This window comes from Eleutherodactylus coqui, chromosome 10 (genome assembly GCF_035609145.1).
Source record: "Eleutherodactylus coqui strain aEleCoq1 chromosome 10, aEleCoq1.hap1, whole genome shotgun sequence".
Lineage (NCBI taxonomy): Eukaryota > Metazoa > Chordata > Amphibia > Anura > Eleutherodactylidae > Eleutherodactylus > Eleutherodactylus coqui.
The window spans coordinates 6,418,342-6,479,289 of record NC_089846.1 but is presented as its reverse complement, the minus strand read 5'-3'; the positions used below and the strand labels follow the sequence as shown (position 1 = coordinate 6,479,289).

At 47.5% G+C, this 60,948-nt stretch overlaps 1 protein-coding gene across 1 annotated transcript; it reads left to right on the top strand.

Annotated features, from left to right (window-relative positions):
* Nucleotides 1–397: 397 nt before the first annotated feature.
* On the top strand, nt 398–49,898 carry LOC136579974 (histo-blood group ABO system transferase-like). Its single transcript, XM_066580109.1, has 8 exons — nt 398–761; nt 15,837–15,912; nt 18,311–18,367; nt 20,557–20,622; nt 21,479–21,544; nt 21,926–21,961; nt 43,818–43,952; nt 46,052–49,898. The coding sequence occupies exons 1-8, from the start codon at nt 725–727 to the stop codon at nt 46,737–46,739; spliced, it is 1,161 nt and encodes a 386-aa protein (XP_066436206.1). The 5' UTR covers nt 398–724; the 3' UTR covers nt 46,740–49,898.
* The last annotated feature ends 11,050 nt before the right edge of the window (nt 49,899–60,948 follow it).

Sequence of the window (60,948 nt, the reverse complement as noted above, 5' to 3'; positions counted from 1 at the left end):
CCAATCTGTTGCAGCAAAGCCGGGCGAAAACGGATATGCGTAGCGGAATTCTATTCCACAGCATGTCAATACCTTTTTTTTCCCACTGCGGCCTCACTCCTCTCTATGAGGAGAGAAAGCCGCAGAGGAATGCTGGCGGCCGAACAGCTCCAAAACTGGCAGCGAAATGTCGCAGGTTTTGAAGCTGTGTTTTTCCGACATGATTATCGCAGTTTTTCGGTGTGGCCAAACCACGAGAATTCCGCTGGAAATCCGTCCTGTGTGAACCCAGTCTAAGAGCAATCCAATAGATACAAGCTGCTTTAGTGCTTTTGTTGCACCATATTTTTGGCTTCCCTCCGGGCAGCAGGGTGGTGATTATGTGTTGGGTAGCGTTGCCTAGGAACAAAGTGACTCCCTTAACCAGATGAGTTGTGATTTCTGCATCTGACAGAAGACCTGAAGAAATAAAGAGCTTATCTACTGAGGAGAGATCCAGAAAATCATCTGACAGTGAGAAGGCTCATGTCCGAGGATACCTCGCAGCACAGATACCACCGGAGCCGCTCGCTGATGTTCATAACCAGAGGAACGGGGGCAAAGGTTGAAATAGAAGAGACAACTTTTACAGAAGGCAAAAAACTCCTTAAAAATTTTGCAGATTTAACTTGGGTTCAGCAATTGGGATCGGAACGGCAGCCCCCCGAGCTGGGGTCATCTCCATTTCACCCGGGCGTTCAGACCGATGCTCCTTTTCTGCAAGACGTCCATGCGCCAAATCAGTAACACCCTGTATTTTATCCCCAATCTACTGTGCTACATCCATGTTTCACTTACAGAGACCGGAGTAAGCTTGGCGCAGTCTAGGCTGGGTTGCAGAATCTATGGGACCCCAGGTCTTCACCCCTTTTACCCCTGTACAGGGATCTGGACTTCGGTGTTGGAGGTTCTTAGAATAGTGGCCAACTGCTGGAGCGGTAGAAGCACAGCTGGGTGGAGGATGGAGCAGTCCAGTCACTTGGCGTATTACACCCGGTATCAGCAAGACTTCCTGGTAACAGTTCCAGATGCAATACGGTCAGGAATCACGTCAGCGTGGGCTTACAGGTTGTAGCTGAGAACACCGTGCAACATATTGTAGATTGGTGTTTCTAGCATTTTCCTGCACAATACAAACAATGGTTTGGTTTTCACTAGCTCACTTCTCATGTGTGAATACTACATGCAGGTAAATATGGGACTCACCCTATCTTTCCCACACGTTCTTAATACTACGAGTAAGGTAAATGCTTATCGGGTGGCTGGAGGACCACTATGGGGGTCACTATTACTACTGGGGCTACTAACAGAGCTTATTAACATTGGGGCTACTATGGTTGCCACTATTACTACTGGGGACAATATGGGGGAACTATTACTTCTGGGGCCAATATAAAGGACACTTATTACTGGGACCACTGTAGGAGTCACTATTGCTACAGGGCCACTATAAGGGGCACTATTACTAGAGCCCACTATGGTGATCACTATTACTATTGAGGCTACTATTACTACTGGGGCCACTATGCGGGCACAATTTCTACTGGGATCACTATGAATAATGGGGCCACTATGGGGATCATTACTACTACTGGGATCACTATTACTGCTTGGGCCATTATGGGGAGCACTATAGCTATTGAGGCTACTATTACTACTGGAGCCATTAGGGCAATCACTATTACTAATTAGACCATTATGGGGATCACTATTACAATTGAGGCTAGTATTATTACTGGGGCTACTATGGGGATCACTATTACTATTGAGGCTAGTATTATTACTGGGGCTACTATGGGGATCACTATTACTATTGAGGCTACTATTATTACTGGGGCTACTATGGGGGACACTATTACTACTGGGGACGATATGGGAGAACTATTACTACTGGGGACAATATAAGGGACACTTACTACCGGGGCTATTATGGGGGACACTATTACTACTGGGCTACTCTAAGGCGCACTATTACTATTGAGGCTACTACGGGGGCACTATTACTACTTGGGCCAATACGATGTTCACTAAGTCTGCCTTGTGATTGGTGTGACGTTCGCACGGCATCGCTGAACGTACGTGCGACAAGCTTTTTCTCTCACACATTAGAAACAATGGGCGACATATCTGCGGACTCGCAGAATAATAGAGCATGCTGCTAGTTTCGTATCTTACAGCAGCGCTGCAAAAGAAAATCGCGCATGTAAGCCATGGGGTCTATTTCAGTGTTAGTTTTGCGCGTCTCGCCCTGTGAACGCAGCCTTCCTCATCACACAGCAGGTGGAGTGCTCAGCTTCATATGTAATAGGAGACGGAGCCGATGCCACACCTGATGCCTCCGTGATCATCATCTCAGTTCACTCACCTCCGTCCACAGATCCCAGAGCCTCGCAGCGCTGCGACATGCAGAAGGAGACATGTAAGTCCATCTAGAACCCTTTACAATTGTGACGGCTTTCCAGATGTAGCAGAGCTGGGTTTGTCACTGAGCGCACCGCATGGTGATATCAGGATCTATGATGTTAGCTGGGACTGCGGGGGAAAACCACTACATAGCAGAGAGCTATCAGCGTGTGCGGCCAACGCGGACTCAGCTCTGCTACATCCTTCTGTTCTGTAAACCCCATTGTCTGGAGATATAGATAGTTGGGGGAGGGACGCAAGATGTGTCAGTTGGAGGTGAACCGAAAATGTCGCGCCGCACTGTATACAAGGACAGACCGCGCAGCGCAGAGCGATCCACCTACCAGAAAGGACGTGAAAGGAGCGTTTTTAATTAATTTAAATTACCAAATTGTGTGACGAGAAAACAAAAACCCTCAAGATGAGAAAATCTGCGGCGCGCTGCGTTTACTCCAGTTCCTTCCTCTCGCCGCACTCTGGCGTATACGGGCAGCGTCCGCTTTCTGTGCGCAACCAATGGAAATGAAAGCAACCACTGAGGCGGAAATTAACCCCTTAGTGATGGAACCTATCTTGGTTTCATCTCCGCCGCGGTAACCTTTGGATCTCTCCGTCCGCGCGGCGGTACGAGGGAGGAGCTTATAATGTAGCGTACAACATTCATTCCTTTATTCTGGAGGGCGGGAGCAGTGACACCGATCCGCCATTCTTACCGCGTTCGTCATCTTGTATGTAAAACGCTAAGTCTGTTTCTTGTTTCTCATATAAGACCGCAGGTCTGTCCGGTCTGAGTGACATTCTGCAGAGCGTTCTTCAGCCCCGGCGATGAATACAGGCGGATTAAAAATCGAAAACTCACCGACTTCCCCTGTAATTGTTGTTGCCAACAGCAACCAATCACAATGCAGCTTTCATTTCTTATACCTCTGAGGTAACATGAAAGCTGCCCTGTGATTGGTTGTTATATATTATACTGAGGTAGCATGAAAGCTGTGCTGTGATTGGTTGTTATATATTATACTGAGGTAACATGAAAGCTGTGCTGTGATTGGTTGCTATATATTATACCGCTGAGGTAACATGAAAGCTGCGCTGTGATTGGTTGTTATATATTATACTGCTGAGGTAACATGAAAGCTGCGCTGTGATTGGTTGTTATATATTATACTGCTGAGGTAACATGAAAGCTGCGCTGTGATTGGTTGTTATATATTATACTGAGGTAACATGAAAGCTGCGCTGTGATTGGTTGTTACGGGCAACACAGATTTTCTTTGTGACGGCAGTTATAGGCGTGCGGTTGCCGGGCTCTAATGACATTAATGAACATTTCAGCTAAAAGAAATATTACTGATGATGATCGCACGTGGGGGCGATGTGCCGACTGCGCAGTGCTTCAAAATCAGATTTTTGGACGAACGAATGATTTGGAGCCACTGAAAAATGGCGCAATAACATCAGTTATTATGTAGTAGAGGAGATAACGTTGGAAGCCCAGTTACTCAAACTGAAATCCCTTGAGGGTTCCGTCTACTGCATGCGCCATCGTTTTATGTGGAGTACCACCACCATGACCAGATCAGAGTTTGAATATCCACTCGGGCTATCCTTGTCAAGTCCTGCTCGCTGCACTAGTACCCTGTTGTACCACCTCTAGCTTGGATACAAGATGTGATACAGATGGGCATAGAGGCTCTAGTACCCTGTTGTACCACCTCTAGCTTGGATACAAGATGTGATATGGATGGGCATGGAGGCTCTAGTACCCTGTTGTACCGCCTCTAGCTTGGATACAAGATGTGATACAGGTGGGCATGGAGGCTCTAGTACCCTGTTGTACCGCCACTAGCTTGGATACAAGATGTGATACAGGTGGGCATGGAGGCTCTAGTACCCTGTTGTACTGCCTCCAGCTTGGATACAAGATGTGATACGGGCGGCATGGAGGCTCTAGTACCCTGTTGTACCGCCTTTAGCTTGGATACAAGATGTGATACGAGCAGCATGGAGGCTCTAGTACCCTGTTGTACCGCCTCTAACTTGGATACAAGATGTGATATGGGGGGGATGGAGGCTCTAGTACCCTGTTGTACTGCCACTAGCTTGGATACAAGATGTGATACGGATGGGCATAGAAGCTCTCGTTCCTTGTTGTACTGCCTTTAGCTTGGATACAAGATGTGATACGGGGGGCATGGAGGCTCTAGTACCCTGTTGTACCACCACTAGCTTGGATACAGGATGTGATACAGGCAGGCATTGAGGCTCTAGTACCCTGTTAGGCCATCTCTAGCTTGGATACAAGATGTGATACGGATGGGCATAGAAGCTCTCGTTCCTTGTTGTACTGCCTTTAGCTTGGATACAAGATGTGATACGGGGGGCATGGAGGTGCTAGTACCCTGTTGTACCACCACTAGCTTGGATACAGGATGTGATACGAGTAGGCATGGAGGCTCTAGTACCCTGTTTACCGCCTCTAGCTTGGATACAAGATGTGATACAGGCAGGCATTGAGGCTCTAGTACCCTGTTAGGCCATCTCTAGCTTGGATACAAGATAGGACACAGGTTGGGCATGGAGTCTCTAGTACCCTGTTGTACCGCCTCTAGCTTGGATACAAAATGTGATATGGGCAGGCATGGAGGCATACAGATTCCAAATGGTATCCTGATGCATATTGCTCCAAAGCCATAGACTGTCAAAGTTGGTGTCCCAGATGGTCCCATATATGTTCTGTTGGCGATAAATATGGCGGCCGGGCAGTCACAGAAGTGTGACAATGTTGTGGGGGCTCCTGTGACCCCCTTGTGTGCGGCCGAGCATTATCCTGCTAGAAGCCGCCATGAGAGGAACACATGTGGCTGCAGGATGTCCTGAACATATCGGTGAGCTGTCATTGTCCCTCGTACCACTACTAGGGGGGGACCGACTGTCGTATCCGATGGCCCCCCAGACCATCACACCAGCAGGGGGCAGTGTGCCGCTACACAGCAAAGGCAGGATTGAGAAGCTCACCCTGAGGTCTCCAGACTCGAACACAGCCGTCGTCAGCACCCAAACTAAACCTGGATTCATCGCTGAAGACACACGGTTCCTCTGTAGCAGTTCAGTTTTATCAATTATGACAACACTGCAAACGGAGGCGACAGTGGGGGTCAAAGGCCGTACATGTAATGAGGGCAACGGTGGGGGTCAAAGGCCGTACATGCAATGGGGGCAACGGTGGGGGTCAGAGGCCGTACATGCAATGGGGGCAACGGTGGGGGTCAGAGGCCGTACATGTAATGGGGGCAACGGTGGGGGTCAAAGGCCGTACATGCAATGGGGGCAACGGTGGGGGTCAGAGGCCGTACATGTAATGGGGGCGACAGTGGGGGTCAGAGGCCGTACATGTAATGGGGGCAACGGGGGGGGTCAGAGGCCTTACATGTAATGGGGGCAACGGTGGGGGTCAGAGGCCGTACATGTAATGGGGGCAACGGTGGGGGTCAGAGGCCGTACATGTAATGGGGGCTGTGAGACCAAAGGTCCTTCAGCCAAGTGCCTGGAAATGGTTCTGACAGACACAGGGGTGTAACGATGGAGCCACCTGTCTGTGAATGCCAGACAACAAAACAGTTGCAGCTGCTCTCGCTTTTCAGATGATTAACCCCTTAGTGACCAAGCCTGTTTGCGCCTTAATGACCAGGCCAAATTTTGCAAATCTGACATGTGTCACTTTAACATGGAAAAACACTAGAAAGGTTTTGCATATCCAAGCGATTCTGACATTGTTTTTTCTCCACATATTGTACTTCATTTAGGCGGAAAAAAAAGACCAATAGAATTTGTGTTTATTTATTAAAAGCTCCAAAATTGGGAAAATTTTGAAAAAAATCGTCATTTTTTTCACATTTCCAACTGCAATATCACAAATATGTGCAAACATAATATAGAAATTTTTGCTAAGATTTATATTTCCATCCGTTTACTTTATTTTGGGCGCATATTGGAAAAACTTTCGTTTTTTTTTTTAACCATTTAGGAGACGTACAAATTTAACATTACTTTTCAGCATTTTGAGGAACACTTTGTTTTCCTACATCAAGCCAAGATTGGAAAGGCTCATGAGTGTCAGAATAATGGATACCCCCACAAATGACCCCATTTTAAAACTACACCTCTTAACGTATTCACTGAGGGGTGTCAGGAGTATTTTAACCCCACAGTTTTTTTTAGGAGTCAATGCAATTTAGAAGAGAACAACTAAAATTTCATATTTTTGCAAATATGTCATTTTAAAGACAGGACTTTTTTCTATAGTACACATGAAAATGAGGATTTGCACCCCAGAATGGATCCCCCTGTTTGTCCTGTGCTCAGAAACATACCCATTGTGGCCCTAGTATTACGTCTGGATGCACAATGGGGCCCAAAATGAAAGGAGCAACCGGTGGCTTTCGGAACAGAAATTTTGCTTGAAGGAGATTTAGGCCCCATTGACCACTTGTAGAGCCATTGAGCGACCAAAACGATGGAGAACCCCCACAAGTAACCCCATTATGAAAAGTAGACCCCTTAACGAATTTATCTTGGGGTACGATGTCTTTTTTGACTTCACGGTTTTTGAATGAATCTAAGCAAAGCAGAAGGAAAAAAAATTACGATTTTCATTTTTTTGGTAATTCTGTCATTTTAAAAGCAGTTTTTTTTGTACAGCACATTTATAAATGACGTGAGCGTTATAGGTAGCGATGTGTATCAGGTAGATCGCTGCCTTCTTGTACCAAGCTCGCGTTTTACGAGGTATGGCTGTAGCGCCTGGTCTGACAGATCGATTTATTATATTCTGTGACGCAGGCCGGTTTAGTTTTCTCCGCTGCACCCCCCCCCCCCCCTCTCCCTTACTGTAACGGAGGGGTCTGCCTGCGCAGTGGACAGCATAAAAACATCCTTTCTGTCACGCCGTTTTACCGCAAGCAAGGCGTCATAGGCCAGTGCGTAAGACGCTCCTCTATCTACATGCCTGGATACAATGGGTTGTGGGAACCTACCCTATTTTTGCGGACAGTTCCGCCGGCCCCTGTACCTGCGGCGTGTAACGCTCTATAAAGGGGGATACTGGTATAATAATTGTCAGTATAAATATGGTACCCTTTATTTAATAATGGGCCCACGAGCTCCCACACAATTTTTTCGTTACCGCCAATGTCTTCAGGACAGTTGGGGGGATTTTATTGTCGATCCCTGCCCTCATAAATAAAAAAAGTCGCACGTATAGCCTGTGGCGCTCTCACCGATTTTATATAGCTTGACGCCATATCTTGCGCGTTTTGAGGGAATTAACTGGCGGAATGATAAACACCCTTTAAAACTCATGAGCGACTCGTCCACCGCCAGATTTTTTGGGGGGTATAAACGTTTTTAAAGACAACTCTTAATAGCGATATAAGGGGCCTTAATTTGCCCAGTCTGTCATACGCCGGGTCACTTCTGGGGGGGATTTGGGCATTATTAGCGAAATGAAAAAAAACGCATAATATTTTCATATCTGCGTCGGGGCATTATGGACGCAAATACAGGCGTCGCGTGAATGGCGCTCGTGGACCAATAGGACCGTATTGATGACTTTTTTACGAGTCCCATTAGTAAAACAAGTCCCAAAAATTTTTTTAACTCTATGGTGGTCCACATTGCTGAATAAACCGCCGTGGGGTGCGCGGTCACGTATTGCCCAGCGTATGTATTGGTCTGCTGGACAATTAACTGCAGGACGCCGGCGGTAATGAAGAAATTGAAAAAATTAAATGGTGTAAAATTTGCGATGTCCAGATTGACGCCTGGAGCCGCTAAAAATTCTGGGATGCGGGGCGTAAATAAACTTGCGGAACTCCACGCAGTGGCGGGCGCCGCATTACTTGGCCCCGCTGCCCCAACGACTTCCTCAACTTCCATAGCACTGGAGGCAGAGTCGTCACTCTCAAAAAAACCTCCTCCTTCGACTCACTGGTAGCATCGCTACCGGAGCTTGACGCAAAGAGCAGCGCGTACGCTTGCTCTGTGGTGTAGCGCCTACGCTCCATTTTATAAAAAAAATTTTAATGGGGGTAGACAAAAAAAAATAGCCCCCAAAAAAGTGGACAGGGATATAATGGGGTAATTGGGGTATGAGGGAAGGTGAAGGCGGGTAATAACGGGGTTTTTTTTCCCAGCTATCTCTCTCCTGTCACAAATCTCTCTGAGTGACAGGGGAGAGATACCAGGACTAACCGTGTGCCATATTTATTAAACAAAAGACATGGGTGGCTGTGATAGGTGTATCCCAGCCACCCATGTCAGCAGGGACCAATCGCTTTGGTCCCTGCAGGTTACTAAGCCAAATGCCGCTTTGGCTTTAGCTTCCACTGCGCATGCGCCGCCATTTTCTTCAGCGCATGCGCAGAATAGGGTAATGCCCTGTACTTTTGGGGGGCTTTTGGGGACCTTAGGGGAGCATTTTCATCTCCCCTCATGGATCGGATCCATGAGGGGAGATGAAACTCCAACTTTTTTCACTTTTTTACAACTTGCAGTCTGCAGTCCCCGGTGATATCTCCTGTCTCCCGGCTACTGAAGGTATCCAGGAGACAGGGAATTTTTAAATTTCCCGGCGCTTCTGCGCATGCGCCGCCATTTTCCCCTTGGCGGGCATGCGCAGAAGCCCGTGGCGGCTCCAGATCGCCACGATCGACATCGTGGAGGATGGGGGTGAGTATTTTCAGCTGCCCTCATGGATCCGATCCATGAGGACAGTTGAAACGTTTACTTTTTTAAAACTTTTTAACACTTTTCCATGATCGCTGGTATCCGTTGGATACCGGCGATAAGGGGCCCAGGGACCGCTCACCGCGGTCCCTGGTGGCATCTTCTGTCTCCCGGAAACCTTCAGTAGCCGGGAGACAGGAGATTTTAAATTCCCCGCGCCGCCGGGCCTTCTGCGCTTGTGGCTGACGTAATGTAGCCTGGCGCGCATGCGCAGAAGACCAGCTTCAGGGCCCGGAGGACCAGGAGAGCGAGGAGCAGTGCGGCGGACGGGGGTGAGTAATTTCAGCTGCCCTGATGGATCCGATCCATCAGGGCAGCTGCATCTTTAACTTTTTTTCAACTTTTTTTAACTTTTATGCGATCAGCGCTATCGATTGGATAGCGCTGATCGCATTGCTGGGGGGGGGGGTCCCTGCAGCCCGGGATGACAGCTCCATGCTGTCGGCTACCTGCGGGCACCGACAGCATGGAGCTGTCACGTCCAGAGCCCACGTGGTTTTATTCTCTGCAGGACACATGTTTTTACGTCCTCAGCGAATAAAGCCCCCTTGGGCAGGACGTAAAAACATTATGGGCTGGTCGTTAAGGGGTTAAACGATCCTACCTACTGGTGGTCTGTAGGGGGCATCCTGAGCCCGGTTGCCTTGTGTGCCCCAATCCACTGGTCCCAACACCCCCTAACAATCTGGTCAGACGCTCCTCTCTACTGGTGGTCTGTCGAGGAGAAGGCATAAGCTGGCCGCATTGTGTGCCCCCATTCACTGGTCCCAATACCCCCTAACAGTCTGGTCAGATGCTCCTCTCTACTGGTGGTCTGTCGGGGGGAAGGCATAAGCTGGCCGCATTGTGTGCCCCCATCCACTGGTCCCAACACCTCCTAACAGTCTGCTCAGACGCTCCTCTCTACTGGTGGTCTGTCGGGGGGAAGGCATAAGCTGGCCGCATTGTGTGCCCCTATCCACTGGTCCCAACACCCCCTAACAATCTGGTCAGACGCTCCTCTCTACTGGTGGTCTGTCGGGAGGAAGGCATAAGCTGGCCGCATTGTGTGCCCCCATCCACTGGTCCCAACACCCCCTAACAATCTGGTCAGACGCTCCTCTCTACTGGTGGTCTGTCGGAGGGAAGGCATAAGCTGGCCGCATTGTGTGCCACCATCCACTGGTCCAAACACCTCCTAACAGTCTGGTCAGAATGGCCTGGTGGGGGGCAATTCATCAATACGACCATCCAGCTTCTCACATCCCAATAATGCGCCCCTCTCAGACTCTGGTAACGGGGTGACATCTCTTCTCTACATTGTAGAGGCATCCAGTGGTCAACAAGCAGAAGAAGAGGTCACTACACACAAGGAGCCTCCGACAGCCTATTATAGGCCAAGCCGGGAACCACTTATAGGGCCTGCGGTGAGAAGACCGTCCATCTAATCACACCACAAATATTATAATTTGTTTATCTGTCTGAAATGGAACCGCATGCCAAGTTATGCAGCAAACAACCCCTTTAAGGGCCAGGATTGTTTTTGACAAAGAGTGTACAGTGGGTATAAAAAGACTACACAAAAATCCAAAACTTTGATCTTCTTCTAGCTTTGGGTTGTTATCGTGGTGAAAGGTGAAATTCCTCTTGTAGTGGCCCGAAGTCTATATATCTGGCCCCTCCATAATACACGTCATGTCTTCGGTGTGGATACACTCTGCAAATGGTCTTGTATCTAGTTATGTGTATTGCACAGTGGCAGCACGTAAGATAATAATAATCTTTATTTGTATAGCGCCAACTTATTCCGCAGCACTTTCAGGCATGGATAAATGCAAAACAATACAACAATTACAATAAGAGGTTAATGTCTGGAAAATGTATCAAACGGTCTTGTCACATGATGTTGTATGATATAAATATGAGTGCAAGCCAAAAGGTGGGAGAGAGTCTGTAATTCAGCCTGTAGGCCCAGTTTCATTCTGTGTCCCAGAATGTGCGTGTCTGTCCAGGAGCGGAGTCTTACAGATAACTAGGACTGTAGGACCGGTGTCATCCTGTGTCCCGGAATGTGCGTGTCTGTCCAGGAGCGGAGTCTTACAGATAACTAGGACTGTAGGACCGGTGTCATCCTGTGTCCCGGAATGTGCGTGTCTGTCCAGGAGCGGAGTCTTACAGATAACTAGGACTGTAGGACCAGTGTCATCCTGTGTTCTCCTGCATGACCTTGCTGAAATTGTTCTTCCTGCACTGGTGTGTGAAAGTTACCTTAAAGAAGTAAAGTTCCAGTCACTGCCCGTTCCCAGTGATTAAGGTATTCGTTATAACCGTGTGTGGACAACCAATGGTGTGAAGGAACGGCGGCGTCAAGCGTGACAACTTCTTTGGTCCACTTCACATCTATACAGGTAACCGCTGTCCCGGCATTGCCTGTAAGAGGCCTAGTGATGCCTTGGCTCAGGCTATATGTGTCCCTCTGGGGGAGGAGTTTGGTAGAGCCACCTTGACAAGTGCCATCTCTACCCCCGCCATCTCCTCAGTGTGTGCCTCCGTTGCTGCAGGACACCACACTCTTCCTCATCAGCTTTTTAGCTGAGGCCTGAAGGTTTTGTGTCAAAATGGAATGATATTTGGAACTGCTCATAATTGCCTCCACCTTGACTAAACCCCAGTTCCAGCAGCAGAACAGACCCTCACATAATGTTGCCCCCACCATCGTCACTGTGGGTCTTCTGGTGATGCACGGTGGGGGGGGGGGTTTGTTTTGTTTTTTTACTGTCAAATTTTATTTTAAATTACGAAGTTTCCAATAATGCAGTAAACATGAACTAGAATATATCACAGCCTTATTAACCCCTTCCCACTCCAGGGCGTAAGTTTACATCCTGGGAGCCTGGTACTTCCCGCAACAGGATGTAAACTTATGTCCTGGGGATAGCGCGGGATCACATATGATCCCGCGCTATCCCGCAGCGGGAGCCGGCTGTCAGTCACAGCAGGCGTCCCGCTGCAACAGCAGGGGGGGCATCGGAGATGTGCCCCCCCCCCCCCCGCTGTTAACCCCTTCCCTGCCGCAATCTAAGTAGATCACGGCAGGGAAAGAGTTCACAGAGGGAGCACGTTCCCTCTGTGTCTTCGGCCGGCTCTCACGATGTTATCACGAGAGCCCGGCCTGTCGCCATGGCAACAGGACGCCAGACACTGGTGTCCTGTGTTACCAGTGCCTCAGATCGCTGTATAAGCGATAAGGCATGGCAAGGCAGTAGCCCTGCCATGACTTATCACAGCGATCAGCAGTACTGTGGTGAAAGTCCCCCAGAGGGACACAAATGTTGTAAAAAAAAAAAAAGATTTAAAAAATGAATTAAAAAAAATGTTAAAAAAGCCTTTTTTTATGCTTTCTCAGATTAGCATAAAAAAAAGGTATAAAAATTTAAACCCCCACATATTTGGTATTGTCGCGTCTGTAACGACGCGTACAATAAGTTGCACATGCTTTTGACTGTGCACGGAAAAACACTAAAAAAGTGAGTCAAAATGCTAATTTTTAGCATTTTGCCTCACTAAAAACTCAATAAAAGTGATCAAAAAAGCCATTTGTACCCCAAAACAGTACCAATAAAAACTACAGCTCGTCTCGCAAAAAAATAAGCCCTCATAGAGCTCCGTACATCACAAAATAAAAAAGTTACAGGACTTTCAATGCAGCGATTTAGAAAAAAAAGATTTCCAAAAAAAGGGTTTTTATTGCAGAAAACTGGAAAAACCAAACAAAAATGTAAGAATTTTGGTATCGTTGTAACCGTACCGGTCCGCAGAAAAAATGGATTGTCTTATTTATGCTGCATGATTAACGCTGTAAAAAAAATAAAAATAATCTATGGCAGAATTGATGCGTTTTTTCTCCCTGCTATCATAAAAAAAAATATAAAAGTTTTACAATATAGTCAATGTACCCAAAAATGATGCCGATAAAAACGACAGTTCGCCACGCAAAAAATAAGCCCTTATACGGCCGCGTCGACGGAAAAATAAAAAAATTATGACTTTTGATAAATGGAGAAGAAAATCTGCCAAAAATCCTTGCGTCCTTAAGCCCAAAATAGGCCGTGTCATTAAGGGGTTAAAGCACTACAAAGGCTGCTCGCAATTATACAGATTGGGGGGGGAGAGAAGGAAAAAAATGGCTAAAAAGCAAGTTCTAATATAATCTTCTCTTTTGAGTCACGGACAAATCTTGAAGTTGAACTGTGGTAGAAAACAACAAGAATACTAACAGCCTGTCCAGGGCCTAACTTGAATTAAATGAAAATAAGGAAGGTATGGGTAAGGGTACAGAGCGGGAAAAGGAGGGGGGGGGAATGTTGGTTTTACACCGAACACACCTTTGGGAATTTTGGCCAAACAGTCCAACCACGGTCACATCAGCCATAACATGACTCCCACAGACTTCTGGCAGCCTTGATGGGGGTTTTGGTAGAACATAGCCGGGCTTGGATGTTGGAATACTGAGGGGGAATAAATCTGATAGGATTCATCTTTGTTGCATTGTTTCCCATGACAAAAACCTGTCATGTTCCCGGGCGTGTAGACTTTATGTATCCACTGTACGTGCAGACCGATCATGAAAGGACACAAGAAGTGAAAAACAGTAAGCCTGAGTCCCACAACAATAATTAGCGCGTACAATGATTGAGGGCCTGGAAAGGCAGCGACTCTTTTATCAGAACCTGTTGTGCTGGATTTACTATTATGTCACAAACCTAACGGGTGCAACAATACTGACAGGCAAGAGAAGTCGTTCTCACGGAATACGATGACAGAGTTCGCTCGTTCATCCAGTCTGTACCGGCAGGTAACATTGTCACTCACATTCACTACCAGACGAGCGATCGCTGATGACATCACCAAGAAAGCGCCCTCCTTCTGTGAACCCTTTACAAGCCACGATCAACACTGATTGGGCAATGTGAGGGGTTAACAGCAGGGATTGTGGCTGTCACCGATCCCTGCTGTTGCAGTGGGAGGCCATCCAGCTGTCAGTTACAGCTGCAGATGGCACGGGCTCAGCTTCTGAGTATATGCCATCTTATATGTAAGTTTATGTCAATTCACGGGAACACCTTCCCAGTCAGGATTTACATTTACATCCTGGGATAGGAAAGGGGTACAGAGGTATTCCCATTTTGGCCTAACATGGCTGCCCCCCCCCCCCCCCAGCCATCTATCTGCAAGATGGCTGGGGGGTGGGCAGAAACAGCAGAGCACGGCTCAGTCATGTAGTTTCCATAATTCACATCCACTTCTACTGCAGGTAGAGAAGCAGAAAAGCAGAGAATGCACAGTTGCCATCAGAGGGAAGGATACAGCTGAGATGGGCGCCAATGGGGGCCCCACCTCTGGGGCTCCATCTTAGCTTTATTGTCTATGGGAGAGTGGGGTTGTCTGAATTCTACCCTCTCTCTCAGCAGACTCTCAGGCTGCTCTGTCCTTCCTTCACACTTTACACTGCAGCATAATTGTCACATTAGACAGTAAAACTGTGACCTTCTTCAGGTAACAAGAGTTAAGGGGCGTAGCTTAAGTGGGTGGTGGCACTCTCACCTGGTCATGGTGATGGCTACTCAGACTACGTGGGTGGCTCGAGCTGCAGGTGAGATTGTAAAGTGGCACCAGTGCCTTAATGATGTATTCCCTTAGTAGAATAGGGAGACAAGTCGGATAATGGTAAGGTAAACTGAAGGCACACAGTTTACTTGGATTTGCAAGATGAGTACAATTCATACAACGCTTGGTAAAGCAACCGGTAGAATCCGCAATATATTCACACATGACAATGGAAGAGGACCATTAACTTCTCAGCAATTACTGTATAATAAAATTATGTTGGAAGAATAAGTAAGACACTTGCTGGACTCTGGTGCTATTCTCCAAGCTGAAACTAGCACTGTTAGGAATGGGTTAAATTTTGGTGTGAGATGTGAAGTATGGTGCAGGCTCTCTTGAAGGGAAACTACCTCCTGACTTCTTAAACTCACAGTTGTGATGTCCGGTATCTCTCCAGCTTACACAAGGGTCCTCCTCGGCTCAGGTGCCTCCCGCCAGGGTTGAAATAGACACCTCTCCTTCTCCGGGCTCTGTCCTCCTCTGGGCCTTGGCTTTTACTCTCCGCAGCCCTTCCTTCTCTGATCACTTCTCCCCAACTCCTCACTTCCCTTCCCCTGCGTACTGCTTGCCCTCAGCTCTCTCCTTCTACTCTCTCTCACATGGCCACTTTCCACCAGTCGCATAAATTCTACCATAAGGAGAGGCCCAAAAGTTAGCTGGGGGCAGCCAATCACCAGGGGCTTTATTGCTAGGCAGATTTTATTTAACCCTATTGAAAGGAAAAATAGAGTTTTTCCCCTAAAGTGTCCCTCCCATGTCTCCATAAGGGCTCATAGCGGGGTCCCTAGGACCCACTAAGTTCGGGACTGCCATGTAGGACCCTCTGGGTCACTACACTTCCATATAGAAGTTAGCGGTTGTTCTGTAAGACGACTGAATCCCATGACAGATGGCGGCACTGACGTCAATGGGACTCCATGATGAGCAGCACTTCTCACCCACAACTCCCATCATCCACATCGGTCTTTTTTGTTTCCTTCCAGATGAAAGATGCAGCCGGAGGAAGTGCTTCTACCTCCTCCTCTGTGTGGTGGCGCTGTTTCTGCTGTCCTTCTGCTGGTGAGTTTACGGGGCGACGGATTACCGATAGCGGAACTGTAGCGTTATATCCTTAAAGGGACACTCCAGACAAAACGGACACACTGAGGGGGCGGAGCATGATCCAGGGATACAAAAGACCACAAACGCCTGTGCCATGCTCCGCCCCCTCAGACCAACATTAGCACGAGAGAGAGAGAGAGGTTAGATGTATAGATAAAAATAACAAATGGATAGCATGTCTCTCTCGTGCTGACCTTATCAGTCAGTTGCTATCTTTTAGCAAATCTTTGATGAAGTGTCAGAAAGAATTATAACTAGTACCGTGTTATAGGTCAGTCTCAGCTTCCCTAACTATTAGACAAGGATAATTAGATCAGTAATTAGGATAGAGTTATGCCTTAACTGAGCAAAGTACATAAAGACTAACCAGGCCATATCTTCCCCCATATATGCCAACTTAGGTTTACTCTATCAGAACGATATCTATGAACGTTCGTCTCTCGTTAATCTAATAGAAGGATTGAGACAGGTTATTTGGCCCTTACCTAAACATAGGGTAATGGTCATGCCAGATCCTCATGATTCTTGAATTAAAGGGGTTGTCTCGCGAAAGCAAGTGGGGTTATACACTTCTGTATGGCCATATTAATGCACTTTGTAATGTACATCGTGCATTAAATATGAGCCATACAGAAGTTATTCACTTACCTGCTCCGTTGCTGGCGTCCCCGTCGCCATGGCTCCGTCTACTTTCGCTGGCTTCTTGCTTTTTTAGACGCGCTTGCGCTGTGTGGTCTTCTGCCTGGTGAATGGGGCCGCTTGTGCCGGAGAGCTGCTCACCGCGTTGTCATCGTAGCTCCGCCCCGTCACGTGTGCCGATTCCAGCCAATCAGGAGGCTGGAATCGGCAATGGAACGCAAGGAAGGAGAAGAAAATCCACGGTGCACCATGGGAGAAGACCCGCGGTGCACCGTGGGAGAAGACCAGCGGCGCCATCTTTAAAAGAAGAATAGAAGAAGCTGCAGAACGCTGATGCAGGTAAGCGCAATCTGCTTGTTAAAAACTAACCTATGCTTTCTTTTTTAACAGGGCAGAATGCGGGGGTAAGTGAAAAAAATTATTTTTCGCTTTCGCCGCGAGACAACCCCTTTAATCATTATACAGTGCAATCACGGCATTTTAGCCACCTCGGTTACACCCTAAATACCAGAATTTCTGGAGAGCATTTTGGCCCCTGGTGAGCCTGCTCCAGAGTGAAACGCGTTGGGATATTCAACAGTACAAAATCATACATAGAGTAAATGTCATTCTGATATGATGATCTTTTTACAATCATGGGTGTAAAGCAATCTGAGTGGAACAAATGTCATCTATGTTCCATTCCTACATTTTGGTGGCATTTTTTCTGTATTTTGAGGCCCTTTATTATTAAGGAGCCTGGATATACAAGCAGTACTGTTCTAAGACTCGTGATACATATATGATTTATTCCCTATGTGGGATTCACGCTCACGAGTGTAATTGTTGGGCACTTTAATGTTTGTTTGTTTATAGACCAATTTTAATTTTTCATAATAAAGATTACATTTTATACATTATTAGTTTGTCGGTCCAATCAGTGAGCTAAGGTCAGGGAGGGACTCAGGATGACACCGGCCCTACAGTCCTCGGTATCTGTAAGGTACCGCTCCTTGAAGGGGTACACTCCGGAGGAGGACTGGGTAGGATCACTCCACAGACACTCACTTGATTCAGAACTCGGATCGCTGTACGGCGGACTCTCACTCTCAGATGAAGGTTCCTGGGATGGGGACATCCGACTACCTCTCCTCAGCCTCCATCCTCTTCTCCATATGAAGGTTAAAGGCACCCCCATGTGGCCGGCACTCTCACACCCTCACTGCCATTGAAGATCATGGACCCCTGCACCACACCCCAATCACTGACATTTATAGGGTGCAGACATCATGTGACCAGACAGATAGTGATACTTTCCCAGACATATCCCAGCCACTTTCAGACATTAACCTCTCACATGCTGCAGCTGTGCAATACACATAACAGCAGACAGGACGGTTTGCACAATGCATGCACATAAAAGGCATGACATGTCTGACATTAATGGAGGGGGCAGAAATACAGACTTCGGGCCACTGCAAGAATGTCATTGGGGCTTTCTAATGTTAAAACTGCATTGCACAAAAAACGCAGTTTGTGCTTTGTGATTTTTGTGCGATGCATTTTTAACATTAGAAAGACCCATTGACATTCGCGGGGAAAAACGCGCAAGAAAAACACAAGTGTGCAAGAGCCCTAGGACAGATGAGTGTGAGCTATTGCTCTCTGTTATCAGCCCTATTAGGCTGGGGGAGGGGTGTTCTTCCATTTCTTGTCTTAATTCTTGCTGTTCTTTCAGGTACGGTGTGAGAGGGACTGCATTGCGTTCTCATATGGCCATTTTCTGCGATCCGCAGTGAGTACTTGATTTACCTGCCAGTCTGGTGCCCACCTGTAAACATGCCCACTCTACCCATTATGCATCAGTTGTAAATGCCACCACCCCATGAAAGGAAGGTTTGGGCTAAGGCAGCTGTTCTGTGTTGTGAGGCTGTCATCTGGGCATGCTGGGAGTTGTAGTACAACAGTTTACAGACCACTGAATGGGCCCGCTAGTCTTTCTATGGGGGAGACAGTGATCACCCGAGACTGCCATATTGTGGACACATTAAGGTTCTCCCACGCACTGCGGAGCCTCTACTAACGATAAATCCGCTGCACATTTGGGTGTAAATTTGCATCCCAGTTCACACGTTTCGCGCTCTGGAGTTTTTCCGCAGTTTGTGGATGAGATTTCCTGAACTCCCGTCCAAACTGCGGATCCTGTGAAATGCTGCAGGTTTTACACGGCCAATTCAGCTCTGTCTGAACAGACCCTTACGGGACCTTTCACACTGGATGGAATTATACCGCAGGACGCAGCCAAATCCGCAGCTGCGTAATCCCACACCAAAATCTGCAGGTCTAACCGCGGATTGTGATGCGAATTGCAGGCAGGTTTTAAGCCTTTTTTAATTCCACATCAAAATCAGCTTTACTGCGCCTTATGGAGCGTCATTTGGCCTATTCTGTCCCGTGTGAAAGGTTCTTATGGGGTTGTGGGAGATTTTAAAAAGGTATGTTTTTACTCTGAACAGTGCCACTCCCATCCATGGCTGTGCCTGGTACTGCAGTCAGCCCTATTTACTTGTCCACCCTCAACATTAACCCCTTCCCGCCCAGGATGTAAAGGTTAGAGATGAGCGTTGTACTCGGAAAAGCACTACTCGCTTTAGTAATTTGCTTTATCCGAGTATCGCTGTGCTCGTCCCTGAAGATTCGGGTGCTGGCACGGAGCGGGGAGCTGCAGGGGAGAGCGGGGAGGAACGGAGGTAAGATCTTTCTCTCCCTCTCTCCCGCCCGCTCTCCCCTGCTCCCCGCTGCGACTCACCTGTCAGCCGCAGCGGCACCCGAATCTTCAGACCCGAGCACAGCGATACTCGGATAAAGCACATTACTCGAGTGAGTAGTGCTTTTCCGAGTACGCTCGCTCATCTCTAGTAAAGGTACACCCTGGCTGGGAAGCAGTTCCCACAAATGGGTGTACTCGTTCACTTACGTCCCATAGGTGGCGCAGGCTCGGAAGCTGAGCCCACGACATCTGCAAAGTGAGACGGCTGTGACTGACAGTTGGGCTTCCACTGCAACAGCGAGGATTGGTGAGAACACTGATCCCTGCTGCTAACCCCATGAAGCCTCTGTAAGTGTGTTCATTACTTGTCCTGATCCTGCATTACATCCTGCATTTTTTTAGAACTGTGTTCACACTTCTTATAATTGTTATTGGAAACTGTCAGCAAGTTTGTTGTCAAACACTCCCCATATATGGGGGGGGGGGGCAATTGGTTTTCTACATTAGATAACTATACAGTGCCCAGTCTAAAGCCCACATTATGAAGAATGCAAATCACCAGGTCAACCTCTGCAGAGACACTGAACTAGCAGGTGAGGCAGCTATGAGCTTACAGAACTTCAAAAACCATAACTCAGAAGGCACAAGAAGTTTCCAACACCCTGTCTTCTAAAATCAGACTATGCATGGCCAGCCTGAACTAAGTGCAACCCGTGCGGTCACACGGGGCACAACCTACCAATTTGTAAGGGGGCATCAGGTGGATGTAGGCTGGGGGCAATCACCCCTACTTAGGTCTGCCTGTGTTTACTATCATAACTGATAATGGATTGCAGTACAGAAGTACTGCAGTGTATTATCAGTGCAATCATAGCTATGCAGGATCACGTCCCCTACAAGGATGGAAAAACCTAAAAAAAAATGTTAGAGTTCTGGTATTGTTGTAATCGCATCAACCTGCAGAAAAAAATTATTAAGTCATTTCTGCTGCCTGATTAAAGGTGAAAAAAATAAAATGGAGGAATTGAGGTGTTTTTCTCGCTGCTCTTGGGGAAAAAAATTATAAAACTTATACAACACATTATACATACCCATAATAAAATAAGTTAGAGTTTTTGAAAAGTGAAGATGAAAATCCCCCCAAAATCGCCGTGCCCTTAGGTCCAAAATAAGCAGCATCACTAAGGGGTTAATGCTCTCTTCTCTACACACAGGACCAGAACAAGAACCTCTGAAGATGCCTTCCGGCTGGAGCTCTTGAAGGATGTTTCTTTCGAAAGGTAAAAAGTCTTAACCTAATAGCATGAAGCCTCTGTAAGTGTGTTTATTACCTGCCCTGATCCTGCATTACATCCTGCATTTTTTAGAGCTGCGCTCACACTTCTTAGAATTGTTATTGGAAACTCTCAGCAAGTTTGTTGTCAAACAGTCCCCAAAAGCTTAGCTGAGCTCTTATAATATATCGAAAGGCAATTGTTTTTCTACATTAGATGACTATACAGTGTCTAGTCTAAAGCCCACACTACCCAGAATGCAAATCACCAGGTCAAGCTGTGCAGAGACACTGAACTAGCAGGTGAGGCAGCTATGAGCTTACAGAACTTCAAAAACTGTAACTCAGGTCTGTAACATCACCCCCACTTAGGTCTGCCTGTGATCACTACGATAAGCAATAATGCATTGCACTACAGACGTACTGCAGTGTATTATCAGTGCAATCATAGCAATGCAGGATCAAGTCCCTACAAAGATGTTATGGAAAAACCTAAAAAAAATGTTTAGAGAGTTGTGGTATTGTTGTCATCGCATCAACCTGCAGAAAAAAATTATGAAATCATTTATGCTGCATGATTAAAGCTGAAAAAATAAAATGGAGGAATTGAGGTGTTTTTCTCCCTGTCCTCGGGGAAAAAAATACTAAAACTTATACAACACATTATACATACCCAAATATGGCACAAATAAAATTTACAGCTCGCGACACAAAAAACAAGACCTCACACGGCCATGTTGACTGAAGAATAAAATAAGTTAGAGTTTTTGAAAAGTGAAGATGAAAATCCCCCAAAAATCGTGCCCTTACGTCCAAAATAAGCTGCATCATTAAGGGGTTAATGCTCTCTTTTCTACACACAGGACTAGAACAAGAGCCTCTGAAAATTCCTCCCAGCTGGAGCTCTTGAAGGATGTTTTTCTCGAAAGGTAAAAAGTCTTAACCTAATAACTTTAACAGTAGCAGCAGAGCGTCTCCATAAAGAAGGGGGACTTCCATCACACTATCATAGCATTCAATGATGAAAATTAATCAACCTGTGGTCACCACTAGGGGGAGCTCCCTACATATGTATACAGCTCCTACTGGAAGTCACATAAATACCTCTGCAGCGAGCTCCCCCTAGTGGCAGCAGTCAGTAACCTTTACTGAAAACCTGCCCATTCCATCAGGGGTTTGGATGATTTCAGCTATTTCCAGAAACCCCTTGACAATCCATGAGCAATCAGCTGTGTATTAGTCAAAATCCTCTATAATCGCTTTGTGCAGATTCTTAACCATGTACTTAGATCTTTCTTATTTTTTCTCAGAATGCTGTATGAAAAGCCGGACACCTTGAAGCCTCCGTAAGTGTTCATCCATAACTTGTCCTGATCCTGCATTACATCCTGTATTCTATAGAGCTGCATTCATACTTCTGATAAATGTTATTGGAAACTGTCAGCAAGTTTGTTGTCAAACACTCCCCAACAGCTCAGCTGAGCTCTTAAGCTCAGAAAACCTCAAAAACTATAACGCAGGAGGCGCAATAAGTTTCCAATACCCTTTCTTCTAAGATAAGACTAGGCATGGCCAGCCTGAACTACGTGCAACCTGTGTGGTCACACACAGCGCCGGCTACCAGCTTGTAGGGGGCACCAGGTGATGTAGGCTGGGGGCAATCACCCCACTTAGGTCTGCCTGGCTGGATGAATTTCTTCTCTATGCGACAGTATCTTGTGGAGCTACATGAATCCTCCTCCTGGCTCTGTTTCCTCCCCTCTGATGTTCTGAGGCGCTGCTGTCAGCCCATTGGCGCCCCCACAACACAATTGCTTGGTTCTGCTACTGTACATTATGAGTTGGTTCTCGTACAGTATTTATGTACTGCATTTGTTTCTGGGGCTGAATTTATGCACTGAGCTTGGTTCTGGGGCTGTATCTATGCACTGAGCTTGGTTCTGGGGCTGTATCTATGTTATGAGCTTCGTTCTGGGGCTGTATCTAGGTTATGAGTTAGGTTCTGGGATTGTATTTATTCACTGAGCCTGGTTGTGATACTATATTTTTGCACTGAGCCGTTCTGGTGTGGGGATACTGTCATCTTGATCCTTTTTTATGCAAGCAAATTGCAGGCAGACTGCCTATCTGCCTGCAATTTGTATTATGTATTTTCTTATGACGGAGGAGGGACCCCTCCCAAAAAAATCCACAGAATGTGCCATCCATGTATTTTCAGCTTCTTGGACCAGTATTTGGGATCTGGAATCCAGTCCTATTTAATATCTAAGGGGTTGTCCACTTTGGACAATTCCGCTTTATTGGATGGAAAGGAGGACACCTCGCCACAAGTGTTGCATTTTCCTGCAGCACCTCCGCAGGGTTAATGAAGTATTACACAGTTCTCATTAACTTCAAAAGGTTCCCCATGTAATACCCGTGATATGCCAGGTCCTCTAGATAGAGAGAGATGTTCTTTATAGTTGCTATGGATAACATAGATCAGTTTGATTATTTTCAACTAATTTCCATGTATTTTGGTGTGATGCAAACTTCTCTTCAAATTTAGCAAATTTTTCTCAATTTTTGTTTTGTTTTTTTTATCTTAGGGTTTTTAATTAAATTGAAAGTCAAAATTGCTATTAATTAATTCACATCAGTGCAATTAGGATATACAATGCCAAAAAAAGATAACTTTGAAAGAAAAGTACTTCCAGAGTGAGCTAATGGAAACCAGCATCAGCATGTTGCAGGCTAACCGCGCCGGCTCTGACATGCATGGGCTTGATTCAATTTTTTTCCTTGGTTCTCGCCTGTGGTACTATTGTATCTTGACGCCACCGGAAGTATGGGTGGAGACAAGCTACAGGGTGGACTGTATTTAAAGAGGTTGTAGAGAAATTTTTAAGCAATAAGAAAGATCCAGACTACAAAAAGATCGTCGGACGAATGCTGAAAGCATCTCAAGCTTTAGGTTGCCTGATGAGCTTAAAGTGCATTTCCTCCAATCCCACCTTGACTACTTACCTGAAAATGTGGGAGCTGTGAGTGAGGAACAAGGTGACCGATTCCACCAGGACATTAAAGAGATGGCAAGAAGATACCAGGGAAAATGGAGCATTCCATTGTCTGGAGTTGCTTGCATAGGCAATCTAATATTGGTACCATTTATAGTGGACCTTCATTATACATGGAGTTTTCCACATAGCTGCTGCTGTGGCCCATATTAGCTGATACAGCTCGGTAGTATTATGGTCGGCCCTTGGACTTCTGACGCATGCGCACTGGGTCGTTGTGTACAGTCTTCTTGACGACGGACACGGCCCGGCTATGGCATTGCGTAGTAGTGACGCTCCAGGGACGTCCCCGCGCCTGCGGATTGAGACGGTGGGACGCTGAGGACTCCATTACACTTCGTGCTTCTTTATACTAGGATGCCGCCAAGGTCTCACCCAGCGGATCAGAGGGTAAGTCCATATGAACACCTATAGTGGGCATGTCTGCATTAGTGTTTTTTACTCTGATTGGTGAATTGTGCTATACATTGTGGGATGGGTGTTGTTACATTTTAGCTTGATGAAGACCCCTGTGTAGGGTCGATACGTGGCTCTGTCTACCTTTTAATATGGATTGAATGCTGCCTCCTTCATCTTTTTTGTTGGTTACAAATGTCCCCACTGCAGGCAATAGAAGGCCCAACAAGGACGTCGCTGATGGGGTCCCAGAAACCTGCGTGGGGCTTCCACATTAGAAGCCTGTGTGACCGGTTTACGGGACGTCACTGGGCCTTCTGGCTGGGTGACGTCACCTGTCAGATGACACGGCGGTCCTATGCCGTGGTGAGCATATTTATTTGATATAGTTTTGGGCATGGGAGGACCAAAACTGTATAAAATACATAACTCTGAAAACCCCCTTTAAAGTTGGCTTTGCTGGCATGGATCCCACCGTGCCTACTTCTCTTCAACCAGTTCTTTTGTTGTCATAGGGCATAATCTTGGCATACCGCCACCACAACAAAGTCAGTATCTGTGTACACAACATCGTATTGTGTATCCAACATGCATTATACAGGAGGTGAATCCTCCGCTTATGTCACCCTAATCCCTGCTGTCTGGGGAGCGGCACAATTCCCTGCTCCGGTCTGTCGGTCCGAGTCCCTTGTTACACTCATTGACGAAAAAAATGGTGTACCAAGAAAAGGGTCACCATCCAGCCAGTAACTCACCGGCCGGCAATTAAGTTAATATTTTAATTAACTTTAATTATATTAATGGCCAGCAAATAATAATTGACAGCAGCGCCGCGCCATCAAGTATGCTTCTCTTTCTCTAGTTCCGATCCGGCTGCCACCGCTATGATCAGAGGATGTGACCCCTGACCGCCCCCTGAGTCCTGCACATGCATCGCAGATGCTGGGGGGAGGTCAGGGGTCACAGCCTCTGACTACAGCAGCGGCGGTCGGAGCTGGAGAGTGAGTGACGCACTTGATGGAGCACAGTTGCTGCCAGGCAGGAGGTTTTGGATGGGGAGGACACAAATGTAGCAGTCAGAGGGGGACAGCTTGGGTCATAGTTGCTATTACTCTGACTTGCCATGGTAGATGTGGTGGGAGGACTTGTTGTTAGGTCTGGCATCTGCCCCTGGAGGGCGCTGTAGCGTGGTGCAGGTCCTCCCACTAGTGAGAAGAAGCTCCAGGAGTCAGGGAAAGGGTTAAACAGTAAAACTCACTTTTTAATGGAGGTCCATACAGTCCAAGTCCGTAGATCCCAGTACAGAGGTGAAGCTGTAAGTAGTCGCCCCTCAATCAGCTGCACCTCTCCTCCACCAACTAACTCTCCAGAGCTGGGCGGGTGGATATATGGACTCTGAGTCCTTCCAGGAGCATAGAGCGGAGGGGCTAGACAGATACAGAGTCATAGTATACACTCTGGTTCTGGGGGGCTTGTGGGTTCTCCAATTACCAAATATATTTTGGCTATATTAAAGTGACCAGACGTCCCGATTAAGGCAGGACAGGCCTACTTTGGGACCCTCTGTCCCACTTTCCACGGGACCCCAGGGGGACACCATTTGGGACGTCTGGTCCCCATTTAAAGCTCCCGGCTGGTAATCACTCTGCAGCGCCGCGGCTGGATGCACACACTGACAGCAGTGTGTGCATCCGGGATCTTCCACCCCTCACCTCTCCTCTTTGGTTCTGCAAGGGACCCAGAATATGGGGAGCGCTGACAGTGGGAGGACTTCGGAGGAGGGGAGGGGGAGCGCCGCATAGTATGAAATCAGCTGCGGATTCACGGCTGATTTCCAGTCAAAATCTGCAGCACTTGTACGGATTCTGACTGTTTTTTGGATGCAGAAATGCTGCAGAACTTGCTCCGTGTCTTTTTTGAACCGGCCCTGTACTTTTTATAACAACAGAGATAAAATCATATGTCATGATAAGCCCCACCCTGACCACACCCCTTTGTCCTGCTTTGACCCTAGGAAAATATAGTCACCTTACTATATTATTAAAGGGAGAATAACTATATTATACAACTTATGTGGTGACAACTGCACGTCACTAAACAACAAGTGGGCCCTATTACTACTGGGAACACTAATACTACTGGGGACACTATTACCACACGGGACACTACTGGAGGCACTATTACTACTGGGGACACTATTACTACACGGGACACTACTGGGGGCACGGCACTACTACAACTGGGGGCACTACTACTACTGGGGGCACTATTTCTACTTGAGGCACTATTACTACTGGGGACACTATTACTACTGGGGACACTATTACTACACGGGACACTACTGGAGGCACTATTACTACTGGGGACACTATTACTACACGGGCCATGACTGTCGGCACTATTACTATTGGAGGCACTATTACTACTGGGGACACTATTACTACACGGGACACTACTGGAGGCACTATTACTACTGAGGACACTATTACTACACGGGACACTACTGGAGGCACTATTACTACTGGAGGCACTATTACTACTGGGGACACTATTACTACTGGGGACACTATTACTACACGGCACACTACTGGAAGCACTATTACTACTGGGGACACTATTACTACACGGGACATTACTGGGGGCACTATTACTACTGGAGGCACTATTACTACTGGGGACACTATTACTACTGGGGACACTATTACTACACGGGACACTACTGGAGGCACTATTACTACTGGGGACACTATTACTACACGGGACACTACTGGAGGCACTATTACTACTGGAGGCACTATTACTACTGGGGACACTATTACTACACGGGACACTACTAGAGGCACTATTACTACTGGGGACACTATTACTGCACGGGACACTACTGGAGGCACTACTACTACTGGAGGCACTATTACTACTGGGGACACTATTACTACTGGGGACACTATTACTACACGGGACACTACTAGAGGCACTATTACTACTGGGGACACTATAACTACATGGGCCACTACTGGGGGCACTATTACTACTGGAGGCACTATTACTACTGGGGATACTATTACTACACGGGCCACTACTGGGGGCACTATTACTACTGGGGACACTATTACTACACGGGCCACTACTGGGGACACTATTACTACACGGGACACTACTGGAGACACTATTACTACTGGGGACACTATTACTACACGGGACACTACTGGAGGCACTACTACTACTGGAGGCACTATTACTACTGGGGACACTATTACTACTGGGGACACTATTACTACACGGGACACTACTAGAGGCACTATTACTACTGGGGACACTATAACTACATGGGCCACTACTGGGGGCACTATTACTACTGGAGGCACTATTACTACTGGGGATACTATTACTACACGGGCCACTACTGGGGGCACTATTACTACTGGGGACACTATTACTACACGGGCCACTACTGGGGACACTATTACTACTGGGGACACTATTACTACACGGGCCACTACTGGGGCCACTATTACTACTGGAGGCACTATTACTACTGGGGAGACTATTACTACACGGACCACTACTGGAGGCACTATTACTACTGGGACACTATTACTACACGGACCACTACTGGAGGCACTATTACTACTGGGACACTATTACTACACGGGCCACTACTGGGGGCACTATTACTACTGGAGGCACTATTACTACTGCGGAGACTATTATTACACGGGCCCTACTGGGGGCACTATTACTACTGGAGGCACTATTACTATTGGGGCCACTACTGAGGATGCTGTTACTACTAGGGCTACTATTGGAAGCATTATTATGATTTGGGCCACTGAGGGGGTCACAATTACTATTTGAGCCCACTAGAATAAAGGAGTTAAAAACCCCAAACCACAATCCCTTTTACCTGGACTGGTATTTTTTTGGGTGGCGATCCTAAACAAGGAGTTGTTGGAATTGGATGAAACTTTATTTGTGTGAATGTAATGATGATATATGTAAGTGGTTACAATATCAGAGTGAAAGTATATTGGGGAAAACTGTACAATTTGGTGGAGGATCTAGTATCCTGTAGTACTGCCTCTAGCTTGGATACAAGATGTGATACGGGCTGACATGGAAGCTCTATTCCTGTGTTGTACCTCCTCTAGCTTAGATGCAAGATGTGATACAGGCGGGCATGGAGGCTCTAGTAACCTGTTGGGCTGCCTTTAGCTTAGATACATGATGAGAAGTGGGCAGGCATGCATATTTTCTGCATGGTATTCTGGGGCACATTTGCCAACAATTTTTATAACTGAACCTCTAGATTTTGCAGACTGGCAGGCTTCTGAAGGTAGCAACCCAGCGGGCCCTGTAAATGTTCAACAATATATCTGCCAACTGGCCAGGCCAGGAAAGTGCAGCAGCATGCTGGAAGCATTCTTGGGAAACCCTTGCTGTGTGTGTGAGCATTATCCTGCTGTTTGAAGCCCCGCCATGAGATGCAACACAAGTGGCTACAGGATTTCTGGCACATATCGCTAAGTTATCAGTGCCCCTCGTACCACTACTAGTGGTGACCGACTGTCATATGTGATGACCCCCCCAGACCATCACACCAGCAGTGGGGGAAGTGTGCCACTCCACAACAGAGGCAGGATTGAGGTGTGGAGACCTTAGGGTGAGCGTCCAAACCAATCCTAACTAGGTCTCAGTGCCCAAACTAAACCTGGATTTGTTGCTAGAGATGATATGGTTCCATTCCGTTGCAGTCCTGTTTTCTCATTCATGACTCTACTGCAAATAAAGGCGAAGGTGTTAATGGCAGGACATTTAATGGGTGCCATGAGACCAAATGTCATTCTGCTAAGCACCTGGAAATATTTGCGGCAGACACGGGGCCTGCAACAATGGCGTCACCTGTCTCTGGATGGCGGACAATGAAATAGTTGGAAGTGGAACTGCTCGTGCTTGTTGTACGCTCCTCTCTACTGGTGATCTGTCAGGAGTCCTGAGCCCGGTCACCTTGTGTGCCCTCACACATCCACTGGTCCAACACCCCCTACCAGTCTAGTCAGACAGTCCTCTCTACTGGTGGTCTGTAGGGGGCGTCCTGAGCCCGGTCACCTTGTGTGCCCTCACACATCCACTGGTTTCAACACCTCCTAACAGTCTGGTCAGACGCTCCTCTCTCCCAATTCCTCCCATTCTGTATGTGCTTTTTTCATTATTTTTGCCCAGATGTAGGACTTTGCATTTCTCCTTGTTAAATACCATTCTGTTAGTCGCCACCCACTGTTCAAGCTTTTCTAGATCTTTTTGAATACTCTCTCTTCTCAAGTTTTAGCTATCCCTCCTAGCAGTTGTGTTTTGTCAGCAAATTTGATTAGTTTCCCATCAATTCCCTTCTCCAGATCATTTATAACAATGTTGACCAACACTGGGCCCAGGACAGAGTCTTGTGGTCCCCCACTTGAGACATTCTTCCACTTGGATGTGCAGCCATTTATGACCACTCTTTGATCACTCAGCCAGTTGTGAATCCACCTAACAGTTGCCTTGTCAAACCCATATTTGGTCATTTTTTCAATAAGTACGGTATAAGATTCTTTGGCAAATGCTTTACTAAAGTTAAGATATACTATATAAACTGCATTGTTCTGATCAACTCAGTCGGTGATTGTCATAGAAGGAAATTAGATTAGTCTGGCATGAGTTGTTCCCTCACCTTATACACAGCCTGCAGTCTTGTATTCCCCCAATAGAACAGGGAAGATCAGTTGATGTTACATTTACTTTCTGAGAGAAAACAGATACAAAATAGAAATTTAAAAGTTCTCAACTGGGAGAGAGAGCTGGGGAGAACCTTTCAGAATGACTTGTGGAAAAACGCCTTTACACTAACTCATTCAATGGCAACCGCCTCTAAATTTCAGGAAACCAACTATAAGATAATATCTAGATGGTATAGAACTCCGGCACAGTTAGCCAAAATGTACCCCCAAGCCCCGGACACCTGCTGGAGATGCAAGGGTGGGAAAGGCGACCTCACCCACATCTGGTGGTCCTGCCCCCTGGTTCTGCCCCTGTGGCGGGAAATCACCAATCTCTACAATGCAATCCACAAAGACAACGTAGCTTTGATGCCAGAGGCGGCCCTGCTGTCCATGGTTCGGGGACCCCTTTCCAAAGCATTTTCAGATTCTTTCTTATGGCCATGAGACAGAACATACCAAGACTCTGGAGGTCAACATCGCCTCCCACGAGGACTTCTTGGCTGGAAATCATGGATAACGTATGCCACATGGAAGACCTTGGTGCCGCAGACAAAGGAAACTCCCCAAAGTACTTCGCCGCTTGGACGGCATGGATCCTGTTCAGGAACACCCCGGACCTAAGGGTCTGGCTCCAAACAAGTACACTACCTTCTTAGCTTAAAGTGGTATTACCATTGTCACGCAACTTCTGGAACCCAGCACCGAGCGCAGGCCGCTGACAACCCCCTCATACCCTCGCTCCTCCCCCTTATATACTTGTTACTAGACTTGTTATTACAATGTTCGCAGTACCAACCATTACTTAACTATAGCCTCATCTCACCATAGCCCCCGGACCGACGGCATCGGCTACCGGGGGGATAGGCACGGAGAGATGGTCTGATCTGTTTTCCGGCCACCACACCATGACCAACAGGCTACTCAGTTTTCCTTACTGCAACATTAATGCCATTACCTTGATAATGTTAATGTGTTCTTTATTGAAAAATCAATAAGTACATTTTAAACCATAAAAGTTCTCAACATCATTCTTAACCAATTCACCATTTTCATCCTGTAAGCATCCAACAGCATCTTTGTCTTTTCTTTTGCCTTTAACCCGCAAACTCCTTTTTTATTGTTTTTGGCCTCTGTTACAAGCCTCAATTCATTATCAGCTTTATCTTTTCTGACCCTTGCCCTACAGTTTCTGCAGACCCCATTATATTCTCCTTTAGATATTTCCCCCTCTTTTCATTTGATAAACACGTTTTTCTTACTTTTTGGTATTTGTGCAAGTTCTGGGTTCATCCATCCGGGTCTCTTTAAATGCTCCCCATTCTTCCTTCTTTTAGGGATTGTTAACGATTGTGCTTTGAGAATCCCATTTTGCAATATATCCCAACATTTCTGTCCTTAAAGGGTTTTTTCATTAGAAAAAGAAAATTCTATACTTGACTATTCATCCCCAGGAGTCTTCTTACTACATCTTCACACCAATCTTCTCCTGGCTCCTCCAGTTCCCTGGGTCACCTCACCTCTAGCTGGCCGATTCTTCTATTTGCTGTTATGTACCGACTAGAGATGAGCGAGCATACTCGCTAAGGGCAAATGCTCGATCGAGCATTGCCCTTAACGAGTACCTGCCCGCTCGGGAGCAAAGATTCGGCTGCCGGCAGCGGCGGGGAGCGGCAGGGAAGAGTGGGGAGGAACGGAGGGGAGATCTCTCTCCCTCTCTCCCTTCCCCCTGCTCATGGCCGCAACTCACCTCTCACCCGCGCCGGCAGCCGAACCTTTTCTTTCGAGTGGGGAGATACTCGCTAAGGACAATGCTTGCTCGAGCTATTGTCCTTAGCGAGTATGCTCGCTCATCTCTAGTACCGACCATTCTAGGCATTGTGCTTCCTGTAGGTCGGTGTACCGGGTCACTAGTGACGTAGCGTTCACTGCCTAGCAGGGAATGTCGAATCTTCTGCAGCCTGCTTTAGCGCGAAGCCACAGGCTATTATCACGACTGTGCTAGCACGGTGTCTCACCACGAGTGTTCATATATATCCCATGCCTGCACGCTAAAGCAGGCTGCCATGGATTCAGCATTCCCTGCTAGGCAGTAAACGCTACGTCTCTAGTGACATTGCATTCACTGTCCTGCAGGAAGTGACATTTAGCGAATGGACGCTACATTACAGGAAGAAGAGGATCCGGCCGGCTGGAGGTGAGGTGACCCAGGGACTGGAGGAGGCAGGAGAAGATGGGTGAGAAGAAGATGCGGTAAGAAGACTGACGGGGAGGAATAGGTAAGGATTGAATTTTTTTTTTCTAATGACAAAATTCCTTTAGGAACATCCATGGAGCTGAACTTTCGCACGGCGCCAGTAAACCTTTACCCCCCACCCCCCCCCCTGCCTCAGCGCTTTTGGAAATGAAAGATTAGAAAACCAGTGCGGGGGTGATGCTCTGCGCGGCGTCCTCGGCAGGAAGTCATCCTTCATCTCAACAACAGGCTGGACAGACATAATGTTTAATTATGGATTATGGTTAATTGTCTGCTGAGGCTTCACACAAGAGACATCCGGCAATCACAGGGAATATACAGAGTTATCACTAATGATCCCCCTGATGGGACGCCCCAGAACTCCACTTAACGACACTCAGATACTGACTTTTTTATAAATACAGACAAACTCAAAAAGTTTCAAGTAAAAAACGGACTAACGGGAAGACAGTCTTTGGTGCCCCTAGCAACCAATCACAGTACAGCTTTCATTTCTCAAGCTGCTGCGGTAAGATGAATGCTGCATTGTGATTGGTTGCTATGGGCAACAAGGACATCTTATTGTTTGATGGTTTTGCTAAATGACGTCCAAAATCCTTTATTCTGCCATCGTTGTCGCTAGGGGAATACAAGACAAAATGGCTGCCGGTGAAGACAGGAGAGCGCTTTGTGTCATGATTTTCATGTCTCCCAGTCTGTTATCAGTGGGCAACATCACTTTTGAACAGTTTGGTGAAGCTCCGCCCAGCGGCGCACAATTCATAAGCAGTAATGTGACTTTAAAGAAAAGGTTTTATGTGTAAGTGAAAATCATCCAGCCGTCCACCGGTAAGCGTGGAAATAGCGGAGCGCGTCCGTGTGAGGTTCACACAAAGTCCAAGGAAATCCACTGTAGAGCGAGCAGAGAATTAGTCGTCCTGCAGCCGACCGCGAGGAGATTCTGCGCAGATGTTTGCGATGTTATCCCTGCCAATTACAATTGTTACCGGACCTGAAACCGGACGACAAACCGCGGCGACGTTCCTTCTGCGAAAATATGTAAACTGTAACGGACGGCGACGGTTTCATGGAGTCTTCGGTGTTTAGTGATGAAGTCGTCTTCCACTTTCCAGACAACAAATGTCAAAATGTGGAGGAGGGGAACCCACCAGTATACGCGGAGCGTACGGGCGACTCCCCCGCCGTGAATGTGTTTTGCAATATAGCCTGCAGGAAGTGTCCGACCCCTTCTTCCTCCTTGAGGAAACCATCCTGGGAATTTTGTATCTGGACGCTACAGATATGGCGTCTGCCGCAGCCAAACAGGAAATCCCACCAGGACCCATCCCCCACTCCATTATCACAATGATGTCAGAAGTGGACTGGGGTCATCAGCCTGACTGACGCTCCCTTAACCATCTAACAAAAACTTACCAAAGACTTCTTGTTGTGTCAAATGTGGGGTAGGCCACAGCTTTATTAAAAGATTTAACCAAACTATTTTAAACTCGCTAACCCTTCCCATGCTACAACCCGCTTAACTTTAACTGATTTTAACTTCAACAGTTCCACTGGACGTTTGTAAGCCCGCTTTCCTTGGGTTTGTAAACCTTCCTCCTAGCCAGCATGGAAAGTTCAGGCTAAACACAGCTGTGACAACTTCCAAACGTATAATGTCCTATAAAGTCTCTCCTCACCCAATCCTCAGGAGGGTGGGTGGGCGTCTTGCCCGACTCCGTCTTCTCTCTTCCACGCTTCTTCTCTTTCTGCTCCTCTTCCTGTCTTCTTCTTTCACCTTCCGTTCTTAACTCCTCCCCCCATCTAGCTCGCTATTACCATCTTAAGCTCCGCCCCCAGTCCCATGCCGCTGCGTTACGCACTGTGCTGCATAAGAGACTGGGGGCATCAGCCTGACTGACGCTCCCTTAACCATCTAACAAAAACTTACCAAAGACTTCTTCTTGTGTCAAATGTGGGGTAGGCCACAGCTTTATTAAAAGATTTAACCTATTTTAAACTCCATAACCCTTCCCATGCTACAACCCGCTTAACTTTAACTGATTTTAACTTTAACTGTTCCACTGGACGTTTGTAAGCCCGCTTTCCTTGGGCTTGTAAACCTTCCTCCTAGCCAGCATGGAAAGTTCAGGCCACGCGGCATGCGCCGTATTGCCTATGGCGCATTCCGCCCCACCCCGCGGACCCGAGCTAAGGCAGCTTCAACACCATCCTGCAGGCCTGACAAGAAAGTGTCCAATCCGATGTAATTTAGGTGTACTCCATCATCTCTCAGCGCACCTCTCTCTCTGTCCTCCAACTCCCAATGGCGTATAGCAATCCCTCCCAGGGAATGCACGAACGTTGAAATCCTTTGGTTGACCACCTTTCGCACATTCTCGATTGCTTCGGGGTTTTTTGCCCCCCTCCAACATCTCCTGGCGATAATATCCGACCACACCAGCACGGATTCTCGAAAACACTCCCTAAATCGGAGCATGTCCTGTTTTATTAGGACGAGTAAATCGCCCAGCTTCACTTTGCCTAGGTCGTTCCCCCCGGCGTGCACGACCAAAATGACTCTCCGGGGGGTCCACCTGCTAATTTCAGTCACGATCTGCAGCAACCTAGGCCACTGCAGGCCTCGAATTCCATGCCAGTTTACCACCGTGTCCGTCATTCCTAAGCTCCTTCCTAATGGCCGAGTTGCTGCCCTCTTTTCCGCCCAATACACGAATGAATGACCGATAATCCAGACTTTCCACGGTTCCGCAGCTGAAACATAGAAACAAAGAAAACAGAACCCGTACCAGCCAACCGAAAAATGCCATTAACCAAAACAGACTACTCACACCTTCGCGTTCTTATAATACTAAATCCGGTCTAATGTATGATTTATAGGCCTGCGACTTCCATCTACCCAGCCGTTTTAAATCCTCTTCCTGCATACGATGTGCTTCTGCCATGGTTGCCGCCCCAATTCTGAACGAATGCGTACCGAACTCGGACGCATTCAGACCTGCTGCGCGTAGGGCTGCGCGAAAGACCGCCGAAAACTGGAACCGAGTGAGGGGGGCGCCCGCTGAATGTACAAAGAATTGATCACAGATATTACGCGAGCTCATATATTCCCGAACTGTGCTTACCGGGCACCACTTGGAGCCAAGGCTGTTAATGGCTATCCACTCGCCTCTGCCATAAATGTCCGTTTTGGACTTTCTGATACATACCCGTAACGACTCTCCTGAGCAAATTACATCGATGTGTCGCAATCCGCCAGACTTATTTTTACTTGCTGGAACCAGCTCACCAATCCACAATGCCGCGAAAAACGCCACCGAAAAAGCAGCACTGAATAGCAACGCTTCCGAACTATTAACGCAAACGCTTTCCAACAGCTCTAAGAGCCTTATTAACAGGGAAAACGTAATGGGCCGTCTTCTATCAATGCGCGTCTTCTCTTTCTTCCAACCGCGTATTATCTGGCGAAAAATAAACTCCTTCGTGACGTCCGCCTTGCCATGTAGTTTTAACAAAAAGGCTACTCCCGCTAAATGTTTTTTAGCTGCTGCGACCAACCGCCGCTTGTCCCGCAACGCTAACAACATATCTAGCGTGGCCGCCCGCGCCTTTTCGCCATCGACCACGCAGCCGCCTGCCAATGATAGCCAATCTAACCAAATGGAATTGTAACTCTTCCACGTCGCGCACGTGACCGATGCCTCCACCAGCTTCAGCAATTCTGCTCTGCCAGATTCCATAAGTGAGGAGGGCATCGTACCCCCTCGGCCTCCGCCTGAGGGTGCCGCTCTCTGAACGCCTCCATCTGTGAACGAGAGAGTGCGTCAGCCGCTCCATTGTCACATCCCGGAACATGCCTGGCTCGCAAATAAATATTGTTTTGCAGGCATTTCAAAACCACATGTCTCAACAACGCCAACATGGGTGGAGAAGCCGAGGTCTGCTTATTGATCACACGAACCACCGCCACGTTATCTGACCAGAAACAAACCTTGCGGTCCTGAAGCTCTGCGATCCACAATTCCAACGCTACCACCAAAGGAAAGAATTCCAACAGTGTAACATTTTTGGTCCATTTTCTATCCAACCAACTCTGAGGCCAGGGTTCCCGGCACCAATGGTTATTAAAGATGACACCAAACCCTCCCGATCCCGCCGCGTCCGCGAACAGGCATATGTCGCTACCCGTCACCTCCTCCTTTGGGTACATCACTTGCCCGTTGAAGGATTGCAAAAACACCTTCCAGATATGCAAGTCTGCTGTCATTCCTTGTGTCACCCGCACGAAATGATGGGGTTCCCGTACCCCCGCCATGGCTAAAGTCAGTCTTCTCGAGAAGACCCGCCCCATGGGGATAACTTTAGACGCAAAATTAAGCAGGCCTGCCAGCCTCTGAATCTGGCGCAGGATGACCTTCCTGCAGCTGGCCACCTCATTGACCACCTGGTGTAGCCTCGCCACTTTTTCAACTGGTAGCCTAAACATCATATCCTCAGAGTCGATCTCGATCCCGAGGAAGGTGATCCGGGTTAAGGGGCCCACAGTTTTCTCTTCTGATAACGGGACCCCCACCCTTCGCATGAGGGACTGGAAAGTTTTAAGCAAAAATACGCAATCGCCGAGTTCACCAAGCCCACGAACAAAAAATCATCTAAATAATGTATCACCGATGAGATGCCCGTCTCATACTTGAGTAACCACTCCAGAAAAGAACTAAACAATTCGAAATAATAGCATGAAATTGAGCATCCCATCGGCAGACACATGTCTATAAAAAACTGATTGTCAACCCGACACCCCATGAGGTGGAAACAATCGGGGTGCACTGGTAACAAGCGAAAGGCGGACTCAATGTCCGTCTTTGCTAGCTGAGCTCTCTTACCCACCGCCCTGACCAAACGAACCGCGCAATGAAACGACGTATACGAGACCGCTGCCTGCTCTTTTGATATTCCGTCGTTAACTGAATCTCCGGCTGGGAAGGATAGGTGATGAATTAAACGGAATTTTCCGGTTTCTTTCTTGGGTACTAAACCCAAGGGAGACACCCGCAAATTCGTAAAAGGTGGTATTTCGAAAGGGCCGGCCATGCGGCCCAGCTCCACTTCTTTAATCAATTTTTCTTTAACTAACTGGATATTGTCTAACTCCGATTTTAGGTTAGGGGCAAACACAGACGCGGGGGAAAACACGAACGGGATAACGAAACCTTCCGAAAAACCATCCTTAAGAATTTTTGCCGCCTGCTTCATGTGGTATCTGTCTAACCACAGATCCAGGAACCGGCTTTTCACTGGGGTTCGGTGCTCCACCGGCACCACCCACTGTGGCAGACGCTCTTTGTTTCTTGAAGCAGCGAACTGCTGCATGCTGGCCCCCGCAAACCGAGCATTCATGTCGGAATTTGCAGGTGGCATAAAACCTGCAATGGCCCTCGTTGTAAAGCCAACACGAGCCATTGGGTCTCTGAGCTGCCGCGGGGGGCTGTTGCCCGCCTCCCGCGGCTCCCGTAGGAAAGGACGCTCTGGCGGGCCGTTGCGCCAGAATAAGCTGGATCCACACCTCAGTTGCTTTTGTGGCCCAGCTTATGTGGCTCATTCCCAATACCTGACGTCGGAAGTCTTCATCATAGCGCCACCAAGCTGACCCACCATGCAGCTTGTAGGCGCTGTAGATGGTATTTAAATAAACCATCAACTCCGGTCCTTTACTCGGCTGATGCTGACACACTACGTGAGCCAAAACCAAATAAGCTTGAAGCCAATTGCCGAACGTCTTAGCGATCTTTGGCTTCTTCTCCGCTCCACGTTCGGACAAACGTTCTTTGTCAACCATAACGTGGTCCACCGACAGTAAGGACCAAATGTCCACATATAGACCTTTTTTGATCCTTTCCGTAACATCATCGACCAAACCTACCCCTAGAGGGGCAACACCGCAAAACATCGAATCGGCATATTTTAAACCTTCCGTTGGGTCACCATCTGTACACAACGTTGAGCTTCCAGACACATTACTCACAGGCGGGCCTCTGCCCCCTGGTGAACCACAGGACACTAAAAGCCCTTCTTGCGGATCCACCTTGCTCAACAATGACTTTAACACCGTGACCAAATCCTGTTTATCCGCGCCCTTCGCGGGATCCATCACATTACACCAAGCATTATGCAATGATAACTCACCAGCTCGACCGACCTCCGGCGATGCCAAGGGTGATGTCCTCGCTGACTCCCTCCTCCGGATCCTGTGCTCAGGCGTGGGCTGCCGACTGGCCCTTCTCGTAGCCTCCTGCGCCTTTTGCTGTTGGGCCAAACCAGGCTGGTGTCTGCTTGACCGTCCTTGCGAATGGCCTTGACTCCTGTTGCTCATGTGGTCTTTTGCACGTTGCATAGCTTGTGAGTTAAGCGGCTGACGCTGGTCTTCTGAGCACCGTGTCTCTTCTTCTGAGCTGCTCCTATCTGCCCTGCTGGCTCCTCGCGCCCTGCAGCTGCTACTACTAGAAGCTCTGCTTGCCTGCTCTATCTGCCTGGAACGCCTGGCCTCCTGTCTTAGCGCTCTGGCTCTATCCTTCTGCCTGCGCCTGGCGCCCTGACCTTGGCGGCTACTGCTAGCGCGATTGTCAGACGTTTGGGACGAATAACCCAGCGTTTCTTGCAGCAGTGGGTCAAGGTATCTTGGGTTAACGAAACACCGGCGCTGCATGACCGTAGTGGGTGGCGGCAATTGTAAAGCGTGTCCGCTTGGCATTTGGGTGGGGTATACTGCCTCCTGCTGCCCCCGGTACAGGGAAGCCTCAGCTCTATTCCCGTAATGGTAAGCTGCTCTGTTGTGCCTATGGCCCGTGTGGCTAGATGCGTAGGGCTCAGGGGTCGGGCTACGTGACCCCGAAAAAGAGCTACCCCCCCTTCGGTGTCCCCTCCATGGGGTTAAACTGGCGGGGCCTGGGCTGCTTGCTGCGCTGCTGGTGGGGGTGCTAAGGGGGGCCGCCGCCTGTGGTATGTTCCCCCCTTTACTTGCCCCCCCCCCTCTGTCGCCTACCCTACGCTGCGCTGCGGTCTGGTTGCGGTGCTCTGCCATCTTGGTGGGGTACGCGCCCTCCCCGCGTGTCCCCTCTCTCTTCTGCCTCTCTCCTCGGCTCACCTCTCCCTCTCTGCGATGTCCTGCGCCCAGACGCGCACTGCTCTGTCGCTGCGGAGCTCCCTGCGGCTGCTGCTGACTGCTGCATAAGTTCTCTTCTTCTCCCGCTCGCCGGCGGTGAGCGCTGCCTCGTATCGGGCCGCTTTCCCGCCACCCGATTTGAATTGGGCGCCATCTTACTTCCGGTGCTCGCTGCTCCCGCCGCTCTTTCTTCTCCCCGGCTATTTCGCCGTCCGCGGCGCTTGTTCGCTGGGCTCGGGCTGAGCCTTGCTGGCGGCTGCTTCCTTCGTTGCGGTCTTCCCCGCAACTGCTCTTCTGCTTCCGGCGGTGCTTCGCTGGCTCCGCTCTGCTGCGTCCCGGATCCCTCCGTCTCAGCCGCTCCCGCGGCCGTCCTGCAGCTCGACAGCAGCTCCTTAAGCCAGCCGATGCCATCCTGCATGACCGCCGCCTGGATCCGCGCCCTCAGGTCCTCCATCTTGCCTTTCTTCTTCGCTTTCCCGCCGTCTCCCTTCTTCTTATCTTCTCCCGACGTCTCCCGACCTCCGCTGTTCAGTCGCCTGCTTCTCTCTTCTCCTCCGCTCCGCGCTCTCTGCTTTCAGTTTTATTCTTCTGTCTCTTCTTGCGTCTTGCCCGGCTCCGTCTTCTCTCTTCCACGCTTCTTCTCTTTCTGCTCCTCTTCCTGTCTTCTTCTTTCACCTTCCGTTCTTAACTCCTCCCCCCATCTAGCTCGCTATTACCATCTTAAGCTCCGCCCCCAGTCCCATGCCGCTGTGTTATGCACTGTGCTGCATAAGAAGCGGCGACCACCAAAGAGATGGATCGGCCGTGCAGGGGGTGACGATAGTAAACTTCATTCCTCATCCTCCACGTTCCCCAGACCTGACGCCTTGTGATTAGAGTCTACATGCCCCCCACCGCCCACCATGATCTGCGGCATCCCAGAAGGCATTGCATCCGTCCGTTTTGTGATCCGCTGCAACATTTACGGCAGGAATGTGACTCCAGGCTACATATGTGTCCGGTGACAAAGGGGGCCGCACCGACATCTCCAAGGGGGGAAACATTTTTGATGTTGTGCAATAACACTTTTTGAGTTTTGGTTTCCATTGATATTAAAATTCTCTATCTGAGTGTCGGAGTTCTGGGGTCTCACATCGGGGGGCTCATCTGTAACTACCCTGCACAGCATAAATGAAGCAGTGCAGAAGATGCTCTACACGGGTGCGCACTTCATCCACAGCTTTGCCAATATTAGGCAACCAAATGGAGGGAGTGGAGGCGGCGCGTTCCTAATAACGAGTCCGCTTTATATCAGCTTTGTGAAGCTTCAGTTCAAAAGATTTCAATGAAGCGCTTGAGGAAGGCTCTTTTCATCTGAGTCCCTTTTCCAGCGTCATCTGCCCAATCCGCGCCCCTGGGCATTAGAATGACAGGCAAATGGATACAGGAAGGAAACTGCGTATAAAATAATCCAGCGCTCCAGGCATACGGGCGAAGCATATAAGGAAAAGTGCCCTTCAATGAGGAGTTCACAGGCGCCAGCGAGCCTCCTCAATTATCCAAGATGGCCTATAAAGTATCCCACTTTGGATCATGTATCTTGGGGGAGTAGGAACATCTTCAGTCCTTCATAATACAGGCCAAGGAAGCAGGACAGGAGTCACAGGGAATGCAACGCGTTTCGGAGGGCTTACATACAAAGTCGCCTCTTGAATGGCTGCCATGTAATCCTACGCATCTCCTGCTGTGAAGAAGATGACCGCATGTGGCTTCCCTCAGTGATAAATCTCATCAGCTCCTCTTCCCCGGCACTGTCTGTCATTCAAGAGGAGATTTTGTATGTAAGCCCTCCAAAACGCGTTGTATTCCCTGTGACTCCTGTCCTGCTTCCTTGGCCTGTATTATGGAATAAAGGTCTGGAGATGTTGCATTGGATATATTGCATGCAGCACAGCAGAAACCTGGATGCATGTGAAAGCAAGTAAAGGCCCCTGAGGTGGGCGGCCGGCCGTGAGTCACCGGCTCCACAGGAATGCAAATCATGTAGGAAGAGCCAGCAACTTAACCCCTTTAGGACACGGCCTATTTTGGCATTGAGGATGCAATGATTTTTGCAGGATCTTCATCTCCACATTTCAAAAGCCATAACTTTTTGATTTTTCCGTCGACACGGCCGTATGAGGGCTTGTTTTTTGTGTTTTTTATTGGTACCATTTTTGGGTACATTAACCCCTTGAGTGGCACGCCCGGAAATTTTACGGGACGAGCTCCACTGCTCATAGTGACATAGCCCGGAAGATTTCCGGGCTATGTATCACTATGGGAGCTGCAGAGCACAATGCCACAAGCTGTGACATTGTGCTCTGCCTGCACAGACCCACACAGAGCAGTGCAAGGGCTTTGAAAAACCAGCAGAAGATATTGCCGATATGTCTGCAACCTCCTGCTTTGTTTACAGGTTGCTATAGAGACCATCGGCTTGTCAGAAGCAAGCCGATGGTCTCTGTGGCAGGGAGAGCTTGGTGCTTGGCTGTCAGAGGACAGCTAGGTACCAGCTCTTACAGCAGAGATCAGAGAAAACCTCCGATCTCTGCTGTGTTAACCCTTTACATGCTGCAGTCTATGTGACTGCAGCATGTAAAGGGCTGTCACCATAGGACCCCTGGAATGTGATCAAGGGTCCTGATGGGTCCCTGTGGAAGTCCCCTAAAGGGACAAAAAAAAATTTAAAAAAAAAAAAGGTAAAAAAATTATTAAAAAAATAATAAAAACACTTGTCTCCCTTTACTTTGTAAAAAAATCAAAAATACAATCACACATGTGGTATCCATGCTTCGTAATGACCCAGAGAAGGAAGTTAATGCATTATTTAACCCCTTAATGACATGGCCCCTTTTTTTCTTTTTTCCCCATTTCTTTTTTTCCTCCCCCCTGTTTAAAAAAATCACAACTTGTCCCGCAAAAAACAAGTCCTCATATGGCCATGTCAATGGAAAAATGAAAAAGTTATGGCTCTTGAGACGCAACTGCAAAATTAGTTGAAATTCAATGATTAGACCATTTTAAAAAACCTGCCCTGGTGGGCACGACAGGGTGGTAGGAAACCCGCCACTCAAGGGGTTAACTTTATTGTAACTTTCATTCATTTTTTATGATAGCTGGGAGAGAAAACATCAATTCTGCCATTCTTTTTTAGGGTTTCTTTTTTACATCATTAACCATGCAGCACAAATGACACAATACATTTTTTCTTGGTATGATTACAACGATCCCAAAAAAAAATATTTTTAGGTTTTTTCAATTTTCCGCAAAAAAAAACTTTTGGGGGATTTTTTTTTCTAAATCGCTACATTCAAAGTATTGGATAGTCAGCTTTCCCCTAGCTCAGGATTGGTATAAAATATAGAGAGTGGGTGGGTTTAGTCAGTCTATTCTAGTAGTTTAGCCAGCTCAGAAGAGTCTGAAGGAGACCAGGGAGTAAAGGAGAAAAGTCAGTGCGGTGGGAAGGAGAACATCTTAAGTGTGAGTACCAAGCGAAGTTATTTGGGAGTGTTGGTAGAGGAGAGAGATAAGAAGAGAAGAGTTCAGTGGGAAGAAACAGAAGCCAGAGTCAGTGTAAAGGAGCAAGCCAGTAACAAGTTAATACTTACTAGTCCAAGCCAGCTAACTAAATCTATATGTGAATGATGCATGTGGACAGGGACAAAGGAACCTCGACTCTAAATTCTCAAAGCTAAGGAAAATGTGTTCTAAAGCATGCCTGTCATGATCTACTTTAATCCAACATAATTCAAATGGTGTAACTGCTACAAAGAAAGGAACTTTCTCTCTCTCAAGTGTTCAAATGTTTTCACCATCAAAGTCCGCTTCCTGGAGTCCTTCCCACCATCTGCACTGAGGTACCACACAATACTACAGGAGAGCAAGGACTACTACCTCCATTTTTGTTTAGTTCTCCAAATTTTTTACATTTTATTATTTTACTCGGAACGGGTCCCTACCTGCACACGGGCTGGCATCATGACAAATAACATCTTACCCTGCCTGAACCCAGGGACAGCATACAATAAGAACTGATAGTATATTTGCAACTGCAGTATTACCAGCCCTAGACCCTATCTACCACCTTCCCAGAAGAAGCAGTAAAGCAACCGTGACTGCCATCTTAAATTACCCTCGCTGCTTAAACCTCGCCTAGATCTGGGGTGCTTCACACACACACAGTTTTTTATCTTATGATAGGTAGGGGTGCCAAAAGATTTTTGCATAGGGTGCCATCTAAGCTAAGGCTGGCCCTGATGACAAATTATCATATTAACCATCTAGTCTTCTTCATTGTGAGTGCATGCAGAAAGAGTCCACGGTATATAACAAGCTGTGTGTTTGCAGGCAGACAGCGGGGAGACGGCGAGTATAAGAATGACAACCCTGGACTCTATTCCAGCTCCTATAAGACCCATAATTTTATTTTTTGGAACTCATAAGAGCTGCCAAAGTCCCTCTAAGAAAGCTGGATGCATCAGCAACAACTTGCTGACAGTTTCCACATCAGCCCTTGTTTTACGCGTAAGCCACAAAATGCCCAGTTACTTTTCTTTTTCCTAGGAGAACTGATGTCCTGATGATGACGCCTTGGTTTGCACCAATTGTGTGGGATGGCAGCTACAATATCGACATATTGAATGCACAATTTCACCAGAGACACGTTCGCATCGGCCTCACTGTGTTTGCTATCAAAAAGTAAGTAAAAAAACGACATAGCACCAGGCTCAAATTATCCCAGCGGGGAGTCGGTGAATCTCCTGGTGGGCTCTGGGATACTCTTGCATATTGTAGTTTTGCTGCATGTCAATTTCTGTAAAACTACAACTAGTAAACTTGGTTTAGGACCTTCTGAGACATCATAGTCACATGACAGGAGGTCCTGGACAACAGAACAGGGGAGGAGAAAGAGGCCAGGCTGCTGTGAACTGCACAGTGAAACTCCTCTAATAGATGCTAATGAGAGGGGCCCCAGGGAACAGTCTCTGAGGCAGGGGCCCTGCGGAGCTTGGTTCTGGTGTTATAGTTATGCAATAAGCTTGGTTATGGTGCTGTATATGTGCAACAAGTTTGGTTCTAGTGCTATGGACATGTAAAGAGTGTTGGCTAAATCTATGCTTCAGGTATATATAGGTGTTTCAAATCTAATGAAACAAGCCTACAGGCTTTTTCTTGCACAACACTTTGACTCCTTTTGCATGACCTTTGGTGGATGATGTTGGTGTCATTAGATTTGTGACATCTGGCTTATGAAAGATACGGACAACACAACTCACCCACATATGCGCATGTGCATTGCTGGCATGAGAAAGCCTTGATGTAAACCACCCGTGGGGTTCAACCTCAGACATGTTTTATACCCTTGTTACATCCAAGGAGATAGCAAACATTTCCAACTGTTAAACTGACATCTTGGCTGCATCTTGTAAGGGTATGAATAATCAGAAATGTCAAAAAAAACTTTAAATCTTGTTTTCACACTAGTGACTAGAGCTGTGACAATAAATTGATGCTCTGTTTTCTGTCAGCTTTGCTGTATAGACATGGACAGAGTCTGCAAAGTCACCTCATTATTATTGGAGGGTGGAGGCCTAGATAAGGCAGGATAGCAAGGTTACCCCAAACCTTTCTGCTGCCTGAGGCAAAGTGTGAAATGGCAACGTCCACTCAAAATAAATAGATACCCCAGTAGTAGAGATGAGCGAACGTGCTCTGCCACGCCCCTTTTTCGCCCGAATACCGCGAATTCCGAGTACTTCCGTACTCGGGCGAAAAAATTCAGGGGCCGCCGTGGCGGCACGGGGGGTAGCAGTGGGGAGTGGGGGGGAGAGGGAGAGAGAGAGGGCTCCCCCCTGTTCCCCGCTGTTCCCCCCGCACCGCCACGCCTCTCCCCGCCCCCCGGTGCCCCCCGAATCTTTTCACCCGAGTACTGAAGTACTCGAAAATGGCGGTACTCGGGTGCGTAAGTACTCGAAACGAGTACCTTCGCTTATCTCTACCCAGTAGTAATAGTGACCCTCATAGTATCCATCTTAGAGGTTCCAGTATTAATAGTGACCCTCATAGTAGCCCCAGAGGTACTAGTAAGCCTGTTAGTGGCCCCAATAGTAATAATTAACCTGTTAGTGACTCCTGGAGTAATAGTAGCCCCAATAGTGGCCCTAGTAATAATAGTGTCCTGTTAGTGGTCCCTCGTAGTAATAGTGCCTTCCATAGTAATCTCAGTAGTAACAGTGCCTCTCGATAGTGGCTCCAGTAGTAGTAGTGTCCCTGTTAGTGGACCTCCAGCCGGCAGCAACCTGACCCCATCTGCACTGTGCACAGGACAGTGTCTGCATGCTGTAACGCAGACGTGGGGCAGAGAGCTCAAGGGTCACAGACGAATTAGAGCAACAGCAGGCAATGGACCGGAGCCACAGATGGAGTGAGTTAAATGTTTCATGGTGTCAGTTTGCTGGCTGGTGGTTAGTTTTTACTGGCCATATTAATATGGCCGTTAAAAACTACATACCGGCACTGGCCTTAGACTTAAATTCCTGCTGGGCTGGTGACTTACCAGCTGAGTGGCAACTCTAATGCTCCTCTAAAGCCACCTGAGGTGACAGGCTCAGGTTGCCTCATGGTAGGGGCACCCCTGCATTAGATTAATGGTGGATGAACACACCAACGGCCAGACCAGTTGACCATTCCAGACTCATCCCTGAAAGAAGGTGTCAAGGGACATGGCTATGTTATAAATGTCGATTGTGAAAAAGTTACTTATCTAAAGTACTGACTGCCATCATTTACTATTTCAGGTACACAGTCTTTGTGAAGATATTTATCGAAACTGCTGAAAAGTTCTTTATGGTGGGACATAAGGTCAACTACTATGTGTTCACAGACCGCGTCAAGGAAATGCCAAATATCACCCTTGCAGATGGCAGACAACTGGTGGTCTTAGAGGTCCCCAGCTACAAAAGATGGCAGGAAGTGTCTATGAGACGCATGGAGATGATCCGAGATCATTCCTTAAAAAGATTTATCAACGAAGTAGACTACTTGGTGTGCGTTGATGTGGACATGAGATTCACTGATGAGGTCGGGGTGGAGATCCTTAGTGATGTTTTTGGTACCTTACATCCTGGTTACTTTAGAGCACCCCGTGAGCGCTTCACATATGAACGCAGGAAAGCATCTGCCGCCTACATTCCTCCTGATGAAGGAGACTTTTATTACGCGGGGGGATATTTTGGTGGCACTGTAGAAGAAGTCTACATGTTGACTAGTTTTTGCCACAGTGAGATGATGACTGATAAGGGGAACAATATTGAGGCCATCTGGCATGACGAGAGCTACTTAAACAAATATTTCCTTTATCACAAGCCAACTAAAGTTTTGTCTCCCGAGTATCTTTGGGACAATAATATGGGGGTTCCAGAAGTCCTTAAGAGAAGAAGATTTATTGCCGTTCCAAAAAATCACAATGCCATTCGAAACAGATGAGCTTTGTATGACTTTACAAGAACGAGACAGAAGTTTCATAGCTGATGGGTATTTGGGATGGTCTCAAAAACTCTGAAAGTAGAGCTTCTAAAAAATGCTGCTGAGGGTTAACAAGGACGGTGATTTAGATCTTTCATAACAATCTTTATTTGTGTCAACTGTCTCCCATTTATTTAAGCTGCCTTAACTGCACAAACACCCTGCTGCACTCCCCATATAGACAATAAAACAGCAAAATCTCCAATAGGGTTGTCCATACACAAGAAAAACTGAATGGGATTGTTCTCAGCAAGAGAAACCACATATTCTTGTAGATATGATACCTTTTAATGGCTAACAAAAATACATGATGTTACAGCGAGCTTGCGAACCAACGCAGGGTTCTTCAAGAAAAACGGAGAAATTATAATGGACAAATGTCACAAAGATGCTAGGTTTCAGGCTACCTACACACGGCCGAGCACTTGACAACCAGCGTTTTACCCACATATGCGAGGCGCTTTTCAGGGAAAATGCCTTGTATCTATGACATTTAGCACTGACATAAGTATTCACACCCCGTACTCAGTATTTAGTTGGAGCCCCTTAGACAGCGATTCCAGCCTACAGCCTTCTTGGGTATGATGCCACAATGTTTGCACACCTGGACTTGGGGATTTTCTGTCAGGACAGCCATTTTCGGGTCTCTCCAGAGATATTACATTGGGTTCACAGAGTTGTCCCTAAGCCACTCCTGGGTGGTCTTAGCTGGGGTCTTGGGGTCATAGTCTTGTTGGAAGGTGGCACTTCTGCCCAGTCTGAGGTCCTTTGCGCTCTGAATCAGATTGTCATTATCTCAGTACTTTGACCCATTCAGCTTTCCATCCACCCTGACCGGCCTCCCCTCCCCCTGCATGATGCTCCACCACCAAGCTTTACTATGAGGGTATTGGCTGGTGATGAGCGGCGCCTGGTTTCCATCCACCCTGACTGGTCTCCCCTCCCCCAGTATGATGCCCCACCACCAGGCTTCACACTAGGGATGGTATTGGGCAGGTGATGATTGGCGGCTGGTTTCCTTCACACAGAACACTTACAGGCCAAAAAGTTCCGTCTTAGTGTCATCAGAGCAGAGAATCTTGTTTTTTGCAGTCTGAGGGTCCTTTAGGGTCTTTTTGGTAACTGCAGGTGGCTTTCATGTCTCTTACTGAGGAGGCTTCTTTCTGGCCGCTCTGCCATTAAGCCCAGATTGGTGGAGGCTGCAGGGATGGTTGACCTTCAGGAAGTTTCTTCTATCTGCACGCAGGATCTTTGGCGCTCAGCCAGAGTGACCATTGGGTTATTGGTCTCCTCTCCTACAATACCCTTATCCCCTTAGTTTGGGTTTGACGGCTCTAGGAAGAGTCCTCGTTGTTCTTCCATGTAAGTATTATGGGGACCGCTGGGCTCTTGGGAACTTTCATGCAGCAGTAATATTTTCGTAGCTTCTCCAGATCTGTGGAAGCTGGTTGTCTTCAGTGGCAAATCCAGGTTTAGTCAGGCCACTGACAACAGCCTCTATGCCTGCCCGTATCACATCTTATATCCAAGCTAGAGATGGCCCAACAGGGTACTAGAGCCTCCATGCCCCCCCCCCCCCCCGTATCACATCTTGTATCTAAGCTAGAGGCGGTACAACAGGGGACTAGAGCCTCCATGCCCACCCGTATCACATCTTGTATCCAAGCTAGAGGCGGTACAACAGGGGACTAGAGCTTTCCTACAAAAGGTCAGTTCTCCATAATGAATTCTCCTTTTGCTCTGATATTGTAATCACTTACTTATATCAACGTTACAATCACATAGAGGAAGTTCCATCCATCTGACAACTTCTAGGGGAGGCATGTTACTGACAATGAGTGTAGATATAAGATATAAAAACCTTGTACAAAAACAGACACAATGTACATACCGGATTGTATTTATATGGGACACGACTCTATAACTCCCCTGGGTAATTAAGACTTATTTTGATTGTTTTATATTTTACTTGCCTGACCTAATAAGTAAGGCTCCAGGGATTGTACGGAAGAGGGAGACACAGAATCAATACTGGTCTTCATCATCTCTTCTGGCCAGGGATTGAAAAATTCCTGCTTCCTGGAAGCGCTGCCTCTGATTGGCTGTGATGCTTAATCGATCAGAGCCAGGACTCGATGAACCAATCACAGCCATTCAATGAATCATTGAACCAATCACTGCCAGCCCTTCCTGGAGGGGGATTTTGAATCTCCAATCCAGGAAGGGCTGGCAGAAGACTTCAAGCAAGTTCCGGAGAGCTTCAGGGGAGACCCGCGCGGAAGATGACAGCGCTGGAGAGGTCGTGTATTATTTTTTTTCTGCAGCTAGGGCTTAGTTTAGGGCTTTTACAGTTGGATTTTCTACTGTAAAAGTTGTGTCACATCGCACAAAAACCACATAAAAAAATAAATAAATAGAACATCACCTAAGAGGTGCTGTCATCTCCAGCGCAGGTCTCCCCTGAAGCTCCCTGGCACTTGCTTGAAGTTTTCTACCAACCCTTCCTGGATTGGAGGATCAAAATCCCTGCCTCCAGAAAGCACTGTCTGTGATTGGTTGATGAACTCCGTGGTTCAGCCAATCAGAGCCAGTGCTCGATGAAACAATCACAGCCATTCAATGAATGATCACAGCCAGCCCTTCCTGGAGGCGGAAATTTTGATCCTCCAATCCAGAAAGGGTTGGCAGAAGACTTCAAGCAAATGCCAGGGAGCTTCAGGGAAGACCCGCGCCAGAGATGACAGCGCCTCTTAGGTAATGTATAATTTTTTTTTATGTATTTTTCTGTAGCTAGGGTTTATTTTCAGAGCAGGGCTTATATTTCAAATCCCCCCCCCCCCCCCCGAAAGTCATCGCGGGTGGTACTATAAAGTCACATGACTTTGTAGCACCATGTGCCATTTTTGTAGCGCCACGAAATGGCGTTATCACTGCTAGAAAACTGCTAGGTCCACTGATGCGATATTGCTGTTGTGTCGCCCGTGTGAAGGAGGCGTAAAGGAGATACGACAAATAACCAAAACGCATTCTTTCTCGTTGCTCTGGTGCAGGATTTAACTGGAATTCACTAATATATTATTTTTTACTGTAAATAAATGCTGCGCTATTTCTTAAAGGCCATTGCGCCTCTTACCTTGTATACACGTATATTTGTGGTGTGTTTGCAGTTCTTCGCTCTCTACTACACCTAGAGCTGCTGAAAAACGGAGACAATTCTTTACTTCTAATCTTGGTGAATATTTTTCGGTCAGCTGGTGATAACGGGTTTTATCCCACCGCGATGTAATATCATAGCTGGCCCAGCCGCCTGAAAGACACTGGTAGAAATCCGCATGCTTGATGCAAAACCCGCCTCAACCGCATGAATGGGGCAGACAGTCACCGGAATATCTGCAATAAATCTCCCGCATCGGAGCGCTGCCTCCGCTTTGTAACTTTTGATCTATATTGTTTTGTTTAGGGCTAATGCCCACGGACGGATTTATGCCGTGTTCTCTGCGGCGTAAATCCGCAGCGGAATAATGCAGCTATTAGGTTCTATTTAACCTAATGGCTCAGTCCTCACATTCGGGATTCTGCCGCTGATTTACGCTGCGGGAAAAAAATCGCGGCATGTTCTTTTTTCCGCAGCGAGAGATCTCCATTAATATACTATTACTGAAGACCACGGAAAAACGCACTTTTTTCTGTGATCGCCAGCGGGGACTTCTTTGTTTACCCCGCGGGATTTTTGCGGCATATCCCGCTCCGTCCGTGGGCAGGAGGCCTTAAGCAAAAAATTATTTCCTCAGTCCAGAGCTAAAGAGCAATAAAGCTGTCTGAGAGATGGATACATGATCGGTGCTGATCCCTACAGATCTCATATCTATGTGAATATCTCTCCCAGCTATCAGATTGTTCCTGAACCCCTTTAGGACGCCGGCCCCTTTCTTTTTGTCATTTTCGTTTGAGCGGTCGTCGAAAGACCTCATTCATGCGCAGCTACACTCCGTGCCGGCGAGCATAGTTGCACATACGGCCGTCTGAATACAAACCTCACACAGACCCAGTGTATTAAACTGCAGACGGGGTTTTCGTAAAAAACAAAAAAAATCACAGCATTTCCTTCTTCGGTCTCATACCACGGACCAAAATGTCCCATGAAGACATTCACCCTAATGGTGCAATCACACGAGGGAAAATCTGCGCCAAAATCCACAGATCACTGCGTATTTTGACACGGACTTTTGTGCGGATCAGAAGCAGATTTAATTTCCCCTTCAATTGAAAGGATGAAATCTGCTGCGGATTGGTGGTAAATCTGCACCATGTGGTTTGGATTTAACATGAATTTGATGCAGATCTGTTACAAATCCACCGCATGTAAACGCAGCCGGGATGGTATTACACAGCAAAAGCACAACATACGTGAGAATACCCTTCTGTTCAAACGTAGTGGAATTGGTGTGGATGTTCTGCAGCAGTACATGTATCAGGAACTCTGTGGTCTCTGAATTTATCTAATAGGAATGGGTCAAAGGGTGTCGGAGCGCTGGCTTGATGACTCTCACAATGGTGGGATGAAGGTGTAGGAGTGCTGGTTCAATGACTCTCACCATAGTGGGATGAAGGTGCCGGAGTGCTGGTTCAATGACTCTCACCATAGTGGGATAAAGGTGTCGATGTGCTGGTTTGATGACTTTCAGAATAGTCGGATGAAGGTATCGGAGTGCTGGTTCAATGACTCTCACCATAGTGGGATGAAGGTGTCGATGTGCTGGTTTGATGACTTTCAGAATAGTAGGATGAAGGTAACAGAGTGCTGGTTCATTGACTCTCACCATAGTGGGATAAAGGTGTCGGAGTGCTGCTTCAATGACTCTCACCATAGTGGGATGAAGGTGTCGGAGTGCTGGTTCAATGACTCTCACCATAGTGGGATGAAGGTGTCGGAGTGCTGGTTCAATGACGCTCACCATAGTGGGATGAAGGTGTCTGAGTGCTGGTTTGATGACTCTCACTATGGTGGGATAAAGGTGTCAGAGTGTTGGTTTGATGACACTCACAGTGGTTGGATGCAGGTGTCGAAATGCTGGTTTGATGACTTTCACAATGGTGGGATGAAGGTGTCGGAGTGCTGGTTTGATGAATCTCAGAATAGTAGGATGAAGGTGTCAGAGTGCTGGTTTGATGACTCTCACAATGGTAGGATGAAGGTGTCAGAGTGCTGGTTTGGTGACTCTCACAATGGTAGGATAAAGGTGTCAGAGTGCTGCTGGTTTGATGACTCTCACAATAGTGGGCTGAAGGAGTCGGAGTGCTGGTTCAATGACTCTCACCATAGTGGGATGAAAGTGTCGGAGTGCTGGTTCAATGACTCTCACTATAGTGGGATGAAGGTGTCGGAGTGCTGGTTCAATGACTCTCACCATAGTGGGATGACGGTGTCGGAGTGCTGGTTCAATGACTCTCACCATAGTGGGATGAAGGTGTTGGAGTGCTGGCTTGATGACTCACAATGGGGGGATGAAGGTGTCGTAGTGCTGGTTTGATGACTCTCACTATAGTGGAATGAAGGTGTCAGAGTGCTTGTTTGTTGACTCTCACAATGGTAGGATGAAGGTGTTGGAGTGTTGGTTTGATGACCCTCACAATGGTAGGATGAAGGTGTTGGAGTGCTGGTTTGATGACTCCCACCATAGTGGGATGAAGGTGTCAGAGTGCTGGTTTGATGACCCTCACAATGGTAGGATGAAGGTGTCAGAGTGCTGCTGGTTTGATGAGTCTTACCATAGTGGGATTAAGGTGTCGGAGGGCTGGTTTGATGACTCTAACAATGGTGGGATGAAGGTGTCGGAGTGCTGGTTCAATGACTCTCACCACAGTGGGATGAAGGTATCGGAGTGCTGGTTCAATGACTCTCACCATAGTGGGATGAAGCTGTCATAGTGCTGGTTTGATGATACTCACAATGGTTGAATGCAGGTGTTGAAATGCTGGTTTGATGACTCTCACTATGGTGCGATGAAGGTGCTGGAGTGCTAGATTCATGACATTCACAATGGTTGGATGTAGGTGTCGAAATGCTGGTTTGATGACTCTCACAATGGTGGAATTAAGGTTTCAGAGTGCTGCTTGTTTGATGAGTCTTACCATAGTGGGATGAAGGTGTCAGAGGGCTGGTTTGATGACTCTCACAAAGGTGGGATAAAATGTGGGAGTGCTGGTTTGATGACTCTCACAAAGGTGGGATAAATTGTAGGAGTGCTGGTTTGATGACTCTCGCAATAGTGGGATGAAGGCGTCGGAGTGCTGGGTTGGTGACTTTCACAATGGCAGGATGAAGGTGTCAGAGTGCTGGTTTGATGACTACCACAATGGTGGGATAATGGTGTCGGAATGCTGGTTTGATGACTCTCACAGTAGTAGGATGAAGGTGTCAGAGTACTGGTTTGATGACTCTCAGAATGGTGGAATGAAGGTGTTGGAGTGCTGGTTTGATGACTACCACAATGGTGTGATGACGGTGTCAGAGTGCTGGTTTTATTACTCTCACAATAGTAGGATGAAGGTGTTGGAATGCTGGTTTGATGACTCTCACAATGGTGGGATGAAGGTGTTAGAGTGCCGATTTGATGACTTCCACAATGGTGGGTTGAAGGTGTCAGGGTGCTTGTTTGATCGCTCTCGCAATGGTGGGATGAAGGTGTCAAAATGCTGCTTTGATGACTCTCACAATGGTGGGATGAAGGTGTCAACGTGCTGGTTTGATGACTCTCGGAATAGTAGGATGAAGGTGTTGGAGTGCTAGTTTGGTGACTCTCACAATGGTAGGATGAAGGTGGCGGAGTGCTGGTTTGATGACTCTCACAATAGTGGGATGAATTGTTGGAGTGCTGGTTTGATCGCTCTTGCAATGGAGGGATGAAGGTGTCAGAGTGCTGCTGGTTTGATGACTCTTACAACGGTAGGATGATGGTGTCAGAGTGCTGGTTTGATGACTATCCTAATGGTAGGATGAAGGTGTCAGAGTGCTGGTTTGATGATTACCACAATGGTGGGATGAAGGTGTCAGGTTGCTGGTTTGATGACTCTCACAATGGTGGGATGAAGGTGTCAGGGTGCTGGTTTGATGACTCTCACAATAGTGGGATGAATTATTGGAGTGCTGGTTTGATTGCTCTCGCAATGGTGGGATGAAAGTGTCAAAATGCTGTTTTGATGACTCTCACAATGGTGGGATGAAGGTGTCGGAGTGCTGGTTTGATGACTCTCACAATGGTAGGATTAAGGTGTCAGAGTGCTGCTGGTTTGATGACTCTGACAATGGTGGGATGAAGGTGTCGGAGTGCTGGTTTGATGACTCTCACAATGGTAGGATTAAGGTGTCAGAGTGCTGCTGTTTTGATGACTCTCACAATGGTGGGATGAAGGTGTCGGAGTGCTGGTTTGATGACTCTCACAATGGTAGGATGAAGGTGTCAGAGTGCTGCTGGTTTGATGACTCTCACAGTAGTAGGATTTGAGTAATGTGTTCTCATTAAACGTGAATGGAGGAATAATATCTCTCTTTACCCTCTTGTATTCTGACGAGAACACCTGCTGGACTCTGCAATCAAAAATATTCTGCTTTGAGGGTGGTTTTAGATGGATGTTTGCACAACTACGCTCACCGGTTTGAAGGGTAGTTGCACAGAAACAAGGTTTTTTTTTCTCTCCTCGCCGGCCATTCAAACTCTACGTCATAGCGCAGGAGTTCGAAAAATTAGTGGGAAGATTGGGCCTGCCCGATCTTTCTTGCATGTAGTTAATACTATATATAGGGAAGATCCTATCGGTATTAGTGTATCTTGACGCCACCAGGTACTCCTGGTAGAGCCAAGATTGACAGGGGGATGACGCCCCCTCTATCTGATTGGCTGGACAGGCTGTAGAGTGGCAGGTCCTGCAAGGCCAGTAAAGTTTTTTTCTAAGAAGCATACAGTGGCTGGCTGCAGCCACTAACCCTCCGGAGCAAGTGACTTACCCGGCGTTTGGAGGGGGTCAGAAGGCAGGCCTCCGCCTGAGAAGTGAGAGGCTGCATGGCGTTGGCAAAAGGGAGTGAAAACGCACATTACATAGCTTTCCCGGGAGCGGGTGTCGCGGGAACGGACAGCACTACCACTGGCCGGGAGGCAGGCGCCGCACAGAAATAACAGCTGAGCGGTCGGGCGCATAGCCCGCATGGGACTAATGGCAGTCGTGACGCAGCAGAGCCAGCAGCCTGTGCAATGATTTGTCCCAGCCCTGCAGCCTTAAGCTGACACTTACTATACTTCTTAGCTGTACATTATGACATCTAAATGCTGGCATGTTGCAGTGCTAACATGCCAGCATTTACAGGTCACCATGTAAGCCTAAGAACTATAGTAAACCTTAAGCTAGGGCTGCAGCTCTGGGATAATCTATCCACACTGTGCTGCTAGCACCTTTCTGCCTTGAGCCCATCGGGAGCTAGGGGTGTGAGAGGGACGTTCCTCCTGTCAAACCCCTAGCTTCCGGTGGTGTCAAGGTACACTAATACCGGTCCTATCTTTTCTCACCCATACAAATAATGGGTGAAAATGAAACCACTGAAATCAATTGAAATCAGTGGTTTGGTTTTGTTCTGCTATGCGGACGTGATCGTCATGGCTGCATAACTGGAGAAAAACACGTTTGTCTGCTTAAACCCTAATTTATTGATTTTTCTTGAGAAAATAATAAATTCTGATATATTTGTGTAACCTAAATTGAACTCCAAACACTCAATATCACATATACCAACATATTCTATACATTTCTTTAGGTATATTTTGATTACATTCTTTAATTAAATTATCGAGCATTAGATTAAAAAAGTACAACATGAAGTCCCATTCTCCTGAAAAGGAGGGGTCTGTAGGAAAGGCCGGCCATATGGGGACCCTCAAGCCCCTTGGACAAGGTATCTTATCCTAGTATATAGTCATGGGGTCCCGTCTATGGTGCAGCCTGTAGGGTTCCCATACAATCTTGTACTACATATTTAGTCGGAGCAGGTGAACTGGAAGAACAAACTTCACGAGAAGTCCAGTCACAAGGGGCCCCAAAAACACAGATACATTCATATTTAGGTCAATGTTGGGTTCATTCCGAAGTGACTTTACAATCCTCCCAGGGCAGGTAAGCCATTCATTCCATAGTCTCTCCATCCTAGTTTCCTCAATTCAAAGAGAGGGGACCAGAATCCTCAAAGAGAATCCATAATATAAGGAGAATTAGGACAGCGCTCCAGATGAAGAGACCCTGTAGGTATGAATGTATGATTAGGAGAGGATGTGCTACAAACTCACTTGGGACCTATTATGAAACAAGATTCAGAAAATAGCACTCCAGTGGGGAGAGGCGAAAAAAGGATTCATCAGATAGTGAAAATGATAAATAGTAAAAATTGGCCTCACCCAGACGTTACCGGACCCCCTAGGGTGGTCCCAGTATGTCAAAAAATCCAAGTAAGCAGTGTGACAAGTTGGGGTTACTTGCCCGCTTGGTGCGTCCCATGGCGGAAACTCAAGGTCATGTGAGCACGCGCCTAGTCGCATCATGAACATGCGTCGCGGTACGGCCCGGAACACTGAATAGTGAACAGAGAGGTAATTAGGACCTGATATGTTTTTATATATATGTGGGCTTTTGGAATGTGTTTTTATGCTGGACAAAGGCTTATCTAAAAGCCAAAATGCGTTTCATCCGTCTAATAAATATTTGCTACTGTGACTTTGGAGCATCGCCTGCATCTTGGCTTTACCACATGCATTCTGGGATCGAGGGGTGCCAAGGACTAGACACCCCAGCGAAGTAAGTCTATCTGAGGTCATACAAGTACCGCTGGAGCGCTGGGGTTTTTTCTACTGATATAGTATGTCCTCCTGGGACCTATTATGTGAACATCCCCTCCTGACGAACAACATTCCAGATGTCTCTCAGGTGTCTTCAGGTGAAACAAAACCCTTAAATATTTTTTAGAAACTCACTTGGTGCGCAGCCTTTCCAGAAGGACAGGTTCTCATACCCAATAATCCTAATTTATTTCACAAATCAAGTCCATAGGTCCCTGGTGAATAACACACCTTCGTCTAATAATACATTCATACCTAAAGAGTCTCCTGTTCTATAGCTCTGTCCTAAATCTCTCATATCTCATCAGCATGAAGGGAGCGTTGGCCAACATGCACGGTCAGCGCTCCATACAGTTCAATGTGGCTGATGGAAATACCCAAGCAGGGGCCACCCAGTTATCTCAGCAGTCCCATTGACAGTGAATGGTGCTCTTGTGCGCTTACATGGCCAGCGCTCCATTCAGTCTCCTCACTACGGGGGGTGCAGTTAGAGCAATCCAATAGATACTGGCTGCTGCTGTGTTTTAGCTCCCCTATATTTTGGCTTTCCTCCGGGCAGGGTGAAGATTATATTTTATTGGGTAATGTTGGCTAATAACAAGGTAACTCTCCTAAAACCAGGGGAGTTGAGATTTCTCCATCTCACAGTAGACCCAAAGCAATAAAGAGCTTATCTACTGAGGAGATATCCAGAAAATCATCTGACAGTGAGAAGGCTCATGTCTGAGGATCCCTCACAGCACAGATACCACCGGAGCCGCTCGCTGATATTCATAACCAGAGGAACGGGGACAAAGGTTGAAATAGAAGAGAACTTTCACAGAAGGCAAAAAACTCCTTAAAATTTCTGCACAGGTTCAGCAAATGGGATCGGAACGCCCCCCCCCCCCCCCCCCCCCCCCCCCCCCCCGAGCTGGGGTCATCTCCATTTCACCCGGGTGTTCAGACCGATGCTCCTATCCTGCCAGACGTCCATGCGCCAAATCAGTAAGATCCTACATTTTATCCCCAATCTACTGTGCTACATTCATGTTCCATTTACAGAGACTGAAGTAAGCTTGGCGCAGTCTACGCTGGGTTGCAGAATCTATGGGACCCCTGGTCTTCACCCCTTTTACCCCTGTACAGGGATCTGGACTTCGGTGTTGGAGGTTCTTAGAATAGTCGCCAGCTGCTGGAGGGGTAGAAGCACAGCTGGGTGGAGGATGGAGCAGTCCAGTCACTTGGCGTATTACACCCGGTATCAGCAAGGCTTCCAGGTAACAGTTCCAGACGTAGTACGGTCAGGAATCACATCAGCGTGGGGCTACAGGTTGTAGCTGAGCACAGAATCGGGGCACAATCCAGAAGTACGAGACCGCAGACAGACAACTAAGCCCACAGATCGTTACAGTTTCAGAGGAGTAATCTTGTATTCTATAAGTGAACACAGGGGGCGCACACTTTTTTATACAACTTACACAAAAGAAATTCCTTTCTTATCTACATATATGCTGATCGGTCACGTTTTGCCGCATTGCTATGCAGGCGTAGTAAACTTTTCTTCATACAAGCTGTTGTCTCATTTTCTCGCCCATAAATAGGCATACCTCAGTCTCCCATTTTATGGCATCCACCATTTTACTTGTATTAACCCTTTCTTATCCGGATCCCGGCTACTATAGTGACAGCCAACTTCCATTTGTCATACACCACTGACGCCAACCAGATACTGTTTCATAGAGACTGTTTGCCGCTATTGTGGTTGCAAACATTTCAGGAAGGTTCTTGAAGCATCGCTATGTAGGCCTATATGTTTGTTCCTCCGCCGCGCTGCCTCCATCCGTAAGGCACTGCCCACAACTGCTACGGCATTTTGAAGTGCAATTCATCAGCCGTTGCCACCAGTAAGCCAGGCCTTCAGCTGGGGAGTCAGCGAGGTACAAGTGGCTCTACCGTCTGTTTTCCTAAAAGGCTGAAGTATAACCCAGCTGTTAGGTTGTGCGTCTGGGACCTGTGGTTCTACAGGTTTCCATGAGCACACCTTCACAGGTAGGGGTTAATTGAGCTGGCTGGGTGTGGTATTCTGCACCAGCCAATCCCATTCTGGTCTGCTGCATATTAATACCAGCATCTCTTGGTAGTAGGTGCTGGTCATTTTAGTGTTTTACTGTTTTGCTCTGTGTTAATCCCACTCAGAGCTGGTGTGTGCATGCTCGTCTGTAGTGTCTTTCTCACCTGAGGACGGTCTGGACACCTGTTGTCCCTCCCTGCGTTCTGCGGTACATGCATCAAGTAGTGTGTAGTACAGTGACCGCACAGGTGCATGCACCTGCAGGTTTCTCCCTTTCCCTTTAGAGGTGCGGCCTCTAGACGTCTGATGTCTTATGTGTGTGTCAGATGGGTGATGCCTGACACTATTCCCTGTATGTCAGCCCGGTGGCTAACTCTCTAGCCCCTTGGTGTGAGGACATTTCTACTTGCTATGTTTTACTATCTGTATGCATGTGAGTTCTGCGTGGGGTTCCTGTTCTGTGTGGTATGCATAACCCTGTGTGTTGGTGTGAACAGCAATGTGTTTTGTATGTCTGTGCAGGTGGACAGACATGTGCTCTATATGCAGTCCTGTTCTGTGTGGTATGCATGACCTTGTGTGCTGGTGTGAACAGTGACTTGTTCAGTATGTCTGTGTAGGTGGCCAGTCATGAGGTGTGAACTATTGTGTTGTGTGTTCAGTGTGTGTGCACAGTGTCATGTCCTGTGTTTTGTACTTATCTCCCGGTTCCTAATTTGGGATAGCCAAGTCCTAGATGAAGACAGTGGGGCTGTCCTTATCGGGACAATCACCCTGCTTTTAGCCATGGGTTCCCCACTTTCCCTGATTAGTAAGAGACAGGGTTCCTTCAATCTTCCCCTGGAGTGGTGCAGTTCATCTATGCAACATGATGAGAGTTGTTGCGGTGTTTTTAGGACACCATCTTGTGTCCGTGCTTAGGCGTGGCGCCTTAGTGCGCTGCATGGACGTAACACCAGCTCAGCCACTAGCATGGGAGATAAAATTTTGTGGGCTTGATTACCACAGATTAGTCCTAGATTGTCATCATGATGCCAGTGTCCCTAGACAAGAGACACGTCACCCACGATGAATAAATGATTCCACAAACCAAATGGCTTTCAAAACTGGGGACACGCGGTTTTCCTTTTTTTTCGCGGTTCAACTTGGATTTTTTAATATGGGCAAAAATTACTGGTACTTTTCAACAGGATTAGAGGCTTCTCAACAGATTTGAGCTTTACGCTTCCTGGCATACTTGCAATACAGAAGGTTCTTTCCCCAAGGCACACATATCCTCAGTGGTTGTTATCTGATGGACACTCTCTTTGAACAGTCACTCTTGTGTTACACGGCCTTTCAAATGCTCTTACAACTGATGCTAGCTGTAGCGGTTTCTTGGTGTTTTCGCACTAGGTGCAGTTCAGCAGGGGAGTGTGTGGCTCTCACACACCGACACCATCTCTGAGAAAACATCTCCTACGCTCCAGTCCCCGGAGAGGACAAGCCTCCTAGCGGAAGAGACATGAGCGTGGCTAAGCCCCGGGAGGAACATCAGCCTGTCTCTCTGGCGTGCACCTCCTTCACTGACCACATACTAACTTCTCCCTTCCTTCCTTCCTTCCTTCCTTCTAAAACTCCTCCCCAATCCTCACACTACCAAATCACATCACACTATTCAGGATAGGGAGACAAACAAACTTATACAAGGTTGATGTTGCAGCCGTTCTGAGGCCTGCACCTTGCTTGCAGGCCAGACCAGGTTTTGGGTGTGCCCTTGCTTCTCCGGGAGCTGAGGGGGTGTGGTAACTGCAGGAGTAATGTCAGTCAGCACCTGGTGCTGAGTAGCCTAGCTCCTACTTAAACAGTGCCAGCATAATCTCCTGTGCTGGTCAATTTCTTCAGTTGCCTTTGGACAGCGACGGAGGAGCACATCTTGGCTGAAGCTCTCCATACTAGCTAAGTGCTTTTCTGTTTTTGGGTTTTCTGTTTCGCTTTTCTTTTGTGCTAGGGCCCCCTGACAGGGACTAGTCAGTGGGGTTACTGAGACCTGTGTTTGAACATGTTTCTAATGCCGCAATTTTCGAGAGCTATCTGTTCTGTTTTTGCGTTTTCACGTTTTTTAACACAGCTGTCAAACGCTGTACCATGTGTTCAAAAACACTGCTCAAAATTTTTGTAAAAATGCCATGAATTTGAGCTGCGCTTTCTGAACACGTGTGAGAGCGGCCTTAGGGTGTGCTCATGTTTTTTGTTGTAC

Coding starts and splice junctions, on each gene's coding strand:
- LOC136579974 (XM_066580109.1), top strand. CDS start 725: ATGCTCCTTTTCTGCAAGACGTCCATGCGCCAAATCA. Junction 18,368..20,556: donor GCCATTTTCTGCGATCCGCA/GTGAGTACTTGA, acceptor CTCTACACACAG/GACCAGAACAAGAACCTCTG. Junction 21,545..21,925: donor AAGGATGTTTTTCTCGAAAG/GTAAAAAGTCTT, acceptor ATTTTTTCTCAG/AATGCTGTATGAAAAGCCGG.